This window comes from Lissotriton helveticus, chromosome 10 (genome assembly GCF_964261635.1).
Source record: "Lissotriton helveticus chromosome 10, aLisHel1.1, whole genome shotgun sequence".
Lineage (NCBI taxonomy): Eukaryota > Metazoa > Chordata > Amphibia > Caudata > Salamandridae > Lissotriton > Lissotriton helveticus.
In genome coordinates this window covers 67,807,296-67,879,384 of record NC_136071.1, presented here as the reverse complement: position 1 = coordinate 67,879,384, position 72,089 = coordinate 67,807,296, and the positions used below count along the sequence as shown (strand labels likewise).

Sequence of the window (72,089 nt, the reverse complement as noted above, 5' to 3'; positions counted from 1 at the left end):
TAAAGCCACAAGTTACATTTTCATGATTCCTGAAAATAGAAAAAATATATATGTATACATATGTCGTCCTTGTAAGATATGTTAGAAGAGAAAGTTAGTAAAAATAATGATAATGTTACTCCGCATCTGCAACCTTGGAGAACCAAGGGACCCAATGTGATGAAAAGAAAAAGACAGAGAACCACCAACTTAGAACTGCCTCTTCCTAAAGGTATAAAAAACCCTGAACATACCAACACATAAAAATAAATGAAAAACCTTAGGGTAAGATGTGCCCACATGGAGATGTCTGCACACATCCATGCCACAGACCGTGCCTTATATACCAGATCAACCTCTCAGCTGTAAAATACCCAAATTTTGCAGGCAGACTCCATAAGAGGATGAAGGGAAGTTTAATGAATGTGAAGGGGATGTGGAAATGCATCTGAAGCTCTATGTTGAGGATAATATCTGTAAAAATAAGTTTGAAACAAATAAGAGGCACAATTATTCAAAGCCTATATGATGCCAGCAAGTTTGGATAATAACAATTGACTCCTGGACCTTTCTCCCACCTCCACCAACTATGTAAATGGGGAACAATCTTCACCGGTGCTACCAAATGTAATAAACAACAGCTCAAAACAGGATTCTGTTCTAAGATTTGCTATTTGGAATATTGCATGAATTCAATCTATACTGTCAAATCCAGAATGGCTACAGTTAATTATCCAGTAGGACACAGCAATATTAAAGGCCACTTGGGCACTGGGGTTTTTTTTTTCCAGATCGGTATCAGTGTTTTTGAGTACCAGCCAAAGATGTTAGAGGGCAGAGAGCCCAAGGGGGACTAGCTACCGAGTGTCACATCTCAAAAATACTTAAAGATGCCACTGTCCCTGTGAGCCATCGGGGGATCCAGGTTCTGTGGGTTGTGGTATCTTGCAATTTTTGGTATTTTAAGTTATTTGTTTATGATTCTTTGTACAACAATGGCAGCCAAATTGAGTAACTGTCCAACTCAGTGATATCAGTATTAAAGGTTCTAAACTGAAATATTTTATCTTGGGGCCCAATTATGATGGTGGTCAGACGTGCGTTCGACCTCCATCACAGAGGGATTGGGACAGACCGACAAGCCTGTCGGAAAGGGGCATCGTAATCCCTATTGTAGGCAATGCCATCTGGGCAATGGGCAGACAGCCTACTTGAGCCTGTCTGTAGCGTCATTCCGGTCCCTCTGACTGATGCAGTCTGAACTACTGCATCATTATGTGGCGGTCAGACTGCCCTGCCGGATGTCGGTTGCACCACCACCAACAGCCTTTCGGTGGTGGTCCGACTGACATTTTAATGTAGCCTTGGTGTTAGGTGGGGATTTTATTGCCAAGATAGGTCAGCTACTTGATAATACTGATCCTTTTGGGAGAGATGATACTCCCTCTGTTTTCTTTAGACTGTTGAAAGGGATCAGAAATGTTTTAAATGTCAGAGGCAGACTGATATTCTAAATTTTGGGGTCCAAGGAGTTTCACCAAAAGCCATCTTTTGTGGGATGTGGAAAAGGGTCAGTAATTGACTATCTATTTATCTTGAGGCTCCTGGGGAAAGTAGTGTAAGCTAAGCTGGGGGAGTCTTGTATACCTCCTATAGTGATCATAAGACTATTTTGTTTGCTATGTTATTGCCCATTGGTGATTTGAACAAAAAGGAACCAGGCTTAACTGGGTTGAGCACCAAGGATAAAAGGCTCAGAAATAAATGGTGCAGTATCTCAATTCCAGCCCTGTTAAATTCCCTTATTGGGGCAAACCAGATTTTAAGGCATCTCACCTCATTGTAGATTCCTTCCAGCAGGGGTCTAGGAAGCATTTCACTCCTTGAATAATTCAGCTAAGCAGATTCTGCACCGTCTTTCTGGCATCAGAAAACCGGCCAAAATGTATTGGTTTGACGATAAGTGGAGAGCAGCTAACCAGGGATTAAGAGAGGCCCTTAACACCCGACCAAGGAATCAAAAGGAGATTTCCCTTGCTAGAACCCAATATAGGCTAGCCATTAAGGAGAGGAAACACACTCTGAAAAAAGAGGCATGGGACTGTCTGATGTACACCTATAAAACGGAAACACTAAAGTGTTCTGGGAGATAGTTAAGAGGAGACAATTGTCCCCAAGTACTCTTGAGGAATTAGGTACCCATATATTGCTAGGGGAGTAGATGACCCATTTAAGTAAAATCTATTCAACGGACTCTAGTAGGCCAACTGACAATCTTTAAGTAACACCTAAGTTCCCATTGGATATTAGATTAGAGCTGGAGGAGGTCAGCCCTGAGATCCGAGTCAACCCTTTCTACAAGACCTATATAAGTTAAACATTCCTTTTTGGGCTCGCTTATTAAGAATGTCTTTTATGTTAAAGCTGCAGAAGGAGTCCGCAAGGCTTGGAAAGTTGCAACAATCATACCTGTTTTAAAAAAAAACTAATTAGTTAGGATCCAAGCTGCTATCAGCCTATCTTTCTTCTAAAGTCAATTCTTAAAGTGGCAGGCAGAATTATTCTGAACCAAATAGATGAGTGAGCCAAGCTCAACAATATCCTTAGTCCTGTCCTCTATGGGTTTAGGGAAGGTAGGGGCACATTGGGGCAAAGTCTAAAGCTGAATCTCATGATAGGGAAATATGTTGTGGCTAAGCAAGGCACTGTCTATATAGCATTTATGGACTTAAGCAGTGCCTTCATCCAGGTTATCCGGTCAAAGTTGTGGATCCTATTGGCTGATTTAGGAATGTCTCAACCCCTGCTTGCTTTCTTTAAGAGCTCCACACATAGATATTGCTGTTGCCGTTAAGTACGGATAGGAGGGGGGATACACAGAATGCTTAAATATTCCCCCAGGGGTCAGGCAAGGGTAGGTTTTTATGCCTTTTATTTTTGTTATATATTAACTACTTGAATCATTTTCCATCCTATATGCCGATGATGTGGTTTTGCTATTTCATACCTCGAATGGTCTTAGGAGTTTATTAGACCTGTTTGTTGGATTTATGGACAAGATTGACTTAGACATTAATATTGCTAAACCAAATTAAATGGTTTGTGGGAGGTAGTCCTCTTAAATGAGGCCCCTTACTGTCAGAGGGAAGGTTATCTCAAAGTACAGTGCCTTTCCATAATTTAGGGTTACCTTCAACTAACATAATAATTGGTCTCCCTGTCTGGCTGTGAGGAGCCAGTGATTTATTCAAGTGTGTGTTGCCATTTTGAAGTATTCACTATTGTTGGAGAGGAAACCACATTTAAACTTTTAAAGACATGAGCAATCAATTATGACACTTCTGATAGAGAAATAATAAACGTGCACCAACTACACATTCAAGAAAACATGACAAGACAAGATCATTTTTAGTTACTGCTTCGTAAAAGCATGCAGAAAAATGTAGCATAGATGGTATTATTCGTGTAGATAATATAGACTGTGATTTATTAATTGAAAAAGTACTATTTTTCATAAACGCGTGCTAGAAATGTGTAAATGGTGAGTTCTCATGTTATGGAGTTTACCTCTAATCACTCTTTATTATCATTTAAATGTGTGCATAACTGATGAGAATTAATCAAATATTATGATTAAACCTGACTATGATGGCGATTTTTACTAAAATTTAAATTTTGTGTGAGCAGAGTGAGGAAAAGTAAAGTAGATGTTACAAATTACTAATTAGCGATGCATCCGTGGAACTTTCAGAGATTTCACATGAGTACCAATGTTATACACCTTAAACGATATTCTGAATATATGTTTTAAATATAGCTACATGTTGGTACATTTGAAAAGTAGTAGTGTACCATACTGACACATATTATTACTAGAATCATGAGTTCTTTATACACCCTATGAATGTATGTTTAATAATTATATATATTTTACATTATATGAGCTCAAATTAATGTGGACCTGACCGCAAACGGGAAGTTTCTTGACTTGCTGAATCCACTATTCATGAGAGAATCTATCAATATAACCAATAACGTGAAGCGATGTTTTCTTTCCTGATTTCTCATGTACTGTACAAGATATTTTGCTATATTTTCCATTGCAGTCCGGAACGTCGGCCTGGGAAATTGTCCTCATGAACTCGCTTATGTGCTCTTGCTAAAGGAGCATTGTTCTGACATTTCACATATTGGATTGCTAAAGGACTGCATAATTGTCCCACCTATTTCTCTATATTCCGTCTCTTCTTTGTGTTGCCTGACACTCATCCTATATAAACTGACCAATAAACTTTGTAGTCCGATCTGAATGAGGCAATTCAAGTAGGTGTCACCCGTGGAACTTTAAGAATATAATGTTGTCTGATCTAACTGACAGTTGCAGTGGATGGTGATGGATGGGATGTTTGTTGGCTATTTCCTTACTTTTGGAGTCTGCTGACACAAGCGAATCGTGCAGTGGAGACTTTGCAGAACTTTTTTTTGCAAAACTTTACTTGCTCGATGCAGACTCATCTGGCGTAAGCATGGGCGGATTTTGCGGATTCGCAATCCGCGAATTTGCGTATTTGCGTATTGCGAAAATCTGCAAAATCCGCGAATTCTCGCGGATTTGCGGATTTTTTTTGGGGGTGTGTGTTCGCACGGGTTTCTGCTAGTTCGCGAGGGTTTTGTACAATTTCGCAAATTGCAAACTTACTTGTCGGGTCGCCAGTTTTGCGAACTTGTTGTTTCTACGTGCCCAGCCTGTTTGCAAGGCTTTCTTCATCACTGCCACCCTCTGTCACCACAGGCACTCTCTTTGGTCACCCATGCCATCCTCTGGCTCACCCATGTCACCCTCTGTGTCATCACAGCACCCTCTGGTTCACCAGTGTACATTATTGGGGCAAAGCAAAGCACTGCCATCCTCTGTCAACACTGGCACTCTGGTTCACCCATGCCACCCTCTGGCTGGCACACCCATGCCACCCTCAGTGTCATCACAGCACCCTCTGATTGACCAGTGAGTGTACATTATTGTGGCAAAGCCAAGCACACCTGCTAAGTGCTTTAAGTTTTGCAAACAACAACACCTGCCCTGCCCCAACATTAATGAAGGCTGGCACCTGCTTGTCTGCTCCCTTTCCTTTTTGTTGCAATAACAGAATGCAATGGCATACTTGTAACTATTCTGTGACTGTCAGAGCAGGGTCACACAATAGTTGCAAGTAGGCAACCGGATTCTGGAGGGCCCCTTCAGGAAGCACTACAGGTAAATGGTTACAAATGATGAGCTCGAACTTTTGCACCTGCTCGTTGGTTTTGCTTTTGCAAAACTCGTTTTTCGGTAATTTCGCCCTATTCGCGAGGCGCGGCGTCGTGCGAAATCGACCGTGGAAGCCGCGAACTCGTGCGAGTTACCCCAAGGTTGAGTATGGGCGCCGCCATTTTGTTTGCGTGACGTATTTCCGTTTCCGCCCGCTATGTGTAATCTCGCGCAATGAGCGCTTTGCGAATGCAAGTTCGCACGAGTTCGCGAGAGAAATCGCGTGCAAACTTACTTACACGCACGTGTTCGGGCCGCCATCTTTTTTTTTCATTCATTCCTATGTGTCTGGGTATGGTGTTTCTATCCTCTGTATATCTCTGCCATCCTTTGCTTGTTTTGATATTTTTTTGATCTATTTAACTTTTTTTCTATCCCTCTATTTTCCTAGGTCTATATTTTTGTGTTTTAGGCTACTTTTGTTTACTTTTCAACTACTTTTTTAAACTTTTATTTCCTTCTTCCCTACTCTTATTCTTTTTCATTTTGTCTCCTTACTGCTAACACCTGCCCAGAACATGGTGAAGACAGCTGTCAAGCTGCCCAAGACGGGCACCGCAGCCCGTGCCCGGCTCCCGTGTGGCCGCTTGAGGGCAGAAATGGTGGTGCCCCGGGAGATCTTCAGCCCTGAGGAGGTGGGCTCACTCGTTTTTTATGTGCAGCGCCGTCTCCCCAGGACCATCGCGGCAGGCGGCAGGATCGCTGCTGGTTATACCAACAGCCAGGAGCGACAGAAGCGGTGGGGGCAGTTGTGCCGGGCCCTTTTTAACATCACGTGGGTCCAGCGCACCTACAATCAAGTGTACTTTGCATGGACACTAAAAAAGTTCCAAACTGGGGACTTGAAACCTCTGGTTTTGGCGCACGAGATGATACTGCCAATGCCAGATGAAGCAGTGGTGGATGAGCCTTGCAGACATCTACTGGGTTGTGCAATTATTTCAGCAACCCTACTTGAGGGAGTCGAGCTGGATGGAGTCCCCCTCTGGGGAGAAAATATGGGAGCTGTAGGTTTTGTTGAACTTGTTGTACTACTTGACTGCATTGGTGGTGCTACCAGTGGCACGTCGCCAGGGTCACGCTCAGCCTGACGTCGGGATAGGGTATAAATGTCTGTCTGCTGCATGGCCGGTGTGGCTGGACTGACGTGTGTGATGACTAGGTCATTGCTGTCATCCTGTTCAACAACATCACAATGCACCACTTCATCAAGTCCGACGTTCGGATCCATAAGTATGAGCTTTCCGGGGCCCTTCCTTTTAACATTTGATACCTTTCGCAGCTCATGGTGTGCCTCCCTCTCAGACGTCGGAGATGGTTGCCAATCTAGATCCAGATCATCATCTGATGGAGCGGGGCTTGAAGAGGAACTTCTACACACACTCCTTGATCTTTTCCTTGCTGGGGAGCTGGGAGAAAATGAATCATCAGGAGGAGTGCCTTCGTCTTCCTGACATGATACCCCGGCTCCAAAGTCAATTTCCTCCTGTGCCCCTACTTCTGGAAGAACAACCATTGTGGGCACTTGCACCGCTCCATGCGCCGCTACATGGGCCTCTTCACTGACCTCTACTTGCAACTCTCCATGGACCTCTCCTTCTCGGCCTTCTCCTTCTCGGCCTTCTCCTTCTCGGCCTTCTCCTTCTCGGCCTTCTCCTTCTCTGCCTTCTCCTTCTCGGCCAGCTCCTTCTCGGCCAGCTCCTTCTCGGACGGCTCCTTCTCGGACAGCTCCTTGCGCATGTACTTGTGCTTGTACTAGTAGCCCATGCAGTTGTTGTTGTTGCGGCTTTGGTTGTTGAATAGTACTTGTGAGATGAGTTACAATCTGTGTTGATGGTGTGCTGCTACTTTCTTGCGATGAACCAACATCACTGGTCGTTGGTGATTGAACAACTAAACAGGCTACCTGTGCAGCACTCATGGTGGGCCTTTGTTTTTCCCAAAAAAATTTAGTGGTGGTGCCACCAGTCTCCTTGGTAAGTGGTGCCACTTGCTTCTTCTTCTTCTCCTTAGTAGAGACATCTTTCTTTTAAGAGGACCTACGGGCACCTCTTTTTGGAGCCATCTTCTTCAGATGTCGGAACAACAGGCCGCAGCAGGACTTCTTCCTGGCACTGATGCTCAACGATGATGCGGAGTTATTGACTTAGTGCACCTAAAAGCAAACGAAGACAGAGGATCATTAGTAAATATATGTTGCATATGTAGCGCTTCAATAAATAGTTTGCAAGTAGGCATTTATGAATACACACGTGCACACCACACAATATGGAAATTTCAAAATTAGGATTTGCTAAATTTTTGGGAAACAGGAATTTAACATTGATCCAAGAGAGCACACACAGAGAGGGTTGTACTTTCATGTACCCCTGACTCCGCCTGGGCACAATGGGTGAAAGCAAGGCAAAAAGGGTGCAGGCCTATGTCTCAAAGCTCACTGCCTGCCTTCCAAATGGCCGCTTGACCCCCATCCACATGGCCAGGACCATGCCTCAAAATGGCCACCACCAACATAGCCAGCGCCCAACCCCTACTCCAAAAAGTCAAAAAACACAACACAAATCAAATCACCACAATCCAATGCCATCCATCAAGTTTCAGAAGGCTTATGCTGCCTGCTGGTGGTTTTCTGGTGCAAAATTGCAATTTTTACAATTTCGCGAGTGCGAGATTGTTGCTTCACGGCGCGAACGTGCCGAAAAACCAGCAAAATCCGCGAACAGACCGATTCTGGGCCCCCTGGCCATAATGGATGAAATCAGAGCACACTGGGTGCAGGCCTATGGCACAAAGCACACAAACTGGATTAAAAATGGCCCATAGACCCCACCCACACGGGACCAGGCAATAAAATGGCCCCCACCCACATAACAAGCCCCCAACACCACCCCAAAAAGTCGTAAAACACACAAAAATCACCACAATCCAATGCCATCCATGCCCTGGCCAGAATAATGTTAAAATTAAAGAAAACAGTTGTATCATGCATGCACCCATAACTAAGCCTGGTAGTTTTCAATTCATGTGCAGAATTGTAATTTTTACTATTTCGCGAGTGCGAGATTGTTGCTGCGCGGGACGCGAGCAGTGCGAACACAGGCAAAAAATGTTTTTTAAAAATCCGATTTTCGGGTAATCCGCGGGAGTTCTAGGCCCCCTGGGCATATGAAAGCAATCCGAGCAGACTGGGTGGCCCGATTGACCCCATCCACATGGCCAGGACCTGCAGGACCATGCCTCAAAATGGCCTCCCACCAACATAGCCAGCCCCCAAACCCACCCCAAAAAGTCGAAAAACATAAAACACACACAAAAATCACCACAAACAAACAACATCAACTTACCAACTTACTTGTGAAATCAAATGTCGAATCAAAAAGTAATCCAAAAGGCCTCAAAGCCAAATCTCCAGCAGCATCCACAAAAAGTAATCCTTCCCAGTCAAGATCGAATTCAAAGTGGCCAGGAAATGGAGTAAGCAATGGGAGGAGCTTGCTGGACAGGAACAGGAAATTGGAGACTGGGTCACTTCCTTCACCCCACCCCTATGGGAGGAGCTTGCTGGACAGGAACAGGAAGTTGGAGACTGGGCCACTTCCTTCACCCCTCCCCAATTGTAATTTTTGTACTTTCGCGAGTGCGAGATTGTTGCTGCCCGCGCCGCGGACCGCGAGCAGTGCGAACACAAGCAAAAATCCGCTTCGCGCGGATTTGCGTATTTTCACCACATCCGCGAGAGTTCGCGGATTGCGGATTTACAGAAAATCCGAAAAATCCGCGAGCGTAACGGATTTTCCGCTCATGCTTATTTCTGGCTTCCTTTCCAAACTGGTACATACACCTTCATCGGAGACTGCTTAAACTGACTTGATTTATGTCATTTCATGAATTCTTGAGCTATGGTATATTATTAGAATTTGACCAAATTGTCTTATAACTTGATGCAAATTTAACAATGCATTTGTCTTCCTTTAAATTTTCATAAACCAGGCTTAATTTACCATATCGATCTAGCTATCAAGATTTATTTCCTTCCAAATGTATGTGCATTCTTAATTTAAGGTTTACCATTGATCAGTAGAGATCATATTAGAGAGATATTGGAGCATCGAATACTAATGCTATTATTTTGATTTTCTTTAACTGAGCTCTTGGTGTGTATGATTTTGGCTCACCTATATTTCTTAAGAAGATTTAGGCTTGTAGTGATAATACTTTATCTTTAAAGCATTGCCCTGAAAGTAATTTAGATGAATCTAATTTTTAGTTTGTAGTCCAGTTATCCAATTTCTGGTCCTCATTAGATGATGTTTGAGCCCCTTTATCACAGACTCCTCTCAGCACAAAACAATATCCATCGGACAACCAAGAGAGTAAAAGAAAGGGGAAAAATGTGTGGGCCTTGTAATGTTACAATACAAACATAGCCTGAGTAAATATAAAGAAATGATTAGGATTGAAAAAACGATATGTTTTCTTAAAAAATGAGTAGCGTACAAAAAACTTTCAGAGGAACTATTTAGCACTGTGTTAAAGCTCACCTCGCCTCCCATTCCTGAAGTAGTGCAAACCCAGGACCTGTGCAATAAGATTGCTAAACACTTTGTTCACAAAGTGGAAAGCGTCTTTAACGCAAGTTGGTAGTTGTCTCACTAGAGTGAATCCCATTAGCCCGAATACGGAACCTGCAGCAAATTGTCTAGTGGGGGAATGCTATATCGGGAATTTTGGGGATCTTGAGAAGGAGCAAGTGATGGACCTCATTGATAACTCAAAATCAGGTTCACCGATTGATCCTTGTCCAAAGACAGTGGTAAAACTGGCACACGATATCGTAGCGGATAATTTAGTAAAAGTATTTAATGTAATCTTTAAGACAGGAGTCTTTCACAGCCAATGGGAGAAGGCATCAATTTTGCCTATCCTGAAAAAAGCTAATTTCGATGCAGCAGACTTTAACAACTATTGCCTGATATCACAACTGCCATTTCCAGCCAAACTTTTAGAGAATGCCATGAATAAGCAACTGATGAATCACAACATGGCTTTAGGACTGGGCAGAGTATGGAGTCTGCCCTGATTAAATCTGTAGAGGAAATCAGGAAGGCACTTGATAATGTAGGAAGGGCCACCCTTATCTTTTTAGATCTATCGGCGGCCTTTGATACTGTGCACCATTCAATCCTGATTGATAGGTTAGCAGGTATTGGAGTGCAGGGATCAGCACTTCACCTGTTGAAATCTTTCTTAGAAGTGAGATCGCAATTTGTGGCAATAGACGCTTTTAAATCAGACCATTTTCAGTTACCTTGTGAAGTGCCTCAGGGTTCTTCAATTAACCCTATTCTTTTCAACGTTTATATTGCAGCACTGACACCGATCATAAAATCTTTTGGCTTTGTCATTACCTCCTATGCCGGTCATAACGTTCATGAACTAACCATCCACCATTAGTAAATAGTTTAATGATTGTATGTTAGTGGTAAGCCGGTGGATGAGTTTGAATAGTTTGAAACTGAATTCCAACAAAACGTAGGTGGTTCTTTTAGGCAATGACCCGGTCTTCTGGTCTCTGGAATGGTGGCTAACAAACTTAGGTGATATACCTTGTTCAATGTCTATGTCTCCTCCCTGGCCCCAGTCATCCGCTCCCATGGGTTCGAACTTACATCCTACGCAGATGACACACAGATTGTGGTGTCACTGCTACCAGGGAGGGCCAGCAAGTTCCAGGAGTGCATGAAGGCTGTGAACAAATGGATGGCCGGAAACTGTTTAAAACTCAATTCGGCTAAAACCGAGGTGATACTGTTTGGCTCTACGATCAATTTTTGGGGTCCGAGCTGGTGGCCAGAAGAGATGGGGAGTCTTCCCGTTCCAGTCAATAGATGACAGACTTTCCTATGGACCCCAGGTGAATGCCTTGGCTTCATCCATCCATTGGACATTGAAAATCCTCTGGAAGGTTATTCCGTTCCTCCCGGGGGAATGCAAAAAAACAGTCGTGACAGCCTTGGTGCTCTCACGATTGGATTACTGCAACAGTTTGCTCCTAGAAGCCCAGCAGGGAATACTTGACAAATTACAGATACAGCAGAATGCAGCAGCGCGCCTACTTACAGGCCTGCCTAAGTTTGCATCCATCTCCCATGAACTGGTGAAACTACATTGGTTGCTAGTAAGGAAGCGGATCCTATTCAAAAGCATGTGTATTGTCTATAAGGCGACCCATGGTATAGGCCCAGCATTCCTGGGACAACATTTTCCCCTGTATAAACCAGGTAGACTATTGAGGTCAGCCAATTTGGGACTGATCAAGACCCCACGCATCAGGAAAGTTTGTTGGGGAGGCAGGAGTTTTAGCCGAGGGGCGGCGGTGGCCTAGAATGCTCTTCCTGTGGCACTCCGATTGTGCCCTGAGCTGATGACCTTTCGGAAAAAGCTAAAAACGTGGCTTTTTGTAAACTAGTTCCGGGGATATAGTTTAGGAGTTATCAGGATAGCGCCAGGACACTGTAAGGTAACAGTGCGCTCTACAAATGTCACAAATAAATAAATAAATAAATGCCCTTTCCTTGTCCACCTTCTTCATTTTAAGAAAAAATCAAAAAGATGCTGCCTTTTATTCCAGGAAATTATCAAACACTTGTTATATCAGCCCTGATATTGGCCAGACTTGACTATTGTGATGGCCGTTATCTTAATATGCAGGCCTAACATTTGAATAAACTACAGGTTTTGCAGAATACTGCGGCAAGAGTTCTTACTCGTACGCCACAAAAGGTCTCGGTCAGGAATACAATGAAACAGTTACACTGGTTACCAGTTAGGGAGAGGATTCAATTCAAAGCCTTATGCTTTGCTTATAAGGCTTTGCATAATATTGGACTGCGTGACCTTGGTCAGTACTTTGGATGGTGCTTGCCGGTAGGGCACTTAGATTCTCTAATTCTAGAACCTTAGTGGTACCTAGATTTAAAAAACTGAGTTGGGAGGGTAAAAGTTTCTACCTCGGTAGCCTCATCATTTAGAACAAACTCCTGATGTCTATCCGCTCAGCTTTGTCTCTTCTGGAATTCAGATGAGAGTTGAAAACGTGGTTCTTTAGCAGATCTGACTATTGGTAATGAATCCTGATTTTCTTCTGATCTGATTAATGGTTAGCGCCAGGACACCGGTTGGTAACAGTGCGCTCTAAAGATCCCCCTAACATTAACATTAAGAACACTATTGCTAGGAAGCAAACCAATACTCCCTTTGCTGCTCCAAATCTACAAAATGAAATGTTTGCCAGTTTTTACATCTGGTGCTGCTCTATAGGGCTATTTTAAAAACCTAAGATTACAACAGGAGGCAAATCAGTTCTGTAGGTAATTACTTGGTGTGAATACAGCTAGCCCAAGTTCTTTTCTCCATATTGAACTGGGTCTAGAGTATGTTGAAGATCATTTAAAATGAGCCCCAGTGCTTCTCTGGGCATCAGTATGGAGTGGGGACGTACCCCCAGATTCATCATGCTCATCTTTTGCGTGTCCTTAAAAGCGATTATTAAGGAATCGCTATTAAAGACTCGCAAAACGGGATGCATGTAGAAATCGCAATTAATTTTAAAGAATTTAAAGAATTTTGTTTATTGTACAGTTAATTAAAACTCACAATTGATACACAAATCGCAATTAATTTAGCGATTTCTACTGCTTCCTTATTTGCGATTAGCTAATTGCTAATCGCAAATAAGGAATGGCTTTCCCATTCATTCCTATGGGCCTCAAGGCCCATAGGAATGAATGGGGAGTCATTCCTTATTTGCGATTAGCAATTAGCGAATCGCAAATAAGGAAGCGATTTCAAGGGTGCCAGGGTGTCCAAAGGACACCCTGTAGCACCCCTGAAATGCAAATGTACACAGGTGTTGCGCACACACATGTCCAAAGGACATGTGTGTGTGTAACATACAACTTAGAAAAATGCACTAAAGTGCATTTTTCTAATTTTTCGCTATTTACCACGAAGTTACACTTCGCGGTAAATAGCGGCCCCTTATTGTGAATTTGCAATATTAAAAAGGTTCATGAATAGCATTTAAGGAATCTCTAATTGAGATTCCTGAAATGCGATTCTTCGCAATTTAGCGAGTTCTGTACTTGCGATTTTTGCATTTGGGATGATGAATCCCAAATGCAAAAATAGCGCTCGCAAAGGGCCAGATTCTCAGAATCTGGCCCTTTGCTAGCCGATTTCACTTTGATGAATCTGGCCGCATATAACTTTTAACAGGGAAGTGATTCAGGACTGTCTAAATTGTAACCATGGGCACAAAATCCTGTGGCTGTCTTACATTCAAATGTCAGCTACTATGTTGAGATGTCCAGAATTGTTTCACACCCCCCCCCAGACAATCACTAAAACTGATGGCAGGAAGATCAAAGGGCTGTTTTTAAAACAGGGCATTGAGAGCAGGGAATCAGCGCCTTTGGAACAGTTGACCATGAGAGTTTGTAAGACCATCAAAACTTGTGATGGACATGAGCTTACCTTTCTCTAGTCAGAAATCCTTGGGAGAGGTCACTACCCCGTAATTTCAACTGGGTGCAATACAACATATGTTATGTTTCCCACCTGGGCAATATGGCCCCAAGTCCATCTTATTCTACCCCTTTGGTAATCATTCATTGCAGACTTTGGTACATTTAATCTTATTTTGTAAAAGGTATGAATTCCCTAGAGGAAGATATCTGTTGTCAATTTTTACGTCAAGGTGTTTTTATCAATATAGGCCTGCCTTTCTCTGTCTTCAGCTGCTTGTCGATCCTTCCATTGTAACTGCTGTTGGGTCTTTTTCACAAAATGCAGTGTACCTGAACCTTGCACTGAACACATGATTATATACTTTGTCTTATCATGTAAATAACAGATGTATGAATTAGGCCTATACTGTGTCCTTTGACGTTTTAATTGGGTTTTAAACAGCTATAATTATCTTTATGAAATTTGAATTTTTATGTTTATTCTTTTAATTTTTAACTGTTCTTTTCTGATTTCTAACTGTTTAATTATCAAATAAAGACATTTAATTCTTTTCATCAACAGTGTTTATACCAATTGTATTAAAGTAAACAATAGCATGTTCAACAATATTTTCTTTAAAAACTATGAAATATACTTTTAAAAAATCATATTCTTAAATTCTATATTTTGTTCCTTGATATTTTTGGCTGGACATTTTTTATACGATATTTTGGCTAATTGAATATTTTTGAAACAATATTCTTATCTATCTATATATATCTATCTCTTGCTCTCTCTATCTCTCTCTATATAAAAAAAAATATAGGGGCATATTATCAAGGGGGTTTATCTCCGCTTTTTTGGCTTCAAAATGTTTTGTTAACTATTTGTTATTTTTAATGAAGAAAACCGATTTATATTTGTCATCATTTTGATTATTAGTGACTTTCTGAGGGAGATGCATGATATACTTCTCTTGAATGTAACTGGGACTACGTATGAATGGTGAACACACACTTATTAGGTTGTATGGTATAGATGATCAGTGAATGTGTAGGTTTGACTTGATCCAAAGCATATTTTCCCTTTTCTACTGTATAGTGCCCTAATCCTTTTGGTTTCAAGGGGCTTCTCTTTGTTTCTATTTGGTCTCACAGCAAAACATGTGATGGGCTGTCAGACCGCTACACTGATGGCAGTCGGACCACCAACGTGGGTATCATAATTAGCCCCTTAATGTTGCTATCACAGCTGATACATTCTGAAATAACAGTTTTGGATTTGATGAGGCGCAGTACATGTCACATCCTACACCAGGGCATTTGTAATCATGGTCATAGACAAGAAATACACAAAGATTAGGGCACCGTTATAGAAGATAGGCTGACCTAAATATTCTAAGGGCTCTGCAAATTGCACCTACCACAGTCATTGCTACAAGGTGGAAGTGGATCAAACTTTATAACTTTACTACATTCTGCAGAAAAATAGGGCATGTTCATGTAGTGAACATTTCCTCCCTACAAAATTAGTTTACAAATTATACAACAGCCTGTGGTGTCCTTTTCAAATCATCTAGGACAACGTAAAAACTTTTAATAAATGCAACACCCCAAGATCACCAAAAAATACACCAAATTATCTATACATAAGATAAGACATCTCCAACATAATGTCAACTCATCCATTGAATAGGGCAGACCATCCTATGGTAAATGTACAAAAACATAGTGCAAAATGTTCCACTTACTATGAAACACCTATATATATATATATATATATATATATATATATATATATATATATATATATATATATATATATATATATATATATATATATATATATATATGAATGAATGAATTCTTTATTTGTTTAGTTACTCAAAACCATTACATTAAAATCTGAATACGAAGTTATAAAATTACAAAGGTTAAAACCAAAAGAGTTTGAACTGCCCAGGGGCGGGCTTATGGAGGGTGAGGATTTTGTTGCGGCGCAGGCCAACAAAGGTTTCTATGAGCGGAAGCCCTCTGGGGCCATCAGTAGAGTTCGTGTCTGGTAAATGAACTTTCCGAAGGAGGCCATAAGCTTTACCGTTGTCAAGGTGTAGAGGCAGATGGTCGCCTCCTTTACAGTGCGGATACCTGATTATCTTAGAATTGGCCTGAGGTAAAGACTGCGGGCCGTGCGCAAGGCCGGGCAGCAGAATAGTATGTGGGCCAGTGACTCACGTTTGTACCTGCAGAGCCTGCATTCCCGAGTACCTGGGCCGGCCGTGCCAAAGGCATATAGTTCTTTGAGAGGCAGCGGGTGTAGTCTATACGCTAAGATCTTATGAAGGGCTGCGCGGCCCACGGCCTGCTTAAGATGAGATTTGTGATTATGCAGGATTTGTGGTAAGGACAAGGACTCGTGTAGGTCTTTTTTTACCAGTGACTCCAGATCCAGTTCTCTTGACCGTGCCCGCACTTGTTTTTTGATAGAATGTTTGATGGCGGTATAGCTAACATATTCTGGATTCCAGGACTCAATGGCGAGTTTGAGGTGGTCCTTCGCCGCCTTGAGGGTGGCCGACCAGGGATTCCCTGGTTCCCTGAAGATGTAATTCAGCGTTGCCTTAAGAGTGTTCTCCTTTGCCGTCGTTGTTAAGAAATAGTATTTGCTTAGGGCGGCCATCTCTTCCGGGTATTGCTGATTGAGTGAGAACTCCAGGCGAACAATAGTGTTTCTGGTACACCTTGGAAGATGAAATAATCTCTTGTAGGCTCTGCAATGGATTTGTTCTAGTTCTTTATGCAGTTTGTCAGGAAATGCTTGGAGAGAATAATTTAGGGCCGGCATTAATTTTGCTCTGAGTACTCGTTGGATGGCCAGTGTGGACGGGCTGTATAAGGAGGCGTGCAACTTGCAGATAGCGTAGGTTATAGTGATGCCTTTGCCTTGGATAGACTTTAGGTGCGCGCTTGAGAGCCCCGACTCCTGAAAGCAAATGCCCAAGTAAGTATACCGCTGAGTACTTTCCAGCAGAAGTTGGCCAAGCCTCCATTTTACTGTTTTTTTCTTTAGGTACTTTCCAAAAATGATAATTTTTTACTTGGATGGGTTAGCTACGAGCTTATTTTTATCGTTGTACGCGGCCAGTGCGGTCAGCGCCTTTTGTAGCCCAATTCTTGTATGGTCCAAGAGCACCAAGTCGTCGGCATATTGCATAAAGTGGATTTTTGTCCCGCCGATCTTTGGAATGAGCAGTGCCGCCCCAGACAAGGCCCTCTCCACGTCCGCAGTGTATAAATTAAATAGCATTGGAGCTAGCACGCACCCTTGTTTTAGGCCACGGTCCGTGTTGATCTTTGTGGATGCGTGATCCTTCGAGAGTTTGATTCTTACCCATGCTTTATGATACAGGGATTGGATCGCCCTCAACAAGGCTGGATTGATGTTCCATTGGACTAGCTTACTCCACAGGATCGCGCGATCTACCCCGTCAAACGCCGCCGAGTAGTCAATAAAGCAGGCGAATAAGGGGGGCTTTTGGATGCCCGAGCGTGGTGGACCAGATAAGAGAGTGCTGTGATGTTATTGACTGTGGAGGACCCTGGTCTGAATCCAGTTTGGCAGAATGGGAGGAGGCCTTCAGCGTTCGTCCAGTCTGTGAGGTCACTGGCGTAAGCTTTTCCCTCGATGTCCAGAAGGGCAATCAGGCGATATATATATATATATCTATATATGAACAATCGATCTCATATGAAGGCCCATTGATAGTCTGAAATAGAGGTAACAACAAAATTATCCTCGAGCACGTAGTTGTGGTTTTTACTTGACAACCATATGTATCCCTCTCTTCCTATTTTTTCGGCAAAGATATCTTGCTTGTAAAATTATTCTGTGGGGTATCATAAGATAACACTGCTTACTAATGTACTGCTCCCTTCACTGCACAGCTCCGCCTGTTAGCTGCTGCCCCTATTGCCGACCCTGTGGTCAAGAGTTCGAGGCCCTCCTCCACCCACACGCACCCACCTGCTCCTCATCCCTGGTGGTCTAGTGGTAGAGCATCACTGCTCTGCTGCTGATCTGCCCCTCTGTCTCTCTTTCTTCTGCTTTTCCTGCCCTTTTGCCTTACTTCTGCCTTTTTTCAACTTTTTTGCCTTTTTCTGTCCCACTTTGCACCTTTCCACTTGCTTTGCGGCCCTTGGTGCTGTGATCGCCTGTGGCCCCACCCCCCTGCAGTGACCCTTCCTGCTCCTCATGTCTCCCACTTCCCAGCTTTCCAACCCACCTGCACACTACTTCATGGCGCCTGCTGTGCAGTAAAGGTGAAGTCCACTGATCTTACTAGTGGACTGCTCCTTTCACTGCACAGATCTGCCTGGTAGCTGCTGCCACTGTTGCTGCTGTTGGCTCTCTTGCCAGGAGTTTTAGGTCCTCTTCCACCCACAGGCTCCTGCCTGTGCCTCAACCCTGGTGGTCTAGTGGTAGAACATCACTGCTCTGCTGCTGGACTGCCTTTCAGCTTTTTCTGCCTTTTTGGCTTTCATCTGCTTCTGCCTTTTTTCAGCTTTTTTCCTTTTTCCTGTCCCTCTTTGCACTTTTCCTCTTGCTTCACTGCCCTTGAGATCCCCTGAGGCCCTGGCCTGGCCCCTCCAGTGTTCCTTCCTGCTCCCCGCATCTCCCACTTCCCAGCTGTCCAACTCCCACACAAACTACTTAATGGTGGCCGAAGGCGTGCCAAAGGCAAGCCCGTCTGTTCCCGGCCATGTCTGGACTGCGCCCAGTGCCATGGACCCTGGTTCTTGGACCTCCCACTGATACTAAGCATGCATCCTACTCGCCCTCAACACAGGCTGCCATGCCACCTACCTCCTTGCATCACCAAAGGACTCTTAAGGACCCTTCTCTTGCTGAAACTGCTGCTACCCTTTCGCCCACCTCCACACAACAGATTCTCTTGACGCCTAGCCAGTCAACACCACACCTAACTGGCTCAGCTGCATCCTCCTCAACATGCACTCCCTTCACAAACCGGCCACAGATATCTAGGACCTCCTCGACGCTGCCTCCCCTGACATCGCCTTTCTCACGAAAACCTGGACTAACCCAAGCTCTGGCCTGTACATCGCCACCACCATCCCCGACAGCTACAAAATCACCCATAAGGACTGCGCCGAACAATGGGGAGGAGTCATTGCCATTGTCCACAAAAACACCCTCCACCTGACCACTCAATACGATGACCCAACAACAATCATGGAACATCTCTAATTCCATATCCAGAGCAACCCCAACACCACCCTCCATGGCACCCTTGTCTACCGGCCTCCTGGCCCCTGCTGATCCCTCTTCAACTCCATCATCAACCTCATTGCAGCCAAAGATTACATTCTACTCGGTCACCTCAGCTTTCACCTGGACAACCCCAGTGACCAGAACACTGCATCCCTTTTGGAAAACCTTGCCAACATCAGACTCAAGCAGCTAGTCACTCCTCCAGCCCACACAGTGGGAAAAATGCTCAACCCCATCTTCTCCACAAGCAGACACACCTCCTACAGCTATGCCAACGAACTCCTCTGGATCGGCCACCCCTGCGTGCATTTCGACTTCACCACATCCACCATACACCACCGCCCTCACTGGCTCCCATCGTAACTGGAACAAGGTCACCGAAGAACATCTGACCACTCTCCTCATTACTACCACACCGTTGACATCTGCAGATGCTAACAACTCAGCAGGCAACCTCCATCGATGGATCTCCAACACCACCGACTCTCTGGCACTCCCCAGGAAGGCCCCTAGCAAGCAACACTGCAAGAAAGCCAAGTGGTTCACTCCTGCCCTTAACAAGTCTAGATGCACCTGTAGATGACTTGAGAAAAGATGGAGGACAAAATCCTGGAAACCCAGGCAACCTTCAAAACCTCTGTCAACGCACACCACCTCCTCCTCAAAATCACAAGGGAAATTGGCCCCTAAGACAGAATTAACACCAATGCACACAACAGCATAGAACTTTTCACCATCGTCAAGGAGTTTGTCATGCCCAACATCAAGACCACCGATGTCTCCCCTCCCAAGACCACTGCAACAAACTCAGCACCTATTTCTACCACAAGATAAGGCAGATCTACAACAGCTTCAACACCTTAGACCCTCCCACCATGCCCAACGCCACTGCACACAACAAAACCGCACCACAACAGATCTAGCTCAGATGAACTCTGCTCACTACAGACGACACACTCAAGACCATGAAGAGCATCAACTCCAGAACCCTCTCAGACCGTTGCCCGAATCTTCCATAGAGCAGTCACCTCCATTACCCCGAGCTTTGCAGCACCATCAACTGCTCCATCGAGACCGCCACCTTCAACAATGACTGGAAACACTCTGAGAACAGCCCCCTGATGAAGAAGCCATCCAGCAACCCGACAGACCTCAAGAACTTCAGAGTCATCTCCCTGCTCCCCTTCCCAACCAAGCCATAAATGCCCAATCCTCAGAGTTCATTGAAGGGAACCACGTCCTGGACATCTCCAAACCCGGATTCCAAAGCAACCACAGCACCGAGACTGCACTTGTCGCCTCCACTGATGGTATCCGCTCCCTTTGTCAATCAAGGCAAAACCACTGCCCTCACCCTACTGGACCTCTCGGCTGCCTTCGATTATATCCCACACCGTACCCTAGTCATGGGACTACACGATGCCGTCGTCCACATTGAGACCCTGGACAGGATCCACTCCTTCCTTACCAGCCGAACACAGCGAGTAAGACTACTTCCGTACCTCTCAGAACCTACAGAGATCAGCTGCAGAGTGCCCCAGGGCTCGTCCCTGAGTCCCACCCCCTTTAAATCTACATAGCCCATCTCACTGCCATTATCAGGAACCATGGACTCAACATTGTCTCCTATGCTAACAACATCCAGCTGATCCTCTCCCTCAGCAGTGAACCCACAACCATCAGAATCAATTTCCACAGTGGGATGAAGGCCGTTGTTACCTGGATGAAAGATAGCTGCTTTAAGCTCAACTCAGAAGAGACAGAAGTACTCATCCTGGGACCGACGCACTCCGTCTGGGATGACTATTGGTGGCCAGCCACACTGGAAACCCCATCTACCCCCACAGACCACACACGTAACCTCTGCATCATACTGGACTTCTTGCTCGCAATGACCTGCCAGATCAACGCCGTAGCTTCATCTTGCTTCCACATGTCCCACCTGCTTTGAAAGACGTTCAGATGGATCCCCACAGAATCCAAAAAGACCGTCACTCAGGTACTCATCACCAGCAGACTCGACTATGGCAAAACACTCTATACCAGTGTCACCCAGAAACTCATCAGGCAACTACAGAACATTAAAAATGCTGCAGCCAGACTGGTCCTTAACATCCCCAGCTGCAACTACATCACCTAACATCTTTGAGAACTCCAATGCCCAGCAGTCAGCAAAATAAATCACCTTCAAGCTCCTCACACATGCCTGCAAAGCTCTCCATGACGCAGGACCTGTATATCTGAACCACTGCCTCTCATTGCACCTACCAGTCAGATACCTCTGCTCTGCCCAACTGGCCCTGGCCACCGTTCCACGCATCCACAAGACCAAAACTGGAGGAAGATCCTTCTCCCACCTAGCCACAAATACCTGAAACACCCTGCCTCCCCACCTCAGGCAATCCCTGCTGCCTACCCAATTCAGGAAAGATCTCAAGACCTGGCTCTTTGACTGAACCCCTGACGGATCCGCAGCCCCCCTCTATCACCATCAGTATTTTGCGACCCTCAGAGGTAACTGGCTGCACTATATAAACCCCTGGTTGATTGATTGATTGCTTGATTTAATACCCTCTGTTAACCGCGATTAGGAAGGGTATTTGGTTTGTAATACTCCAGTTGGTATGCATGTGAATGTGTTCTGTAGAGTTAGGTAACTCTGCTTTTGCTAGCCTGGCAGCAAATCACCCACTAAATTGAGACATCCAAGATGATCTTGGGGTGGATGCTTGTTAGTGAAAGTGCTCCTGTCATTTTAATGTGAGTGAAACCTTCACCAAAACTCTATTGCCAGCCATACACCATGCTAGGGCAAAACCTACATGTGCAGTGCTTCTTTATTGTGGGGTGCCACAAGTTCACAAGGATCTCCCTTTCCAGCAAGCTCATTCAATCTTCACTGACATTTCTTATAATGCATGCTCATATAGAGGTGTCTAGGAATATAATGCTAGAATATGCATGCTCCTTCTGCTTAAGAGGTGCCAAAGGTTGGATTAAGAGAGAATTGGATGGTGAGTATTCCTGGAGCCTGTCCCTGATTCCTTTCAGCAAAGGGTTGGCTAATAAGCTTAACCACACCTTGGAACCATTAAACTCACTCTGCCTTAATTAAGGGGCATCACACTGAGAAAGGTGACTCTAATAAAGACATTGCACAATGTATCCTTCTGTTCCTCTGGTGCAGTCACCCAAATATGACACAATGTTGAAATCAATGCTGCAGATCCCTCGAGGCAAGGTAGAATAAATTAAAATTGCACAATAATGTGACTGCCTCCCATTCCCTAATGAGGATATCGAACAAAGAAGAAGCTGGCCTGTAAATCCACTGGTATTAGCTGGGAAGGTGGATGTATGATGGAAAAACAAATGACTTTACCACTCAGGACATTACAGCTTGGTCTCAACCACGTGTTTCGCAGTACAACTCACGTCTTAACCAGGCATGTCACTGCCATGCATACACATAGGGATACTTTAAAAGAACCTGTTGTAATGCACCATTAAACTATATGTAGAAATGCACTTTTAAAATCAAAATATAATGACCTTTTTTTTTTAATTATAAAATAATCCAGAGCATAAATATTACTCAAAACACATTTTAGGTATAAACATTATTAATGGACCTGTCACAATGTAACTTAAATGAACACATTCCAATTATCCCATTTCTAATTTTGTCCTTCCTTTATTTAAACTTATGAGTGCAGCTAACTCACAAGTAAAAAAACTGTCGCTGTACATGAGGAAGTTTAATAAATGTTATTTTCAACCAAATGAAAAAAATACGCATTCTGTCAGAATCAAACCCACGATAAAATACACATTCCCCAAATTTGTTTTTGTTTGATTGATGGTTTACCAGTAAAAAACATATAAAATAAATAGTCCCCCATTTTGTGATGAGTGGTACACCAGGTCTCCTTCTGAACACATGCTACTGGGAGACTCTGAGAGGAACAACAGTTTGCTGTGGAGACACTGCCATCTATCAGTCGAAGTAAGTACCACATTAATACAAAACACATTTAAAATGAACCAGTTAAATTCGATAAACATATAATGTACGTTTTTCTAAATTCTCAGATTACTGATAGATTCACACATAACTTATTTACGGTGCACTAACTGGAAGTCTATTAATGTAAGGCATTATATGAAACTTTTTAACAGTATTTTAATTCTGAAATTTACCAGGATTTGGTTACCATTTTTTGTTTTTCAAAGAAGTACATGAAAATACATATGTTTTGAAATATACCTTTGTCTGAGAGCAGTTGCTGGACAGTGAAGGGGGGGGCGAAAACTATTCTAACTCCGCAAGGAGCATAACTCGGGGCAGGTGCGGGATAGTCACAGGGGGCAACATTACTATTTAAACTCCACAAGGGGCAAAATTACTAATCTAACTCCGCTGGGGCATCCCTCAGGGCAGTTGCTGTACAGTGACTAGGGACTGAATTACTATTCTAACTCCACCAGGGGCATAACTCAGGGCAGGTGCTAGTCAGTGACGGGGTCAACATTTCTATTCTAACTCCTCTATGGCTCTAGGGGCGTCCCTCGGGGCAGGTGCCAGACAGTGACAGGGGGCAAAATTACTACCTCAGGCCAGGTGATGGACAGTGACTGGGTGCAAAATTACTATTCTAATTTCACCAGGACTATACTTCAGGGCAGGTGCTGGACAGTGACCGGGGCACATTTGTATCCTAACTCCAGCAGGGGCAAACCACAGGGCACTTGCTGGGCAGTGACTGATCAAGGCAAATTACAATTCTAACTCCACTGAGGAGCACACCTCAGGGCAGGTGCTGGACAGTGACTGAGGTCTGATCTGCTATTCTAACTCCTCTGGAGGCATACAGAGGGCAGGTGCTGGAAAGTGACTGGGGGCTAAATTACTATTCTAACTCATCTGGGGCATACCCAGGGCATCTATGCTCACTGTGGAGACATGCCAAGTCTAAATTCTTGTATGTACCACTGTTAAATACTAGGCACCCTACCTTATGGGCTATAGGCCATACTTAGGGTTGACTTAGTATTTAAATGTAGAGTCCTTACCTCTCAAAAATGATTATTTTGACATGTTTGTTAGGAGGTTTAAAAGCTGCAAAATTCAGACTGCACAGGTATGCTGGGAGCTATGTTTTTGTTTAAGCGTAATGGTTGGCACAACTTACGCTGCAGTCCAAAGTGGCATTTCACTCTTCCATGCCATTGGTGTATTTTCCTACCATGAACCTTACTAGAAAGTTAGGAAGGCCAAAAAGGAGCTATCCAATTTTACCATGATAGGTTTAGTGGGAAGAATTTTGTCAGGGTGGTGGAGGTTATAACCTCTTCGATCCTATCCTGGTTGATTCCTACCGACCATATTTTGTCATCTCCACCAACCTGGCAGAGATCTCCATGTTTTCAGAGGAGACACCATCACGCCTGCTCCTCTGTAGGCACTATAAGTTTGTTGAGCAGCCAATATGTTTCATGCAGCCTCTCTACAAATATATTCGTTTTCCAAAAAAACTAAAGGCTCTGACACCCTGCGAGTTTACTCTAAGGTGTGGGGCTCAGTTTGCACTACTGAATAATGAACCCCAGACTATTGACCTACAAGAATATTATCAATAGCAAATTGAGAGACATAATTTTGAAAGGTAAGCACTTATATGGAAGTATAGGTTTACTATTCTTAACTTCAGATCTATGAATCTTGAAGATATATATATTTTCAAGTTAATTGTATGTGAAGTTAGGTCTAGAAACTCTATACGTACCTGATTATATTTCAGATTCAATACTATGCTCTCGATATTCTGTGCCATTGATATTCTGATTTAGATATTCAGAATGCACATCTGGGGGTCATTCTTATTTTCCTGTGTCTGGAACACCAGAATGTTCCTGGCGGCCCTGAAAAGGAAAAAAGCATTGTTGGAAGGTTGAATCTGAATACATGGTTGCCCCCACTTTTATCCTGGTGTTTTGATAGTTTTTGACTTAGTTTGGCTGGGATCCTGCTATTCAGGACCCCAGCCTATCTGCTTTCCTCTCTAAATTGATTTCAAGTACTTTAGGTACACTCCAATTTGTTTACTGGGGTACCCTTGTGAGTCCCTAGTATATGGTACACCAGGTACTCAGGGCAAAGGTACTCCGGAGGCCTACCAGGGGCTGCATCATGTATTATGCCACCCCTGGGAAGCCTTCTAAAATTACACCGCACAACTGCTACTGCAGCCTGGGCAAGGTGGTGCAGGCACCCCTTACTAAGATATAGGTTACCTACATCTACCCTAAATCACTGCACATAGAAACCTATCAGTCATCCCTATGGCAGGCCTTATCAATCCTGAAGGCAGGGTGCTCAGTTTTGTGTGTGATGAGGTGCCCATGCATGAGCAGGAAACCTCTGCAGCCTTCGGAATCTATTCTATGGGGCTGTTCAGTGATGCAGCCACACCATGTACTCTTAAGTGCATTATAACCTTGTGGTAAATGCTAAATTTGGAATGGCTAAATGGAAACATGTTGTGTTTGGTGTCAAACACTTTGGAATCCTACCCCCCTGCAAGTCCTGGTGGTGGGGGTAGAATTCCACCCTTCTAGAGGGAGAGACATGTACTAACTGGTCTAACCGGTAATAGTTTAAAAGAGCCATGGCATCACAAAATGGATGCTGCCCCGTCCTGCTGACCGAAACTCCGGCGGGGAGGCCGGGACAATAGATTTCCTGTCACAGGGAGGTGTAACCACCTCCCAGACAGGCTTTAGTGTATTTGGGCTGGGTGGGTGCACTCTGAGAGTGCTTTGAAGTCAGCACTGGGGGCACATTTGGTGTGCCTGTGCATGGTCCAGGTCAAACCGGTTGCAGGGGCTTCCAGCCCCTGCTCTGGAATTAAACTGGGCAAAGGAAATGGGTGTAGCCACCCCTCTTTCCAGACCCTCCATAGGTGGGTCTCCAGAGTATGTCCAACCCTTTCTTTAGTATAAGTAAGGAACCCCTGGAAACAGGACTTTAGATTACACCTGGACAAAACTCTGAAACTGAATCCTGGAACTTCGACTCTCTACTAAAAACTAGAGGACGGACGAATCTCCATTGGTGTGAAGGAGTGGCTACCCTGCTTGGCAGGCACCAACAAAGCATCTTGCCAGTCAGCATTTACGAAACTCCAGCCTGACTCTGAAGTATTTGCAACACAGGAAGAGGATTTCCAGACTTCGCAGAGGCCAACCCGAGTCCCCAGCAAAGCTGAGACCCGCAGCCCTTGTGAGTGACGTGGAACCCGAACTCCTGGAAACCATGCACATTTGCTAGTGCATTGACTTCTCGACATCTCCTGAAGTTGTGCTTTGGGCTACTTATAGCCCAAGCCCCGAGCACCATTTGCACTGAAGATTGTGGGCATACACACCAGGAGTGTTCTTTGAGCACGCTTCTTGCATTTCCACTCGAGGCTCCTTCGCGATCCCTGGTCCGTTGACTGGTGGGTCCTTGTGTAGGCAACTCTGATTTTCCTTGTGCTTCCCTGGTTGCTCCAGACGTGCTCTGACTCCCCACTGAGTGGTAAGTCCCTCAGACCTTGCTGGTCTGCCTCGAAGCATTTCTTTGATTCCTGTATGGGTTACTGTTGCCAAGGCTTGTTGGGTCCAATCCGGGCACCAACACCGCAGCACTCGACACCCTTTGTGGGACAGCTCGATTCCAGAACCTGGTTGTCATAGACGCCTCCTGGTCCTCGTGGCTGAAGAGTCAAGTTTCACCTTCTTCACCTGAAATCACCCAACATCGGTGGGCATTCGACTATTGTGCCCCTGGTCACTGGCTAGTTATCCAGACTCTGTCCCCTCTACTTTCAGGTTCTTCACATCTTCGCTCCAGGCTTGGATCACACCGGACACTTTCCACTTCTTCGGCAGTAGCACTTGCAGCAGATCGCCATTGGATACGACGACGATTTCCGACACCAAAAGGCACCTATGCATCCGGCTTCCCTGGGTGAGGTAACTCGAGTACTCCGGTGCTCCTGTGGGTTTTGGCCCTAGAATCCCTTAAGTCTAAAGGGGTTTGCTCAAAGTTCTCTCCTACGTGTCCTTTATCTTTAAATTTCCAACAGCGACTTTCCCCAAAGAAGTTAATGGTGATCGGCGGCTGTGTTTAGACTCTTCACGGGTCCCCTGTGGGTCCCCTGTTTCACTACCTTGGGTGGTTCCTTGTGGCCCCAGCACTTTTACAGGCTCTAGGCCGTGGGTCTAGTCAAGTTGTGGTTCTTATACCACTTTCTTAATATATGGTTTGGTACGCTCCTAGGGCTCAACGTATATTGTGCTAATTTGCTGTGTGTGCTGTTAAGTTTTCTGTATGTACTTTTGCCTCTAGCCTCATAAAGAGACTAGTGGGATGTGTTTAGAATAAATACATATATTTTATATATATACCTGGTATGGTTCTCCTTTCATTTGGTCATTCACAAGATTATAGACTGGTAAAACAAGCTGCTTTACATTCCTCCAAGACTTAGCCTGAAGGCTGCTCTCCGTAGCTACCACTAGGATAGCTTTCAATAAAGGTTGTCTTTAACCTACCATCAATAAGGTTCGTTTGGACTGGTACGAGGTGCCCACTAGAATAGTGGACAGCATATGCCAGACCAACTTCTCACAAGCATGTCAGAATTTCCACCCTAAACAGAGAAGATGGTCTGAGGTATTTACACCAATAGCCAAATGTCTGCCGGGCAGTCGGACTCAGATGTCTGCCGCAGAAACATGACAGCAGGTGGACTGTCGGTTTGGCAGACTCCACTACAAACATGGCGGTGCACATTGTCTGCTAATCTCCAAATAACCGCCCTGTCTTGGTGGGGACCAACCATGTGTTCCTCTGCACCTCTCTTTCTTTTCTTGGATGAGCTCTTCCTAGATGGTCTGGTCATTGGCAGGGAAGGTCCTGGCACCCTGACTCATACACCCCAGGGCTCACCTGCTCATCTGAGTAGAATGGTGTGAAACACTAAAGGATGCAGCTCTAGTCCTGGCCTCAAGCCCAGCTGATGCTATGATACCTTCTCAGTGTCAACACTGCTTTGCCAAGGAGGATGAAGCAAATCCCGCCAGAGGCTGTGGGCGTGCTGTTCCTCTCTTAGATGACACTTGCACTCAGAGAGACTAGCTAGAAAGGCACAACTGTCACAATACATCGCACTGTTCCTGTTGGGCAGTCGCGAAACAATGATACAGTGACACAATCAATGACGCTGTTCCCTCAGGGCAAGAAAGACCTATATACTTTGCAGTGTGCATCAGACTGCTGCCTCTGGACTCATTAAAATTGTGCAAACAAAGTTACCTAACTGAAGTAAATGGACGCTTTGTATCCAGTTAGGTTCTGTGGGAAAAAGCGACCTGATCGTACAAAAATTGCACAATAGTTTGAATGCCCCGCCCAGCAATGACCCAGAAAGAATTGCATAACACACCTCAAAGTCTGCACACCGTGTATTGAAAGAAATAACACTACTGCTTTTAAGATTGAAAACTCAAAGCAAGAAGGCAAAAAGATACAATTACACAAAACGAAAGCAATGAAACTTGAGAGGTACAGGCCTTACATCTGTCTGTACTCAGTGGTAAAACAGAAATAATACTAGCACAATTGTTTATAGGCTCGGCTGCGTCCCAACAATGGACCAGAGAGTAAAGTACATTGGCCAAAGATCAATTATGGCCCACTTAGTCCACCCCCTTTATACAGGGATGCTGGTAGAGCAGCTTGTATCTGAAAGAGCAGAGAGGTAGCTGCTGGGAAGGGAAGCAAGAAATAAGGGTCTCATTGAAAGTGGCATTGGGGTGACTGGATGAGACTGCAAGTGGAGGGGTCTGTGGAGGTGGGGACAGAAAAGTTGTAAGAGGGTGAGAGCCACAGGAGATGTGAGCGTGCAAAGGACAGCCTGTGAGCTACAGGGAACCACAGAGAGAGATCCAGAGGTGGACAAAGGAGCCCAGAAAGCTCCTGATTGGCCAGTTTGGCGCGAGGCTGAAGGTTGCAGTAGGAGGTATTTCTATCCTCAACTATTTGCATTTTGCATACCTCATTTTCTGATCTTTATAACTCCACCATGCTGATAATCGCACCAGCATGATGAGCGCTTGAAACAATGGAAGAACAATGCCCATGACGTTTCAAACTTATTATGTGTCCCAGTGGCATAGTAAGGGTGTCCTGGGCTCTAATAGGAGAAAGGACAAATTTGTACCGCTGCCCCTTATTTTATTTACACAGATACACACACACACACAGGAGTGGTGTGGCTCACTGGTTAGAGGCATCAGACCCGGAAGCAGAGGACGGTCTGAGACCAGGGTTCAATTCCTGACGCGGCAGGGTCGTGGACCAGGGTCAGTGGACTCGATAATTCTCGCTTCGGTGCTTACTCTAACCAGGGATCACACTCGGCAACTCTGGGCATTAGCTTGCCTCATCTCCACAATGGCCCCCCACATACACCGGGGATGCCTGGTTTCACCTTGGAGATACCCAGCAGGGATCATCCCACAGGGAAAGTCAGGACAGGTTCCCCAGTGGTCTACAGCGCTGGGACACCCCATTGCTGGGGTAGCCATACGCTTTACAAGACAACCTAACATAACATAACATAACACGCACATGTGCACACACACTCACATGTCACACGTGCGCACACATACCCTCCCTCTTCTCTCTCTCCTCTCCTCTCTCTCAAACTCCTCTGGAAGTAAATTGAGGCTGCCAAATGTGCACCCAAATCAAGGTTAAAAGAAGGTCATGCCACCAGGTTCATCACCACCTGGATTCGTTCCCTAAAGCTAAAATGGGGCAGAGTCGGTGAATAATCAGCCTGAGAAACAAAACTTTTCTGATGAGATGCCATGGGGATATGCTAATTCCATATTCCATATGCTAATTCCAATTAGCCCAGGAAGGCCCTTAGGTGTGTGCTGTTCGCAACAACAATCCTCCCTGTTCTCTTGTGGATGTTTCCCCATGTGCAACTTTCCGATGGCCCTTCCAAGCAGCCTCTCATCTTCAAACACGTAATGCCAAGTTATGTGTCAATCAATGCCTTGGTGCTATAAGTAGGGCACCGACTCAAATACATTCAATGGTGTGCCAGGACTGAGACTGGCATCAATTGCATGCAGCGCCGGGCAGGATTGAGGCATATCGTTTGAAGACTCAGAAGAGAGAGCTACCAGCAGTACAGGTTTGTAGAGGGTGAGCATTTTAAATGCCAAAAGGAAGTCTGTACTTTTAAAATTGGCTGCTATTTTTTTTGAGAAAAATGAGTTTTGCTACATATTTATTTCTCCATAGAATTACACCCGGGTGGTAGGAATTGTGGAGAGTTATTTCAAACTTGGAATATATATTTATATATATATATATATATATATTTGTTTCTTGAGTCTGGTATTGGCACCATCTCACGAAACCTGGATGGTGTTGTTGTCTGTTTAGATATTATTGGCAGGGGTGTCCAAGTTAGGTCTTGGAGATCACCTTCTGCTAAGTTTCCAAATACACACACACTATGGAACTCGGGGGCATATTACCAACAACTAGCGATAATTATCGCTATGTTGGTTTAGCAGCGATATTTTTATAGCCGAGCAGCGGCGATTTTTATCGCTTAGGAACCTTGCTATTATCAAGGTTTATCTCCTAAGCGATAAAAATCAGCCGAAATGCATGAATATCGCTGCAAAGTCAGCGATATTCATGCATTACCGAGCTAATGCTCTTAGCCATGTTATCCACCTACCATTGGATAACATGGCTGCTCAGGGGCAGGTGTTAGCTTTTGGAGATATTCGCGTTTAGCGCGAATATCTCCAAAAGTTGGTAATAGGAGATAGCAATGTTAGCGACTGTTTCCAGTCGCTAACATCTTGGCACGCCCACTTTGCATGTCATTAGTGATAAATATCACTGACATGCAAAGCGGGGCCCAAGATGGTCGCTATCTCCTACTAGCTGTCGCTAACTGGTGTTAGCGACAGCTAGGTAATAGGGAGATAATTTTATCTCCGCTTTCTTGGCTTTTAAAGCCAAATAAGCGGAGATAAACCCCCTTGATAATATGCCCCTCGATTCTCTGTATGTTCACTTTAGGCAAGATTAACGGATATAATGAAAAGCTGGCATATATATTTGTCCCTCTTAGACCTGTGCTGGACACTGCGGGGCCGATTCACAGAACTAACTTAAGACAAAATCCAAAACTTACTACTTTTGGTATTCACAGAAGTTAGGATTTTGTCTTAAATTTGTCTTAAGACAGACTTAAGACAAAATCCTAACTTAAGTCTGTCTTCAGTCTGTCTTAAGTTTGTCTTAAGACAAATTTAAGACTAAATCCTAACTTCTGTGAATACCAAAAGTAGTAAGTTTAGGATTTTGTCTTAATTTAGTTCTGTGAATCGGGCCCTGCCGGTTTAGGGACACTTTGGAGTGGAACTGACAGAAAGCCCGTCATTCTGACGTACGATGAGAATCTGGAATCGGCGCAACGTGTTTCAAATTAGGAGTTTGAAAGGAAAGTTCGTTAAACTTCTTTTTTACTATAAAAGCTCTTCCAAATTTTGCTTGAAGGAATTTTCAACCCGTAGAGGTACAGCTTCTTAGCTTTGCAGGTAATAGTTCAGTGCTAAATTTGTAAAAATAATAAGTGCCAGCGTCCTCTTCAGGATGCCACTGCAGCTTAGTCCATACGATGCCAATGAAAATTCAGACTATTCCAGGCCCCCAAATCTATAAGAATGACTTTGGGGCAGCTATTCGTCTTTTTAAATATATATATATATCACATAATAACCTGTTATTCTGCCCATTCCTAAATTAGACAGACAGCATCACCTTGTGGCAACTGTCATAAGTGCCGGTGGCAAGCACCAGAAATAAGCGTCTCAAATTAAGCACTGTCAGGGTGAGTAAATACATGGGGGCAGATTCACAATAACTTGCGCATCCCCAGGGATGCGCCAGTTATTGTGCGCCACAGCTCCGCCACCCATGGTGCACCGCATTTACAATGCGGCGCACCATGGGGCAAAAACGGCACAGATGCGTGACGCATCTGTGCCGTAAAGGCGGCGCATTGCTGGAGTTGCGTCACAAGCGCGACGCAGCTCCAGCAATGCTCTGGGGGGTCCTATCTGTACAATGCTGCATCAATCCTTACGCCTGCTTCAAGCAGGCGCAGGGTTTTGACGCAGCATAGGCCTATAAGTGCCTGCATGAAATCTTGTAGATTTCACGCAGGCACTTTTGTGAGGCGCACCTGGCCCGAAACGCCCACCCTGTGCCGGAACGCTCACATGTGGCGCAGGGCTTTACAACGTGACGCATCTGCCTAGATGCGTCACGTTGTAAATGGGTCGCATGGATGCGCCACGTTTACGCCGCTGTTGCATGACGCAACGGCGGCGTAAACGTGGCGCAAGTCCGACATAACTGAGCCATTCTGATGGTTTCGGTTGGAAAGGAATCTGACTTGGATTTCCGGATTGCGGACGACAGGGTCAGAGAGCCCGTCCGCCATCCGGAAACCCCTCAGTACTCCCCCGGCCAACTCTTTGCGACCAAGGGAGTACGATGGCAGTTTATCACTGCCTTTTCGTGACGGTTTTTCCAGCACAAAAAGGTAGTGGGAAACTGTCTTTGGGGGCCCGCAGTATGTCCCCCATGGGTGCGAGGCTGCCGAATGGCGGCCTGGGGGCATCTATGGTGCCCCTCTGTGGATCCCTGCACCCAATGGCAGGCACTTTGAGGTGCCAGCCACAGGGTGCAGGGATGAACCGCACCCCTGCTTTTCATAATGCAAGCATGCATTACGCTCGGAATGCATTCTTGCATTGTGAAGTATACGAGTGCGACCGAACCCTGTTCAGTCGCATCGTACTAGCAGCGCCTTAACCGACAGCAGCAGGTCGGTTGGTTAAGGTTCTTGACCGATGTCGGACGGACCTGAGTCCGTCCGGCATCGTAATTGGCCCCTAAATAGTAAACTTACATGTGTGATCTCCCTATAATAAAGATAGAAGAGGTGGAGATTTCCATCCAGAGGTTTGTGAATTGCACTTTTTAGTAATTGAGTAGGACTGCTGTTTTGCTACTTTATAAACTACAACATGCAGTTCCTGCTTTCCCTCCTAGTTTTTATGTCTAGGTTAGGACGAGGGCCAAAGCCTATTACAAAAGGGCTTTTTAATTTCTCAGAACTGTAAGTGTTGATTTGTTTTTCTATGGTTCATAGACATTCAAAGTTGATACATCGATCTACTGAAGATAAAAAAAGGCTTGTAAATGGTTTTTGGCTCCTGTAGATACCAAATAGATTTAGTCTCCTTTAACAATTATTGGATTTTGTTTATTTTATTTATTCAATTTTCTGACAAAAAGTCCTCCTTTGTGTGCAAATATTTTTCTATAAACTTATATGGGATATTGTGATACTTTGTCAGTGATCCTCATAAAAGGAAAAAATTCAGTCAAGTACTGAATCCGTGAGTACAAGGGTGCTCATATATACCAGGGCGAATGGTGCTCGTCTGTGACAAGTGATGCTGACAGTTACAACAAAATCAGAGTTTCCACATTATGGATAGTCCTAAACATACTGCAAACACAGTCCCACATTGACACATCCAAATATTTTCTCCTAAATGTGCTCTAAATCCCTATCCAGGGAGGGGATGAGGGAAGATCCAAAAATTGTGAGGGTGTAAAAGAAAAGTATATTATCAATCAATCAATCAATCATCGCATTTATATAGTGCACTATTCACCCAGAGGGTCTCAAGGCGCTGGGGGAGGGGGGTCCGCTACTGCTCGAACAGCCAGGTCTTGAGTTGCTTCCTGAAGGTGAGGTGGTCCTGGGTCAGGCGGAGGTGGGTGGGGAGGGAGTTCCATGTCTTGGCGGCGAGGTAGGAGAAGGACCGTCCTCCTGTGGTGGCTCTACGGATGCGGGGGACGGCGGCGAGGGCGTGGCTGGTTGATCGAAGCTGGCGCTTGGGAGCGTAGAAGTTGAGGCGGCTGTTGAGGTATCCTGGGCCTTGGTTGTGTAGGGCTTTGTGTGCGTGGGTGAAGAGACGTAAGGTGATTCTCTTGTTGACAGGGAGCCAGTGCAGGTCTCTCAGGTGACCGGAGATGTGGCTGCGACGGGGGATGTCCAGGATGAGTCGTGCTGAGTCGTTCTGGATCCGCTGGAGTCTCTTCTGTAGTTTGGCGGTGGTTCCGGCGTAGAGGGAGTTGCCGTAGTCCAGACGGCTGGTGACGAGGGCCTGGGTGACCGTCTTCCTGGTCTCGATGGGGATCCACCGGAAGATCTTACGTAGCATTCGCAGGATGTTGAAGCACGACGAGGAGACGGCGTTGACTTGTCTGGACATGGAGAGGGAGGAGTCCAGGATGAAGCTCAGGTTGCGTGCATGGTCTGTTGGTTTGGGTGCGCTTCCTAGGGCGGGGGGCCACCAGGAGTCGTCCCAAGTGGCGGGTGAGGATCCCAGGATGAGGACTTCCGTCTTGTCTGAGTTCAGTTTCAGGCGGCTGTTCTTCATCCATTCGGCAACCTCTTTCATCCCTTCGTGAAGGTTGGTTCTGGCGGTGGCGGGGTCGTTGGTGAGGGAGAGGATCAGCTGGGTGTCGTCGGCGTAGGAGATGATGTTGAGGGTGTGCTGGCGTGCGATGTCTGCGAGGGGGCTCATGTAGACGTTGAAGAGGGTTGGACTGAGCGAGGAGCCTTGAGGAACGCCGCAGATGACTTTGGTGGCTTTGGATCTGAACGGAGGGAGGCGGACTCTCTGTGTCCTTCCGGCGAGGAAGGAGATGATCCACTCCAGTGCCTTCTCCTGGACTCTGACGTTGCTGAGGTGTTGTACTAGGGTACGGTGGCAGACAGTGTCGAAGGCTGCGGAGAGGTCGAGGAGGATGAGGGCCGCTGTTTCTCCGTTGTCGAGCAGCGCTCGGATGTCATCGGTGGCTGCGATCAGAACGGTCTCGGTGCTGTGGTTGGCCCGGAAGCCAGACTGCGAGGGGTCGAGGGATCCGTTCGTCTCGAGGAAGGCGGCCAGCTGCATGTTGACGGTCTTCTCGATGACTTTTGCAGGAAACGGGAGGAGCGAGATGGGGCGGTAGTTCTTGAGGTCGGTGGGGTCGGCCGATGGCTTCTTGAGTAGGGCGCTGAGTTCGGCGTGCTTCCAGCTCTCCGGGAAGGTAGCGGTGTTGAAGGAGGTGTTGATGATGTCCCGCAGGTGGGGTGCGATGACAGCGTCGGCCTTGTTGAAGACGTGGTGAGGGCAGGGATCGGTCGGAGATCCGGAGTGGATGGAGTTCATCGTGAGGATGGTGTCTTCGGTGCTGATCGGAGTCCAGGCGTGGAGGGTGGTGGTGGGGGGCGGTGGTTCGGTCGTGGCGTTCGTCGGTTGAGTGCTGAAGCTGTTGTGTATGTCCGCGATCTTGTTGTGGAAGTAGGAGGCGAGGGAGTTGCAGAGGTCTTGCGAAGGGGTGATGTCGTTGTTTCCGGCTTTGGGGTTGGAGAGCTCTTTGACGATGTTGAAGAGTTCCTTGCTGTTGTGTGCGTTGTTGTCCAGTCGTTCCTTGAATGCAGTTTTCTTGGTGGCGTGGATGAGTTGGTGGTGTTTTCGGGTGGCGAGCTTGAGGGCAGTCATGTTGTCCGGTGTAGGGTCTTTGCGCCAGGTTCTCTCGAGGGCTCGGCAGTTCTTTTTGGAGCTGTGGAAGATGTTTCCCAGTGACCAAAATATGTTTAGAAGTAAAAATGCACTTTATGGTACATTTACCCATGTGTAAAAGTACACTTGTTACAATTTCACATGTGGCTTTATCTACACAAGGTGAGTCCTGAGTCACAGTTCATAACTGAAGTTTTAAAATGGGCAATGTCGGCCCTAGTTCACATCTCAGGCATATAAATAATAACACAGATGTACACCCTGTCTTTCATATGCTATTTTAATGCATCTGCATTGCTGTTTGTGTATCTATTCTTATTGGAATTGCCATGAATGTGTTAGATTTGACCTTAGCTACTAGCAATCAGGACATTGTTTGGCGACTTCCTGTTTGTAAAGGCAGGGCAAGGGAGTTAGTACGTGGCAATGCACAAGTCATTGACCCAAAGTATGTTTCTTTCTCCTTTTCAACCCCAACAATTAACCTTTTAGGGACTTGCCTGTAATGCACAGCAGCATGTATGGTGTTGCACTCATAGATACATCCCCATCACATGCTATCCCATGCTTGTCTTTTCTCCAGATGAATCCACTACCCTTTCCTTGCAGCACTGATGACTGACAAAGGGGTACTGCAACATACAATAACATGGCTGAAGGAATGTTTGATTTAATCTGAGCGAATAGTGATTGCTTGGGCTGCATTTCAGACCAAAGCCACTCCAGACAGAGAACTACCATATGCAAATCAGTCTTAGTCTTGCTCCAATAGGAATGGTCAAGCCAGAACTTCTAGTCCCGCTCACCTCCGGATGGGAACACAAGCAACCAGAGACCATAAGGATAGGAATTATCAGGGCTAGAGGGATGGAACACTTGGTGAGGCAGATTGGATGCTTCTCAGTGTTACATGTGCTTGACAATCTGTTGGAGAATTGCATTGCAAATGTGTGTTTTGATGCCTTTCTCCAAAGTTCCCATGAGGCACAGGGTCAGACTGATTTGCATATAGCCATGTCTGAACTGGGGTGGCAGAGTGGGCTAAAGAACGGTGATGGATTAAAGCCAGATCTTTTGACTGGGTGTGAGTGTTTGATTGGTTCAGATGCTCCGTCCATTACCACCCCCTTTTGTACTACTTTTGGCCGCCATAAGTGTGGCAGGGTATGCTCAGACGTGAGTCCCTTGCTCACTTTGCCACTGGATTCAAGCAAGCCGGGCTGAAGACGGCTGTAATGCCAGAAACCGGTCCTCTGAAGCTTGTTTCCGGAACAGGGAAAGCATGGCTTGGCAGTTCTGGCTGGACTGTTCCCATGAGGCACAGGGTCAGACTGATTTGCATATAGCCATGTCTGAACTGGGGTGGCAGAGTGGGCTAAAGAACGGTGATCGATTAAACCCAGATCTTTTGACTGGGTGTGAGTGTTTGATTGGTTCAGATGCTCCGTCCATCACCACCCCCTTTTGTACCGCTTTCTATAAAGTAAGTGCACATGGGTGCCTGCCAAGTTCATCACCTCTTTTCGATAGTGACATCTTGTGGTTGGTGTGGTATGCCTCTGTTGACATATAGTGCAGTAATTCTCTATCTGGGTCTCTGTTTCTGTGAAATCTGTAGTGCCCTAGATAAGTAGATGACCCAAACAAAATCACTTCAACAGTGAGAACTTAATTAATGTTTTTCTTCCACCCGGCAGGCTTGATACAGCAGACCCGATCAATTGGTAACCAACATGGAGAGTATGACGTGGAAGTTGTTTGCACCTATCATGCTCCTGCTTCTTGTGGCGTCTCCACCATCAAGAGCCTGTGATTGCGTGAATGCCCATCTTCAGTCACACTTTTGCAATTCAGACGTAGGTGAGTGCCTCATAAAGTTTTTCATAGCCACCAGTTGAAATACCAAAGAAAGGTCAGCTGCTGAATCGTAAGAGGGAATGTTTGACTCCCCAGTGTGATTTTTATTATCGTTTAGCTTTCCTCCAAACCTGCTCCCCTATAGGCCCATTATATCACTGATAAGATCAACCCATTGCTGCTGGAATATTTATCTTTATCCTTACCAATGTTTAGGGGTTGACTTGTTAGTAGTGAGCACATAATTCTGACTGAATTATTCAGAAGGTCAGCTTATTATGCTTTAGGCCACCATCTTAGCACTATGTATCAGCATCCCTTCATCAGCGCAAGTAGCAACAAGAGATATAGGTTTTCAGTGAAACTGCCTGCATGTTAGAGAAACCCTATTGGAATGAAGCCTTCAGCTTACTCATCATTCACATGTATATGAATCCTGCTAACACACAATCACACACACTGCAAACATCCGAACATAAGTCCATTTACAGCCTAGCATGAGCTAGAAAAATTAAATATGCTAATAAATTGGTCATGCTATTACTATTTAATAATATACCCCATAAAGGTTTAAATATAGATTGAATCACAGAAATTTCAGGTGGCATCGGTACACCAGAATTTCAAGATACAGGACAATTTGAAAGAACTAGAAGACATATGGATGCCTTACTAGGGCTTACATGATTACTCAAAATTCCATATATCCCGAAAGACTACTCAGTACTGTGTAATTGTCAAGTCAAGTCAAAGACTGCTTTATTTGATTTTGATTAAAAACCATAAAAGCACAGTAAAAACAGATTGCAATAAAAAAGTTTACCATAAAATTCCGTGAACATTACTATAAATCATTGTAATTCACTAGAAAAAGTAACTCATATTAAATACAGCAACATTTTGAACTGACTCAGACAGATAATTATAATTAATTCATGGTAATCCTATGTCTGATTACAGCTTTTAAAAAGGACGACATAAGCAAAATGATCAGTTCATCCTCCAGCATTTGAAGCCTCAAAAGTGCTGCTCTACATTGTCTAAATCCCCACTTTTTCAGAATAAATATCAAAAATCTTCTCATTGGCAAATCATAAAATTTACAGAAGAGTATGCAATGCAACATTGATTGAACAGAAGTATCGTCACATGGGCATAGTGACACATTTTTTAGACCAAGAGTTTGCCTCTGGGAATGTAACCAGTCTAAAAAAAGTCCCCCCTCGAAAACGTGTCAGTAAATTGCGTGAATAACAGCTTTGGATCTGTATTAGAATTCCCTGTCCTTGGAGCATCAGGTGGTTCTCCATGACTGAGATCTTTCATTTCTCTGTAAGCCAACGCTTATTTTCTAGGAAGTTTAAACAAGTTTCTTTCAAGCTCTTCCTTGATACGGTTTCTATACAATTTGGGGAATCAAAATATTCTGGACAATCAATGTCATAAAATGGTTTCTTTACAAACTTAATCCAGGAGATCCTGGTAACCCCCTCTAAATTGAGGCAATCCTTAATTATATCTCTGTTGAGGCCGGTCTCATCAGTGGGCCACACCTTATGCACCAGTACTGTGCAATTGATCTTTAAGCCTTTAGACAAATAAGGTCTATACCTTGGAGGATGGACTGACCACTCAGTGTGGCAACAAAATCCTACCTCTGCTAGCCCTGGGAGGAACCACCTACCACATTCAGAAGTCCATACCAGCTTGACGGGCATTCATTTGCTTAAAGTGGCCCTGTTGAAGGCAGCATAAATACGTTTGAGAACAATGAGTTGCCAGTTAGCTACTATTTCCTACATTTAGCTAGAAGTTTTCCCCCAAAGTGTGTGTGTTTCCTTGCAAAACAAACATTAATTCCTGTAGGTGGTGGTGATGATTTCTTTTACTTTTTATGGCTGTCATGTTTAGCATAGTGGTTGTGAACATGACAAAAGAGATTAATAATACTTTTGGAAGATGTGTTATTAGTAGGGGTATGTATGCACCAACCACTAACAATAAGGCCATCAACACACTATAAGGTCCAGTCAAGGTCTCAATACATTATCCCCTGGCTCAACCCTTGGTACCGGGCTGCGAGCGGACAGGCTTAACCTAGGAAACAGGTATGTAAAGCATATAAAAACACCTATACATTTAAAAGGAAGATACAACACACAATAAAAATCCAATACAAATGTATAAATTTAGGAAATATTTTTATCTTTAAAATGTCAGCAAAACAACAAAAATCCAATGTAGGGAACCGGAGATATGAATTTTATAAGAAGTCACACTTTCTAGTGCTTAAAACATTTAGCATGAACTTGGGACATCTGGTAGAGCTTGACCGTGCCAAAGTCAAAGTTTGAGGCGGACTGCGATGAATTCTTGGTCATATTCACTATGCAATGTTATCTTGGCTCTTGGAAACATTTTTGGAGGCTTTTCTCTTGTCATCAAGCGAGGCTCCTCTTCAGGCCTGGTTTCAAGTTGACAATGGCTTGGCTCAGCATGAGGCCTTAGAGAAATCCTGGACGTCTTTCATCAATATCGACCTGAAATCCAGGCCGAGTCACGGTTTGACATCAGCAGCCTGATTCTCGTCGGTGAGTCACCTTAGGGAGCTTTTTCCAAAAGTTCTTCCAAACTTCTGGAACTTCTTCCTGACGTTCCTCTTGAGGGTTTGAAGTCTCCAAAACACAGATCCAAAGGTCTAGAAGCTCTGAGATGGTCCTTTGGAGTTTGGGGCTAGAAATATCACAATGCCCCTCGCCAAATCCGTAAAAGTCTTCTGGATGCACTACAGGCTGGGGAAGTCTTGGAGGAAATGGTGCAGGGAAGCTCTGTTAAACTGTTGCCTTCAGAGAGTCAACTCCATAATAATTTACTAAGCAAGGCAAAGTCCTCAGGGCTGCAATTCCCAGCGTGCACCAGGAGCAGTGCTTCAGAGTGCAATCCTGTGGGGTGCAGACTAGGCTTCCAGCAGGGCATTCCTTCTTCTCATTGTAGTTTTAAGCAGCATATCTGAGTTGCTATGCAGCTCTCTCATATTTATTCAATGATCTGGGATGAGAAGCAGGGGGCATCCCTGTCCAGTGAGGTGCAGGTGGCACTCAAAAGCATGACAGCTTCCTCCAAATTGTGGCATTTCTTTTCCCACAAAGCAATGCACTTTAAAATTCAAGATGGAGAATTTCTCTTCTTTGGAGTAAGACCTGGCTAAACCAACTTACTGATATTGCTCATTTCCATTAACACTCCCCCTCCAGACCTCATACAAATACCATTCCTCGGGCTGCCATCTAGCTGGGGAACAGGAAGGGAGGGTAGGCCTAGCTGGCATTCCGTACTGTCCTGCTCGCTTTGAGGCTCAGTTTTATTCCCCCAGCCCCTTTCCTGGCCTGTTCACCGCAGTTGCAGAGCTTCCCCCATCAGATAGCCGCTGTCTCTATGCAGGCCACTTATCACCTCATCAAAGCAGTTTGGCTAAGCCTGTTTAGGGTTGGCCAATCAGGAGAGAGTGCTAGGAGGCTGAATTTTGGCTCACGGAAGAGAAAGTTATATAACTTCTTTTATGCATAGGTTATGATAAATTAAACAGTGGCAAGCTGTTGGCTTTATCATTACCAATCATTTGAGTCTTTCAAATCATATTTCAGCTCTCTTGTATCAATAGTGACACTGAACCACTGTATTCCCATGTTAGCCTATGGAGCTAAACTGCCACAAATGGGGAAAACCGAAATGTGTGTTTTTTCCCTCACAAGGGCATATAAAACATATTTTATAATGTCCCTGCTTATAAGTACATGGCCCCCGATCCCAAGAGCGCCTAGGGGAGACCTTGAGGGTGACTTATATGTAAAAATAAGGTCAATTACCACTTTGGAAAAACCTTTAATTCCAAAGTCAAATTTGCATATCATTTACTTTTAAAGACAACCTGCAAAGCAGAACCGCCTTTAAAAATGACAGCCATCAACACAGCAGCGCACACTCCAGTGCAGGAAATCTACTGTACCTCACTGCCCTATTATATACTATGGACTACTAAGTAGTTTGAATCCCCTTTGCCTTATTATATACTAGGGACTTACAAGGGTCTGTCACGGCAATTGTAATTATATCTAAGCACCATATACCTTTTTGATCGTGGCACTTGACCTGGGCCTTGTAAGCAGAGCCCAGGCACAGTCAGAGTCAGTTACCATCAGTATCAGTCGAACAAAATGGGGGTGAACAGGGCAAAAAGTATAAGTTTCTCACAAATACCCATTCTGAATTGGGTAGGCTGCTGGCTCTCTAAAACTAGTGTCACTGTGGTGGCTACCTGCTAAATGTTTTCGGAAAGGCATACCAGCAATAGAATTCACCAACAGAAGCCAAGAAGCCAAGTGGTTCCCCAGGCATTAAATAATGTGGTGGAAAAACAGTATTAGCAGATTAGATAGCTACTAATTTTGCAGATGTCTCACATTCGCCTCATCAGCCAATCCATAAATGAGGCCCAAACTAGGTCCTTTCCGTGAAGAAGAAGGTGTCCAAAAGAAACCGCAGTAGCTTTAACTTGACCTTCATACCATTTAGCAATTTACATTCAAAGATGTCATTCGTAAGAGACAATGACACAGATCTAAGAGTGCTTTTAACCAGTGCAAATACATTATACCAATAATGAACATGTAGTGTCCTATTTATTAGGATCTTGCATTTAATCTGAATAATTCAAGAACAGAATAAACATCATGTAGCTTGAAACTCCTTTGGCACTCACCTTATTTTGAATTGAATACAAATGACACTATTCGCATTCTTCAGAAAACGACCAAAATATGATACCTTCATGCATAATTTGAATGAGAAATATAAGGACTTTCTTCATTCCCAAAACACCCAACAGGTATAATTGATTACTCTTTCTACTGACTCAAATGTATAATTCTCAATCACAGATATCAGTAATATGCCGTGATCACTTTTTGAGAACCCTACCTGAAACCCAACCTATTTACCAGGAATAATTGCTGTTGAAGTACATTAGCCGGTATGTGAAGCAATGTCATTATTATGCAGCTCTAGTCATTTCAATTGTTACCTTCTTTAAAAAATAGAAGCTATGAATTTATTATCAAACCAGTGACCTTAAACTCTGTATCTCCTAAAACAATATTAGGAGTTGGCAGTCTGGCCCTGCCATGTTAATTTCTTTTCATTACTGTGTTGGTAATTTTATTTCCAAATCCAAAAATTCTTTATTTCGGCCATATAGACCATAAAAGATGCAGTGCAAGACGTTACATACATTAAAATACATTTTAAATACATTGTACATTGTATAAAATTCTCTCTCATCCAGCGAGGAAGAAATTATAATGACATTAAAAAAGGTTCAGGGGGCTTTTTTCTTTCTAATCAGCCATATTGCCATTAAAAATTTGGATACAGCGAACACAATGTGGCACAAGGTACTGGTTTTGTAATTTTATTTAAATGGGGGAAGGAATTGAGCACTTGCCTTGTAGTATGGACTCAATCTTAGCGAATCGTGGTCAAAATATTTAGAAACATTTTGTGGACTAAATTGCAATCACCAAATCCTAAAGACATGACAGCATCATTAACCTTATGTTCTCGAGATGCATGAATATCATTTTCCTGTATGAGATTTTATGTTTATTCTGAATTTGCTAGATATCTATATTGATTATTAAAATCCAATGCAGCGGGTGTTATGTTTACTGTGGTAATTCAGTTGGATCTTAGTTGCCTTTAGAATCAATATAAAGATCATTTGTACTCATCTTCTCCTACTCCACAAATTTCCACTGAGAACCACTTACACATTACATCCATAAGTATCATGACTACACCAAGAGTCTAACATAAGCCATTTGTGGTGAAACCAGGTTGTAATTATAAAACTCTTAGCTAACAATAACTACAAATTTGTACAACAAATTATGAATGCATTCCGGTGGTGGTCTTTTCTAAAGTCCACTTCATGTAATATCAAATATAGTAATTGATTCACTGTCTCATCATTGATAATTAATCCCAGTAAAGGAAAGAATATAGATGTAACGTGAATTAACAATGGCGGCTTTAGAAAGGAAGCCATATAGGTGTGACATAGATACATCACTGACAAGGTCATCTTGTGTGTAGGTTGGACAGATAAAACCTCTTCCAATAAAAGAATGATTGAAAGGTTCTATTATGGGTAAAGATATGCTCTGGAGAAGAAGATTTTGCTGCTGACTTAATTTTCTTTTTATACCCACAGTAACAAAAGCTGTTTTTCTAAGAGAAGCTGAAAGAAATAACTCTGTTAAGGGGTACGAAGTTAAGATAAAGGAGGTAAATATGTCGTCTGGAGTTTTTATGTTCCAAGTAAAGTGAATCTGATGAGTTTGTTGGCAGTATCCCCTTAGCGGAGGAGCGTCGCTTTACTACTTTTCAGCAGTGTATTAAAAATAAAATGATATTAACTCAATGTTCTTATCATTTTATTTTTTCTTGTTGCGGTTGCGGCAGCTTTGAGAGGCGGGGTGGGGCAGGGCTGCTGAAAGAACAGAGGAGGGGAGGAATGGTTTTCACTCCCTATGTACACATGAACGTTTGCCGGTCTCGGGCCGGCCAAACATTCATGCGCACATAGCATGTTCTCCACCCAGGCTGCATTACAGCCTGGGTGGAGAACATGTCCTTGCCCCGCAGTCCCCGTCTGACCGCCGAACCACGGTGCTCAGACCAATTGCAACCCTGCATCGCAATGTTATGATAGGCTCAGGGGAGCCTGGGAACTTCCTAGGTCTGTCCTGCTCTTCCTGGAGGAAGGAATGGAGAGACACGATGAGGAGGACAGGAGGTAAGTTTTATTTAATGTTTTTACCCCCGATCAGTGCCGGCCGCCACTGCTTGTTGGTAGGGTTCGACTTGAAAGTTACAGAATGTGAGAATTAAGGTTGCATCTCAGACCATGCCTCTATTATTCATGGGTCAAGAAGCCAGTGTAAAGACCCCCCCATAGAATGCATATCACATGACACAGTACTGTGACCAGAAAGGGATGTAGTGGGTGCAGAATGTGACATGTCAGAAGTAGATAGGAAATGGCAGTGCCTTGAAAGCCCTAAGTAAATAGCTAATTGCATATGCCTTCATTAAATAAGCAACTGACTGTTGTCCTATTGGAGGTTGAAGCCACAATCCCAGAGAACAGCAAATGGTTGTCAAATGACTAATGGCCAACTTGTGGTCCATGGTCTTTGCCCCTGGATCTACAACTAAGTCTTTCCTATAATGCCATTCTTAGGCCATGGGAGTCCCTATAAATACTTCCTGAATAAAACTGAGTGGGCAAAAACTCATCTCTCAGCAAAATCTGCTGTGTTTTAAAATAAGGTTGATGACAAAGCTTCTGTTCTGCTGAGTGAAGCCATAAGTGTAGAAACATTTACAAGCCCAAAGTACAACTGGGTCAAGGCTTCATGGGGCGGATTTATCAAAATGTCGTACAATGCAGCAACACAACTGAGTGTGCTGCATGACTTTTGTATCGCTTTGTTCGCCCTAAGTGTGGCAGGTGTATACTCAGACGTGAGTCCCTTGTTCACTTGGCCACTGGATTCAAGATAGCCTGGCTGATGAGGATTATGAATCCGAAACCGGTCCCAGGATGCTTGTTTCCGGTCCAGGGAAGACATGGCTTGGCAGTTCAGGCTGGACTGTTCCCATAAGGCACAGGGTCAGACTGATTTGCACATAGCCATGTCTGAACTGGGGTGGCTGAGTGAACTAAAGAATGGTGATGGATTAAACCCAGATCAGTTGACTGGGGGTGAGTGTTTGATTTGTTCAAACGCTCCGTCCATCATCCCCTTTTGTATCGCTTTGTTCGCCCTAAGTGTGGCAGGGTATACTCAGACGTGAGTCTCTTGTTCACTTGGCCACTGGATTCAAGATAGCCTGGCTGATGAGGATTATGAATCCGAAACCGGTCCCAGGATGCTTGTTTCCAGTCCAGGGAAGACATGGCTTGGCAGTTCGGGCTGGACTGTTCCCATAAGGCACAGGGTCAGACTGATTTGCATATAGCCATGTCTGAACTGGGGTGGCTGAGTGAACTAAAGAATGGTGATGGATTAAACCCAGATCAGTTGACTGGGGGTGAGTGTTTGATTTGTTCAAACGCTCCGTCCATCATCCCCTTTTGTATCGCTTTGTTCGCCCTAAGTGTGGCAGGGTATACTCAGACGTGAGTCCCTTGTTCACTTGGCCACTGGATTCAAGATAGCCTGGCTGATGAGGATTATGAATCCAAAACCGGTCCCAGGATGCTTGTTTCCGGTCCAGGGAAGACATGGCTTGGCAGTTCGGGCTGGACTGTTCCCATAAGGCACAGGGTCAGACTGATTTGCATATAGCCATGTCTGAACTGGGGTGGCTGAGTGAACTAAAGAATGGTGATGGATTAAACCCAGATCAGTTGACTGGGGGTGAGTGTTTGATTTGTTCAAACGCTCCGTCCATCATCCCCTTTTGTATCGCATGACAGGGAGAGAGCAGGATTTCACCATATGTGCAAAGATATCACACATTACTGCCCTCACCTTGCACTGGTGCACTGACTGTTGCCTAGCACCAACACAGGCACCCTTTTGCCATGGTGCAAGGTTCCTGCATTACAGGTAGGATTGTTTTTGGGCAGCAAATGACCAAAACAATCCTTAGCAGTGTGTTCCTCTCTCTATGTGTGCTGCAGTATGCAGCACATGTAGAAAGAGGAAATAAAAAGGAGAAATGGAGATATTTCTCATCATTATGCCTCTTTTGGGAAGGAGTACCATTTTGAGGCAATCGCAGGTTTGTATCAAAATCCATGGGTGGATGCATGGGAACACCCGTGCTCCAGCTATGGAAGACCTTCCCAACGCAGAGTAATGCAAGGCAGTGAATTGTATTACTATGTGTCACTCTCGATTAACGAAGCCACGCAGAGCCACTCAAGATTGCTTTGCAAGGCTTAGTGAATATCACTTAAGCCATTGTGTTGCCCGAAGTCGCCTTCCATGATACAAGGGCAATGCAAGGGCTTGGTAACTCTGGTCCCCAGTTTCTTCGTAGGAGAAATGGGCAGTGCTGCAAATGACATGCAACGGTAGGACAGTCAAAAGCACAAACTGGCAGCGGACTACTGACAAGATGCGTGCAAAATGTTATTGTGTGAATCCTGATGAGATTCATGTGCAATGGGGAGTCAAAGGTGAAAGAGTGAATTCAGTAAAGCGGGGAAGCATACCGTCTTCTTATCAGGTTTGAAATTGCATTCAGACTGCAGCTAGGCTCCTTATAGTAAATAGTGTTGGGGGTTCTTGAGCAGTCGTAGTAATGAACGTCAGCTATTGTAGATCCTTGTATTGTAGTGGTTAGAGAAATGAGATTGAACGTTTTAGGACAGTTGGTGATGAGGTCCATGAACTAATAATCTCTGTGTAATTAACCACCCAAAATATACTGGCTTCTGGTTTATAAGTGCAGTGGACTTATTTTGCTTTAAATTGCCTCAACATTCCTAGCATTACACTAAAATGAATTCCTGGTGTCTCACTCCTATTAGGACTATTTTCTTTCATAGATTTTTTCTATGATTTGTCTAATTTGCCACCTAAAAATGTAACAGTTGGTTGATCAAATACCTGAAAGCATGTTGGGCTAAACATAGATTTAAAACCAAATTTACCTTTTGTATGCCGATTGTAAAAATAGGATTGTTGATTGACTTGGGTGTGAGCCCTGGTGAAGCAGCAACCACAATTCTTGTCAGGGTGAAGCACAAGCAAACCCTAAATTAATCTGTGCTCACCCCTCGCATGGCTTGCCACAGAGCAGTCAGGCTTTTCTCAGAGGCAGTGTGCATTGTATTTTTGAAACACTTCAAACAGTAATAAAATGAAAACACACCACAAAAGAAATCCCACACCAGATAAGAAAAACTGAGTAATTGTTAATAAGTAATACAAGACCTAGATGACAAAAATCTAGTTAGTAAAGCCAGAGATTTTCAATTTTAAAGATTTTAGTGAAAATGGTGCCAAAAAGCAAAAAGCGCCAAATGTGGATTATCTAGTGGAGCAAGACCAGGACAAACCCCAATTTCAGTTTAACCACAATGGAGATCTGGCTGGCTACAAGGACCCAGTTAGCCCTGCTGAACAGAGTGCCTCAAATTACAGAGCATTGTGAGGATTTACTTCGAACAAGGTTTCCCCTTGAAGTTCCCAGGCATCCTGCCTTCCCTGTCCTGGCTAATTGCAGAGTGTATGCAGCCTTTGAGTGGAGGTAGAGCACAGTCTATTAATGTGTAAGTGTGGCTGGCCCAGCTCCTCCCACCCAGCCTGCCAGTGATGGCCCATCCAAGCACACCTAAGCGCCCTATTGTGTGTGGCTAAGTCTGGCAAAACTTTACAGAAAAACTATTGGAAGTAATGGGGCATATCCAAAAGTAGAAAATCTGCCCTCGCACGAGTTGTAAATCTACCGGTGCCTATTTAACACTTTTTGTGAATTGGGCACATGCTGTTGTTGAAGCCAACCACTTATGTGACTCTTTTTGTTTTTTTAAACATGCTTACAGGAAAACACTATAAAATAGTTAAAACTGAGTTGAAAAATATATGTATATTGCTAATTTTTTTAGGTGAATTATCCATCCCACTGAACATGGGGATCCAAAATGTCCTGCCCAAAGTAAATACATTCACAGTAACATGCCAACACTTTAGCTGAATTATCTTTGATGTGTTTGACCTCTACATGTGCTACTTTGTTAAGGTCTTCGTCAGATCTTCAATCTACTCATCACAGTCTGTTTCATAGATCCTTGTTTCCAAAGATATGAGTGTTACATCCTGATCATATTATTCCCTGCTGCTCAGCCTGAGTATGTATGATGTCATTGGAATGTTACTGTGTGCATGATTTGAATGTGCCATCAGTTTGATTGAGTGGGCTGAGCAGCTGGATGCTGCTCCCGGTGGGGCCTGATTCATTACTCCTATTTCTTCCTTTTACCTAATTATAACTAATAAATACCATCTTAAGGATACCTATGTCTACAGGATTTATTCTTTATAAATTACATCATCAACATGCAATAATGGCGACGATGAAGAAAGAACTACGCGTAAAGGAACAAAATTTACAATTTACAACTACAAGAAATGAAAAAGACTATTTAAATAAAGACAAGCAACGCTTTTTGATGCCCCACCGGTGTCATGTCACATCTGACAGCCTACAAGAAACATCTAAAAAGGTATGTTTCAAGCGTTGTACTTTGAAGAACTTATTGAATTTTATAATGGCAGATTTATTTACAAGAACGTCAAGATGTTCAAAGCCCAATTTAAAAATAACTATATATATTTCAAGGGCAAAGATGTGAACATTTCAGCAATTTAAAATGACTATTTATATTTCAAGGGCAAATGTGTCAACCTTTCAGCAAAAATATCTGAAGCGACTGTTTTGTTTATGGACCTCTGAGGTTAAGTGTGAATTATAGCTGTCAAGCGGATGAACGGCATTTTTGAAGAAGGGAACTTTACTCATTTAATTCATCTCATGCAAATATGAAAACGGGCTGCGACCTTTTTCCACTCAGAGGCTTCCGTTTTCATCAAAGCGGGAGGTTAATTGGAGCAGTGCTTAGGTGATGAATGATGCCAGCGCGCTTAAACAAACGGAGCTGCGACTTTCATTGAAAATTACTTAACTTTTCATTTTAGTCTCTGACACTCACCGTCCGGTTTGGAGATGACGGTTAAACTGTCATTTATCAGCAACGATCCTTGCCTTTCCCTGTTTCAGCCTTTGTGATGACGTCTTCTTAGTGTCCCGAGGAGTTGGCGAAGTGAAGCTCTCCTCGCGCTCTGCTACTGACGTCAGCCAATGAGTCACCGCAAATGAGTCACTGCCTCTGTTGAAGAGCATTTTCGTGACTGACAGCGAGATGTTTGCTGCGTGCTGTCGTCGTTAATCAACACTTCCCGATGTGAAGGACACAGATAAGTTCTTAATGCGCTGAAGTGATCGAGGATAAAACGATTTCATTTCTACAGCATTTCTGTCCTAATACTTTGCATTTGAGGTTATCTGCCATCGTTTTTTCATCTACAGCATTTCTGTCCTAATACTTTGCATTTGAGGTTATCTGCCATCGTTTTTTCATCGTGTCACAGCGACTGGCACGCTATGTTGTTTTTAAGTTTGTAAACCCTGCAAGTCCCTGAGATGTTTTCATATATATTTCAAGAGACAAGGTACTGTTTTAATATTCAAGCCTCGCAATTCACAACATTTGATATGACAACGGTGACTACTTTTATTATTTTAAATTCTTATTTTCCATCAGTCACTTTTATATATACATTAATGTACATGTTGTGTTCTAGTGGTTTATAGAACAGTTATGTACTGCAATTGAGAAATTGGTTTATTGGTTTATTTGAATTCTGAATGATTAATTAATTTTATACTGCTTGAATTGTTGAATGCTGAAATTGAGGAATTAATTTATTTATATTATTTTCATCAATGCTTGAATTTAAGGGTCAGATTTACTATGCTGAGTTCTGACAAAGTTTGAATTTATTGATGTTAATGAACCACGTTTGTGCTCAATTAATTTGAGGTGTTCATTAAGTTGTTAAAATCTATTGATGAACCACTTATTTAATAGTGCTCTATTATAAATAGAGGAGTTCATACTTTACTGCGATTAGTCGTGCAGAGTTTACATTTATTGATTGAACTTTGAGAAGTTCAATACTAGAGTATATTTTGATATACTTTGAAGATTTCAATACTAGTGTGTATTTAAATTTATTGCGGAGCCACATAAGTGCTCATAGTTTGAGGCGCTCCTATATTTTCTGAAGTTTAGTTCTCCAGTTGGAATTTTATGATGCATATGTTGAGGAGCCACATACGTGCTCATAGATTGAGGTGCTCCTATATTTACAGAAGTTTAGTTCTCCAGTTGGAATTTTAAGATGCATATGTTGCGGAGCCACATACGTGCTCATAATTTGAGGTGCTCCATTTCATAATGATCGAATTATATGAGGCTACAGAGTCCTCAGTTATGTTTATTATATGAGGCTACTGAGTCCTCAGTTAAATTTATTCTCGTTTTTTATTATTGAACCACGCAAGTGCTCTTTTCAATAAGAGGTGTTCAATTACAGAGAGTTGTAAGGAAACCATATACCCATGCATTAGGTGTTATGCGTAATTTTCATTATACTTTATATAAAAGTGTTTGAATAGCGTGATAACTCCTACGTCCTAAAAATGTTATTCTATAGGGACGTCACCTTGTTTAGTTTATTTCCCTTTTGTTGCTGTTCATGACAGTCTGGCCAACTGCCGTGATTAGTGATAAATTGGGTTTTTATTTGTAATGAGGAATGGTTGTATATAATTACTCTCTGGTTTTATACGAAAAGATATCATTCCTGTATTCATCTTTCATGATGATATAATATTAATTCATGATATTACTTATAATTAGTCAATTTCAATGTTGATTACTCAATTCAATTCATGAAATAATTTCACAGTTATTCATTTATATGTACTGCTAATTAGTAATCCTGATATGATATAATTTCACAGTTATTCATTTTCTATGTATTGCTAATTAGTAATCCTGATTTTACCACCATCAGGACATATTGTAATTAATTTCACTTTCTCTCTTTTATTCTCATTGTTATAAAAGAGGGAGATGTGTTACATCCTGATCATATTATTCCCTGCTGCTCAGCCTGAGTATGTATGATGTCATTGGAATGTTACTGTGTGCATGATTTGAATGTGCCATCAGTTTGATTGAGTGGGCTGAGCAGCTGGATGCTGCTCCCGGTGGGGCCTGATTCATTACTCCTATTTCTTCCTTTTACCTAATTATAACTAATAAATACCATCTTAAGGATACCTATGTCTACAGGATTTATTCTTTATAAATTACATCATCTACATGCAATAATGAGGTTCCTCGGTTGCTGTTACCAGGTTTCACTTTATAAATCCCTGGGAGTTGTACTATATTTTCTTGTTCCTGTGCATTTTCCGTTTAATCCTTTCCACCTGAACCCTTGTCGGTCCCAGTGCTTGTGATTTCTAAATTCTCACATATGGCATTTTCTCTTCCTTCTTCTTCATTATAGGGATTATTTCTTTCTTTCATGAAATACATACTACTGATGATAAAGGCATATTCTGTTGTTGTGTGGTTGTGCGCCATTGAATGTCAGAAGCTAAACACATAAAAGAACTTGCTTTTTTTAATTCATGTTGTCTTCCAGGTTTTTAAAGGTGGTGCATGGCTTTCGGGGATTATCTTCATTGACAATTTAGATGGAACATCCTGTGAAGTAAAGATTGACCCTACCAATTTCAACAAGGATTACTTGATAACAGGTTGGCCCTTAATTGATATATTTCAGTCATATATTGAAATGTTTCTGTTGTGAATGAACTACCATTCAATATTTTCAGCAATTATTTCACCAAAAGAATTTGGTAAATGTAAAATTAATTGCACATCTATACTCCTAAAATTAAGTATAAAACTCCAAGAGAAACTGAAATTATATATATATTGCCTAAAAACGTAGTCATCCAGAGCAAATTTTTCTTTCTCTTGATCATGGCCAACCAAGGTCAAAAAACGTTCAAATTTAGCACCTGTATTTTAAGGATAGGTCCAATTGGCAGCACACAACACAAATATCGCCTTATGTCGAACACAATGTACCTTTTTAATACAATCAAGAATTTCGTTTACCCACCATCTGCAGTATAAGTTTCCCCAGATTCCCCAGTAACTGCCCCAAGATTGGTTATTTTATTTGTTGCCTGATTCATGTGACAAAAACAGTCCAGTGCATCTTTGAAAAGAAGGGCAGAAAAATGGTGCCTGTCTGAATAATCTGGGTTCTTCAATATTACAACTATTTCAGAAGCATACGGTGTTTGTCCTATGCAATGAAGAGTCTTTTGAAAGGGGCTTACATTTCTCTCAGATTTCTTTTTTTAAACCTGTCTTTATTGGCATTTACAGAGATGACCATGGGCATGCGTATGCAAGCAATAGGCCATACAACACTCATCAATTATGCCATAACAAGTTACAACATTGATACTTTCACAGTTCAAAAATTGGTATAAGAAAAGCAGCTGGACACCATGCAAAGCTATGTAATCATGTAAGAAGAATAAGTCCCAACAGAAGTAAATGTGTATCTTAAAACGATTCCTGGGAGAGTGTGAATGACATGCATTAAAATGTTCCAACAGTATCTAATACATTACCTTGCTTAATCATATGTGTCTGAATTTCAAAGCAATTTGTTGGGATCTACTCCAGCGGGAGCAGTACTGTGACTCTCAATTATATGCCCTTTAGTGAGCTGGAGGGGAATAACTTATTTAATAAGTCTCTCTTTCAAATAGCTTTTATAGTGTAAGTGAAGAACCTCAGAGGGATCTCCAGTTTGTTCAATGTGCTGCATCCAATTTGTGGTGGCTCTAGTAACATCATACACTCTGCCATGCCAGGTTCTCAACACCTCTGCCCAGAGATCAGCCCACGGGTGACGGCGTACACCACGGGAATCGTCCTTGATCAGAACACTCTCTTCAGCTCTAGCCCATGTTTCAACATCTTGTACCCAGGCTGCTACAGTGGGACCTGTCTCAGCTATCCTTTTTATTGCTACTTATAGCTGTGCTAGGACCAATGCAAGGTCCACAAACCTGGTACCAATTTTTCCAGCTTTGGATCTAAGGAATAAACCCAAAAGGCAATCATCCGCTGTACAGGTGAGCAAACTACCTAGTGCTCCATTGATTATGTTCACTAATGTAGTCCAAAAGCCCTACAACCTTGCGCATCCCCATGACATATGTACAAACCCCTTGTGAAGCTCCCCTCACCTAGGAAAAGGCCATTCAATGCCTCCATACATAGGTTGCAGTATGTACGAAGTCAGATAGGTTATATGCAAATAATTGAATTCGATGAGTTTAAATTTAGTATTTCGAGAAACACGCCTTGGGCTCTTCATGAGGTTACCACATCTGTCAGTTCTTTGCCTAATAAGGTTCCCCACCACTCTCAAGTTCAGACTGATAGCTTTGTAACCATCACCAACTGCGCTCTGTGGAGCCATTCCACTAGATGGCGTGCCGCACCCAGGGTCACCAATGCCTGGAGAACGCTGTGGGTCTCAGGTTCTTGTCTGTCCCCAGGCCATGATTCCCCAAATGTGCTCACCAGGCATGGTAGCTCATATTGGGACAGGAAAACATCCAGTGTAATAAGTTCTCCCTGTTGAAAGCAATCACTCATTGTGCTAATACCAGTCATCCTCCAGTCTGAGAAGTGACATCTCATAAATGGGAAGAAAGCATCTCAATGTGGCAGCCATATTAAAGGTAGACCCAGAGCATAGAGAGGGGCCCTAGACGTGCGCCCCAAGCACCTCCACCACCACTTCAGCACCACTTGCAACAGGACTCCTGGTACCGGTATGACCACTTTTGAACTAAGGAGCTTCACTAGTTATAGTCCCTGGTTGTCAACCATGCCAATTGGAATGGGTATCCCAAGCTCACTATCATCATGCCAACCATTAAAGCTGTGCGGGTAAGTAATATAACTCCAAATTAGCGGTATCCATCCCACCGTCCTTGGGACCTCTCTTAAGTACCTCAAAGGAAACCCTATTACATCCTCCATCCTAGTTGAGTTCTCGGAGTGGGGTGCCTAAACCCCTAAACCAAGTATGGGGTATCAAGAAAGGAAGATTCTAAAAGAAATATAAAAGTCTGGGTAGCATAATCATCTTGGATAAGGCGATACAAGCCATCACTGGCAATCGTAGTGGACACCAGAATTGTACATAGGCCTTCAGTGATCTTGTCATTGGCCCTAATTTGCCTTCCTGAGGTGCTCTAAAGTATGATATGCCTGTACACCCAGATATCTAAAGGACAGGGGAGATCAAGCAAGTTCTATTGGTAGTGCAGCTGGTTTTTGCCACCCTGGTATCACAGGGAAGAGGTGAGCCTTAACTTTGTTTATTTGGAGACCCACCATTATTGAAAACTCCTCCAATAACGCTGGTGTATGTGTTCTCCCAGGTGGCCAACATTGAGGTATAATAATAGGTCATCTGTATATAAGGATATGATATGCTCCTTGCCCTCCAAAAACAATCCATAACCTTCAACCTTCCACCAAAAGAGTGCCTCTAGTGGCTCAATGGCCAAAGCAAATAAAAGGGGGTTAGTGGGCATCCCTTTCTAGTACCACGGTGGATGTCATATGAGGCAGAAATGACACCATCTGTCAGGACACTCGATGTGGGGTGAGTGTATAAAAGATGCACCCAACAAAGTCACCCCTCTCCTAGTCTCATCCATTTCATAACTGTATACAAGAAATCCCATCTTACTGAGTTGAAGGCCTTCTCTAGGTCAATTGACATTACCAACGCATCTGGATGTCACTATGGTGAATGATAAGATAGAGTCGGTGAAGGTTTTTGGCGGTGGACCTAATCGGTATACCTCCATTCTGGTCATCATGGATTAGTCTGGGCATCAGTGGGAGCAATCTCGTAGCTAGTACGTTACTGAGAATCTTAAAATCTGGATTCAGCATAGACAGAAGACAAACCTCAGTTGGGCGTGCGGCCGAGGATTTTGACTTTGGGTAGAGGACCACCAGTGCATCCCTGGATGAGGCTGGCAGTGACCCTACTCACAGTGGGTCCACATACAGCCTCCATCCTATGGGGCAGGACAGGGGCAAATGTAGCATAAAATTCTGCCGGCAACTCATCTGGGTCAGGAGTTTTCCCAGCTGCCATCCCTTTGATTGCAAGTCAGATTTCCTGTATCATCACCGGCCCCCCAATTCCATGGTTGGGTCTAGTATTCGCCATGGTAGGGGCACCAGGAACACCTTCATGTTCTCCTATAGAACTGCATCAGAGTGCTTGTAGAGAGTTTCGTAATAGGTCCAGAATGCTGTATTATTCCCTAGCCCAAGACACAAGATAAAGATATGGAGGTCATCCGCTGAAAGAGATAAGCAACTGGGAAACATTTTTGCAGTCACAAATGGGCGATTCACAAGAATTGGCCTGTTTGATTGGCCCACAAAAAGGCATTTTGATATTTATCATATCCAAACTGCAATTCGGTATCTTTTTACTGAATCACACCATATCAGTATTTGGAACAGGTGCATTAATGTTTTATGACTGAATTTCGGTCGCAAAACATAAACATTTAGGGCCACATGTACAAATTTGCGGTCAAATAAGAGCTGATTCGCAAAATCGGCCTGTTGTTCAACACAAAACTGCATTTTGTATGTGTGAATCAGTAAAACATTACCGAATCGCAATTTAGAATTGTGAATACACACCAATTTGGTATTTGGAAGTAGCGTGTTTAGGGTGTCTCTTCTAACTAACAAATCGTGGTGGTATGTATTAATGTTTTGTGACCAAATCACGGTCACAAAACATACATTTTTTACTGACCACAAAAAGGTAGTGGTAGCAATTCACAAAGATTGCTTTATTAAACAGCAATCACAAACTTGGTGGTCTGCTGACCCCATCAGGCCACCATCCCTGTGATGGCTGTGATTCCTAATGGGTCGCAAACTGCAACCTAACTCATTCAAATCAATGGAGGGGTTGATTTGCGTTCCACTAGGAATAGCTAAATTAAAATTAAAAGTTACATACAGTAGAATTAACAATTTCTTAATTACCGTTCATAGAGAAACGCAATTAGGAAATCGCTGTTCTTAATGTACGTTGATGTGCTTGCTTTTTAGTAAAGCAAACTGTATTTTAAAAATGCAGCCTGCTTTCCTTGAAGGAAAACAGGATGTGTCAAAAAATAAAACTGAAACTTTGAAGTCCGTGGAGCCACTGCCAGCTCTTGAAAAATATATATATTTTTTATTTGTGAATGGTTAGCACTACTTTTTAGTAGTCAGTAAAAAATTAATTTTTTGCAACAGTAATGAAAATTGTTCCTAAGTTTCGAATAGGAAGGTTTAAATTCTATTAAGGACGCAGAGGCAAGGATTATGCTTAAACTCTCTTTACTTTATTAAATAGCTGCATTTTAAATAAACATTTCTTTAAGCTTCAACATAAAGCGAAGAAAAAATTCACAGTCCCAGTAGTCTTCTGGAATGACATCACAACGTAACTAATGAAAGTCTAACAGTAGTTTCCATTTGTGACCAAGCAGGTTCCACATGTGGGTGTAATAATCCTCTCTCCGTTCTGATCGCCCTCTTTTTTCGCACAAGTCACGCCATAGTGATTTTCTTAATGGTCCAACTTGGAACCATCCGAACCTAAGAATAAAAGAGACGGACCAGGGATACTCTGTGTACGGGGCATGTCACACAGACAATAAGGTACAGAATACCATTAATGTGACTTGTCCGTTTAGGCCCATAAATTCCATTCTAAATGCTTTATTTACGTCTTAGGGCGGGTCTTCATTGGAGAAGAATGACTTCTCGCCGGGTGGGATAATCCTTGCCTGCTCGTCCTTAATAGAATTGAAACTTGAAGTGAGGATTATGCTGATTCAAAGCTTACTCACTACCAAATGAGCCATATCCAGCACCGGCTTGAAGTAGAACCTCTTGAAAGTGGAGTCTGCCGACCAATCCGCAGCAGTCATAATGTCTTCTAACCTTGCCCCCAAGGAGAAGGCTTTAGATGCCATTGCTCCCCTGGTTGAATGGGCTCCAAACCTGGTGAAGTCGATGCCTGCCTCCTGCCTGACCCACCTAAACCATTCTTGCAATTGTGGGTGAGGAGACTGCCAAATGTAGTTTCTTTAGTACAGTTAGAAGTTGTCTCTCGCCCAGAAGGCGGTATTCTTCCGACATTAGTTAATAGTCCTCGAGACACTGGACTACACAGAGTTTTGTGGAGTCAGGGAAGGCTGGGTATTCTATAACCCTCTAGGGGCAGAATCTTCTAATAGCCTTAGAACGTTCCGTAGGGGGCTCTACCTGCCATTAATGGCCCACTCACTTGTTAAAGGCTCTTTCTTGGCTGGGCCTTTAGCTCTGGAGTGGGCCTTTAATGGCTGGTAGAGCCTGATACATGGGGGCCTAAGGCTGTAGAAGAAAACATTTTACCTGTTGGAAACTGAAGAGTTAGTTATTTTTGTTGGAGTCTAAATGGATACATTTACTGTCGATTTGGAGAGAAAATCTTTAGCGATAAAGAATCTGATAACAGTTTTGTAATCACTGGTGCCATTATTTTTGGGCCGTATAAACATTTCTGGTGCTTCATTTAAGCCTGTTCAGCCTTTCAAAATAATAATAATAATCTCATTGAATTACTCTTTAGAAATCTGGATACCATAATTTATTCATAGAAATAAATAAGCATTTTGTAAAACCCGCTTTTTCTCGGCCCCTGCTTGATGGATCACCCCGATATTTCCTGGACAGCAGCTAAAGAGATTGCCACAATAGTTTTTAAAATGTTGCGAAGATTTGTCAAATGACGCCAAAGTTATTGTCAAAATAAAAAACACTCTTCCTATGGAAACTAGGTCCTAACTATAACCACCTCCTGGCGACTGCCAGTAGGTAACATACTATGAAAAAGTTTTCCGGATGTGTTAGGTCTAATATTTAACATCCAGGTGTACATTCGCTAAGGTGTTCTCTAAGGTGTTCTAAAGTTCAGATAATGAAGTCTGTTTGGTGCATTTAGATCTACTAATAATGCAGAGAAAGGAAAACGTTAAACTCCAGAGGTTGTGCTGGTGTGCAATGTACAAGCAAATGGAAGTATAATTAATCACGTCGTAAGCATTGGCAAGATTTAACCTACAAAGAAATCTCACTAATTAATAAAAATTTGAATTGTTTATGCTATGCATTTCACACCAAATACTGACATGTTTGAGTAATCAGCAGGGAGAGGGTTAGGGCACACCAACTGGTCAGGGTTACTAGGGCCTGTGTCTCTGCCACATAGGGCGTCCATCCTTTTAAAATAAAAAAAAGGATAATACAGTAGTGGGTAAACAACGTTTACCACACATTTTTTACTACGCGGTACCTTTACCGCGCGGCCGTTACAACGCAAGTCGTTACCACGACTTGCGCTGGAGGGCGCTGTGGGATAAGGAATTTTATAAATTTATATTCCAACACCTTCCCTAGTATCCACGGGGACTGGTGTTGGAATATAAAATTATAAAAATCCTAAATCCGCGCCCTCCAACGCAAGTCGTGGTAACGACTTGCGTTGTAGCGGCCGTGTGGTAAAGGTATGCGTTGTTACAACCTGCGTTGTAACAACGTACATCCACAGTAGTGAGTCTGATGTACCAATGACACGCACCCTGCTATCTGCAGTCTCGGTTTCATTAGTGTGAGGGCTGTGAGACGTCATCCCAGAAGCTGATGGAGCACCCCTGTCACTCGGGTAAACTGCAGTCTCACTCTTTCTTCCTCTGTTTCTCAGTGACTCTCTCTCTGCTCATCCATGGATCAGTCCCTCTTTTCTGTCTTCCTTTCTAGTCTGCCCGCCTTTTCTACCACTTGCGCTGGGTCTTCTCTTTCTCTCCCTCTTTAGTACTCTCCCCCCCCTCTTTTTCTCGGCGTTTCTATTACATTCCCTTTTCTCCGTATTACTCCCTACTTGTTTTTATTCACATTTTCACTTCCTGTGTCTTCTTTTGCACGGCAAGGCTATCACTAGGCTTTAGACGTTCTTTGTCCCTAATCTACCAACCAGAGCAGCGAAATGATCCTTGACTGCAGTTTCTGACATTCAGAATGTCGTCCCAGATTGTTTTGCTCATAAAGACAACGGGTCAATAATTCAACCAAAAGCAGGGTTGATGTCTCTTTCTAATGAAGTGGGCATCTCCGGGTGTTGACTTGTTCTTTTGGTTGGGGAAAATCCTTTCCAAGCAACCATTACATTGCACTACACTTACAACGCAGTCATTACATTGCAACATACTTTACAACGCCTGCCACTACAACGCAGGCATCACAACTCATGACACTACACCACATGACACTACATCGCATGTCACTACAACGCAGGCATTACAACGCATACCATTACAACGCATACCATTACAACGCATAGTACCCCTACACTATCCAAAACTTACCCTGCTGTTGGACCCCCTGGAGTTAGAATAGTAATTTTTACCCCTACACTATCCAACACTTACCCTACTGTTGCACCCTCTGGAGTTAGAATAGTAATTTTTACCCTATACTATGCAATATTTACCTTAAATGCAATGTAATGGTATGCGTTGTAATGGTATGGGTTGTAAAGGTATAATGCGATGTAATGGAATGCGTTGAAAAGGTAGTTTCTAAAAATGCGATGTAGTGTCATGCGCTGTAATGGAGGGCATTGTAAAGGATGTTGTGATGTAAAAACTGTGTTGTAAAGTCATGCGTTGTAAATGTATGCATTGTAACATCATACATTCCTTTGGTTGCCCAGGCACTGAGGATATTTCCATAATAAGTGTTGATCAGAAGACCAGTCTTCAAAAATATAGGTAAACTGCAACTGTAAAGCGCAAAGGTCAAGTTATCCACTTGTATGTCAGAACTCCATTATTCCCAAAGGGCTTGTAGGAGTCCAGGACTAACAAATGAAAAAGAGCCTACTGGAAACACAGGAGTGTGTTCAGATTACTCTAATCACACATTGAAGAAAGAACTCATTTCATGACACATGGTAACAATAGCTTTTTCTTCTTTTCATTCATTTCCAGCATCAGGTTCCAGTGCCACAGGCTACCTGGAAGCGTCTGGATGCGGCGTGATCAGGCTCTGGACTGAGTTGACTTCCAGGCAGGCCCTGGGCATCCAGAAGGCCTACAAAGATGGATGCAGCTGTGAAGTGAGTGTTCAGGATCTATTGGTCCCATCAAGTCTAACGTCCTAAATCAGAGCAAAAAGTGACCCAGTTTAAAAGGGAGCTGGATACATAGACTGTCATAGAGTTTCCTTCCTCTGTCACTTCTTTTTTTTTTTCTTTCAAAATACTTTTATTGAATTTTACTGAAGAGCAACATAAATAGACAATACAGAAAAAATTATGCAAAAGCGAAAATACCTACACAATATAAGAAGTAATATACCGGTAACAATGAAATGTAATAGGAATCAAAATTTCAATACTCAATAAAGGAGAAGGAGAAGAACCAAAAAGGAAGGGGGAGGGGAAACATGAGTACATACTATATCATCTTAAGAAAAAAACAGAGTTACTGTTAACATATAAATAATGTAATAGAAAAATATCAGACTATATAACAGGTGCAAAAATACGTTCAGGATGACAAATAAGTGTCTACAGGTAACCAAAAGGTTTGGTAAAAATGACCACATTGTTGTTTGATGTTTAGGTCTCTTCTCTTTTTCGCTCACCTGTAAACCGTTCTGATACCCTCATGGGTCTTGTTCGGGCTATATACAAGTTTTAAAATAAATAAACAGACAGACAGATAGATGACGGACAGACAGACAGATTGATGACGGACAGACAGACAGATAATGTAATCCTTCTACTCGCTTTTCTATGTGGATATGTGCTGGTACACAAGGGCTTATGTGCCTTCAAGGCAGTCATTTCACTATATGTATGTGCAGTGGCATTGAGTACATCCTATTTCTATTCCTCTTTAGTAGCAGATTGTGGCCAAGTTGTGAGTGGCTACATTTCTGTATGTGATGAAGAGTTACTGCCATTCCATATAAGTTTATCAAGCCTTTGGGTGGGAAAAATATGAATGGGAGTTAGTGAAAGTAATTAAGTTAATTAATTAGAACACAAACGTGTAGTTAAATTGTTAGAAGCAGGGGTGTAGAACCATCATCAAAAAATTAAGATGTACCGCAAACACCTCTATGATTCTTCTTAAAAAATAGATAATTGATTTGTAAATATTCATTACACCAAATTGCATATATCAATCAGGACCATTGTTGATGTTTATTTGAAGCAACTCATTAAACATCTCCTATTTATTCCTTATCCTGTATCAGATCATCTCCAGCTTTCAAAAGCCCTGTGACTCCAAGTGCCAGCAGTGCAAGCTTGATGGGCATGAAGAAGGCGGCAGCCAGAACCAGGCGGAGAACCAGGCCTGCATCCCGAAGGGTGGCACCTGCAGCTGGCAGACAATTCAATAGTGGCAGGTTTTCAAATGAGGATGTCACTTGTGAGGAGCCCAAAGAGGAAAAGAAGACCTTCAAGTGTTAGTAGAAACCCTCCCTGAAACAGATGTACATTGCAGGAGGAGGAACACTTATAGGAACTAAGGCATATGGTCAGGTATGAGTTGGCAAATACTGACAAATATTGCATTTTTACTAATGAGGTGGCATATTTCATCAGCACTGGAAGTCATGAATGTATTAGTTTAACTTTATTTTGCATGATTAAATAAAATCTTTGCAATTTTGTTTACATTATAAGTATTGGCAAAGGGAGTAAAAAGAGAAAAAAAACGTGAACTTTATATACTATTCCCCACTATGCAAATGTTAAAAAATTGCTACATTTGTATAATAAAATCAATAAACAAGAACGCGTTTGTTTTTTCTGCTTATGATGTAAGAGGGTGTTTCTCTTTCCCCCTGTGTGCCCATATGGAGCACGAATGTCTTCTTGCTAACCCCCAGTAAATGAATGCTGGTGCAACTTTAAAAACAATAAAAAACATTGAAAAGAGCTATTCGAAGTTCCTCGTGTGTGGATTTTTTAAATGTTTTTGTTTATCTTTTAAAATCTTTGTTGATTTTCCCAGGGTGTTTGAATGATAGTTTGGAGTGTGTTTATCTAAAAGTGGTAACGTGTTCATCCACTATGTATTATTGTAGTGTGCTTGATTTATCTATTTATTAATCAGTAACCTGCCTGCAAGTCCTAATACTGCTCTGTTTCAAAGTTGGACAAAGTAGAGTGCGACTAATGTCCAGTAGGCTTGGGCAAATGCAGATAACGTGCACAAGGTCCTCACTTCCTGTTCCACAGAGGCGACAGGTATGCTCTCCTAATTTCCTTTTCCAGGAGGGTGATTGCAGGAGGAAAGGTAGGATGCCAAGGCGTAGTCTTAATTTTTTTTCTTTTATCTTCATTTTAAAGACTGCACTTAAATAAATTTGTGGTCTAAGACCATAATAATCATTGATCACAGACCAGCCAGGTGCCCTTTTGCCGGGGTTTCTTTGTCTTCAATTATGGATATAGTTTTTGTTACCTTTGTTACTTTCTTGAAGCTCTGATGGGTTGTGGAGGTGGCCCACAGGCTAGTTAGATCTAGTTTTGATATAGAGTCAAGGTGGTACTCTCTTGCGATAAAGATTCCACAGAATCTCAATTCGGGCCAGCTGTGTGAATTCTATTGATCCAGACTCGACTCCTTTAATCTTATGCCACCTTTTTATGTATGGCCCCCTCCTTTCCACTGTCTGCTTCTGTAGACCAAATTCTAAGCAAATTTGGGCATGAGACATGTAGGTCAGGAGATGGAGGATCGCTCTATAAGCGCTGGAGATAATTTTGTCCAAGGCGATAGCATCTCTCCCTCACATTGGTTTGCTTCCATATGTTAACATTGGTTGTAGCTTCACCTGGATGACTTGTCGTAGAGAGTCTAGGGTTAAATCTGGACAGTTTTTCTTTAGAGGCCTCATTGCTAGTGAGGTTTTAGTACCTCTGCTGCCCAGTAAGACTCCTAGATATTTATATTCAGTGGCCGGTTACAGGTGATGCCCATCCAGATACCGATTCAACTTTATCTTCCTAGAATAATTTACTGTCATAGTTTTTGTTTTGCTTAGATTAATGCATAATGCGTTGACTTGTGAAAATGTGTTAGTGGTGTCCAGGAGGTGCTGCAAACCAATTGGCATTCCCGCTTATTGCGACCAGGTCCTCTGTGTACAGATGATTGGAAAGGGCATCTAGTTTCTGGGCATGTGATATACTTTTGTCCAACTCTCCGGGGAGGTCTACCATGAAGAGGTGTTAATTTGGTAAGAGAGGTGTGACTCAGCTCGCAGTTTGATTTTAACCCAGGTGTCTGTATGTAGTAAAATCAGCTGGTTTAGGAGGGCTGTTGGTATCCCCCATTTTTCCAGTTTCTGCCATAATCTAGCCTGGTCCACATGATCGAGTGCTGCGCTATAATCTATAACACATAGGAATAGCGGTTGCTTTGCCTCTTTGGCTGTGTCAATCAGCAGGGCCTGAGCCACCATGGTAATGGTGGTTCCCATTTGTCTGCAGAAACCAGTCTGGTTTATGGGGAGGATGAATTTAGACGAGGCCAACGTTATAAGTTCTTCCAGGATCACTCCCACATAGTACTTAGCTTCAATGTCGATTAAGCCGTCAAGTGGTGGCAAATGTATCCCTTAGGGCCTTTGAGGTGTTCTCCCATGCAGTTAGGGAATCATTTGTCATATTATTTTCTTGGCAAAGGAGAGTCTTTGCAGATTTGGATAGCTTTTCAACTGAAGCGGGGCTGCACTTTATCCATTTGAAATCAGTGGTGTATTCGGAGCCATTACTTTTGCTCACCTCCATTAAGTATTTGCGTTTGCTTTTAGTGTCACCTCTATGCGGTAATTGATCGATTTGCTTGTTATCTCCTAGTTGGTAGGAAAGAATGTTATGAAACAAGGGGAGTGTGATGAAGGTGGAGTCAAGATGTGAGGTGGTGGTTGTTGAATAAAAGGTTGGGGCCGGTGAATAATTGATATTGATATTGATATTGAAATGTATTTGTAGAGCGCTCGTTCGCCCGGGGGCTTCATGGCGCTATAGACAGGAACACATTGCAACAGCCAGAGGACGCATGGAGGAGCTTTTCAGAACGCCTGAGAGAAGAGCCATGTTTTAAGGGAACGTCTGAAACTAAGAATATTGTCACACATTTTTAGGTGCAGGGGAAGAGAGTTCCAGAAGGTCGCTGCAAGGTGGTCAAAGCAGCAGCCTCCAAGACGTTTCCTTTTATAAGAAGGGACAATCAGAAGGTATTTGTGCATGGAACGGAGATTCCGGGAGGGATTGTATTTTTTGAACAGGTCTCTAATGAATAGGGGGCCAGTCTGATGTAAGGACTTAAATAAAGTGCACCCGGTCTTAAAAGCCACCCGTTGCTCAACAGGCAGCCAGTGTAGTTGTTTTAGGCCTAATCTAACAGACTGCCTCTTAGTTAGGTTAAGAATTAGTCTGGCTGCCTGATTCTGAATCAGCTGGAGGCGTTTCAACTCACCAACCTGGAGCCCAAGGTACAGGCTGTTGGAAAAGTCCAATCTGGACAGAACCAGGGAGATGACAATCTGTGTGAGCGCCTCCAGAGAAAAATAACGAGCAATTTTCTTGATTTTCTTCAGCTGGAATAGGCTGGAGGACACCACTGCCCCGACCTGTCTTTTCAGAGAAAGATCTTCACTAAGATGAATTCCTAGACTCTTGACCGAGAGCGACTTGGATGGTGGAGCTCCCATGCTGACTGGCCAGAAACCAGGGTTCCAGCTCAATGCGCTCCGCCCAGGCAAGACCAACTCAGTCTTGCCTGGGTTGAGTTTCAGGTGACTGCAGCTCATCCAACTCAGGATGTGAGACATGGTGTTTTGAAACACTGCCACTGAGTCTTCGGTGTTTAAGGGGAAGATGAGCTGCAGATCATCCGCATAATTGAGTATGGTTACTCCCGTGTTCCTGAGAGAGTACAGCAGGGGGCATAAATATAAATTAAAAAGCAGCGGTGACAGGGAGGAGCCCTGAGGGACTCCGCATGTTGTGGGGATGGTGGGAGCAATAAAGGAGCCCAGCCTCACCGATTGTGTGCGGCCAGTAATAAATGAGCGGATCCAACTCAAGGCCGAGCCCCTGAGACCAGCCTGTTCGACACGGTTGACCAAGATGGTATAGTCAACCGTGTCGAATGCCGCTGATAAGTCTAGTAGCACCAAAGCCTGATGGATCCCCTCATCGGCATTCCGCCTCAGAGTGTTCTGGACTGAGACGATGACTGCTTCAGTTGAGTGAAGGGGGCGGAAGCCAGCCTGATTAGGCGCAAGATACTGTGAGTCTTCCAAAAATTTGGAGATACTATCGCAGACATGAGCCTCCAAAAGTTTGGCGCAGTACGGCAGCAGAGAAATGGGCCTATAGTTAAGGGGGTCCGATGGATTAGCCCCAGCTTTTTTCAGCAAAGGGATGAGGAGGGCTTTTTTAAAACTGGCGGGGACTAAACCCTGAGAGAGGGATCCGTTCAGCATAGAGAGAATACTCTCCGGGATGGCAGTTCCCACCTCGCCCAGAATATATGGGGGGCAGATGTCCTCAGGGGAGCCCGACTTAACTTTAGAAAGGAGTTTAGATAGGCAGGCAGCATCAATGGGGGGGAAAGATTCCAAAGTGGATGGGTTATAGTAAAGATCAGTCGGAGGGGGGGATGAGATGATGGGAATGCTTTGCTTTATGGCACAGATTTTATTAAAAAAGAAAGCGTTTAGTGTATTGCAGAGGTCCTGGGTTGGAGCCACAGCTAAGGAGGTTCTGTCGCTACCACTGAGGCTCTCCACAATTTTAAACAGTTCTCTGGATTTGTTGCGAGATAGAAGGATTTTTTCAGAGAAGTAATCGGTTTTGTGTTTGTGGATGAGTTTTTGATACTCCTTTCGCGCCCTGCAGTAGTCGGCCTTGTCGAGATCTAAATACGCTGTTCGCCACTTTCGCTCCTTTTGACGGACTTGCAGTTTCAAGGTTTTAAGGTGCGGTGTAAACCACCTATGAGCATCTTGGGTGCGGGAGCGAGGGAAGTTGGAACAAGGGGCATGAACATTAGCTGCCTGAAGTAGCCAGCTAGAAAAAGTTTTTTCCATCCCTTCAATGTCCTGGTCTAACAGGGGGAGGGATAATGTTAAAGTGTCAATAAAGGCAGGGAGGTCAGCGTGCTTCCAGAGTCTAACTTTCCCTCCTTGCTGAAACAGCTGTTTCCTGCTTTCAGTGATAGTGATGGAAAAGTTGATCAAAAAATGGTCCGACCAGATACATGGGGTAATGGAATTGATGGTGAGAGGGATATTCTGTGACCAGATCTGGTCAAGGCTATGTCCTTTGACGTGAGTAGGGAGATGTATCTGCTGGGTAAGATTCAGATCTGAGAGAGTTTCTTTCAGTGCAGCTGCCTGCCCAACCAACTCAGTAGAGTCCATCCAGAGGTTAAAATCACCCAGCAGCACAATTTTCTGGTGACTGATTATCAAGGGGGCCAGATGTTCTGCCAGGGATGCAGCAAATGTGGGCATGCTTTGGGGTGGACGATAGATGAGGACCATCAGTAAAGCTCCACTGTTAGTGTCCATCCTAAAAATCATGCTATCCGATCCCGGCAGGTCAAAGGATGGAAGGAGAGAAAAGATGTGATTTTTAAGAATAATCGCAGCAACTCCTCCACCCCTTTTATTGGCAGATCTGTCCTCGTGCAGGATGTAATAGTTTGAGGGGACTGCAGCCAAGATGTCAGGTAGGGAGTCGGCGTTCAACCATGTCTCCGTAAGGAGTAAAATATCCGGTTGCTCTGCCTGAAGTAAAAGAAATATGTCGATTTGGTGTTTCACCATGGACCTAGTATTTAAGTAGTGACATTTAAAAATTGACTCAGCCCCCAACAGGGAGGTGGAGGCAGTGGAAGGGTTAGGACGCGTGGAGATATCGCCCATGAACTTAGGAAGTAGAATGCCGTGAGTGGCAGCACGCTTTAAAACATGCGCGGGTAGGGGGGGGCCATCGTTATCTAGGGAGCGCAGACCTAGCAGGTCAGAGGAGGTATAAGTAAATATTTGGCCAGGGGAACTGGCCCCAGGCCCCGGTCTGCCGCGGACGGGCGCAGACGGGCTTGACTTGAGCACGACTTCGGCGCGCATTCGTCGCGCCCGCTGCGCTCGTCCGCTGCGCTCCGATAGACACATTGGTTATGTAGCCTCTGTCTCGGGGTGACTAGACCGCTAACTCCGGTCCAGCCCTGCCCAAGATGGCGGCTCGCCTCACCCTCCACGCAAACGGCACCAGCCGCGATGGAACGGGGCGGGCAGCAGTAAGTAGATCAATGCGTTTGAATAGTAGGTAATTTTAGCAGTGAGTAGCACAATAAAATTTCAGTTTTTAAAATTTTTACAAATTTTTACATTTGTCAAAGCGCTGGCGCCGCAAATGTCCTCAGTAAACCAGCCATTTCAAGCCCTCAGATTTAGATGTTCAAGCTCTTGGAGTAAATACGTTTATGTTCTCATTTGCTTTGCTTTTTTGGATGTGCTACCCCCTGATTCAGTTTTTGCACTCTCTGGATATTTCCCGTGGTACCTCATCTTCACTCGCAGTGCTAAAAAGGTGGATATAAAGTTGCATGCTAGCATGATGTTCTCTATGTTGCCCTCTTCTGAGATTTTTGACAATTCTTTGATTAGTTCGTTACCAGCTGTGATCTGTGCTCAGTTGTAAGTATGTATTGATTATTGTGATTGTCCATTCTACTTTCTTATAGTTGATTGTTGTTGTTACAGCCTGTACAGCACCTGGGGCTGCTATGAGCAGATTTGCTGGATGGATAGTTCCTATTGTGCATATTGAGGCATATATTAATGCCCCCTGACCGGTGACCATATTTGGACCCCTTGTTGCAGTAACCAGTTGTGACGTAAACCCTTGAAATTCTATCGCTTGGTCCTCCCAGGTTTCTTGTAGTAGTATAAGGTTGAATGTTTTCAAATAATTTAATACCTAGTGGTCCATTGTCTTGCTGGCCAGGCAATTGATGTACATGTGATTCTTCATGTCCCCCTTTAGAGATGGTGTAGAGCGGGGGATTCCCTGTCATTGGGTATGGTCAACCTTGATTATTCACCATAGGTGGACCCAGTGGGAGTCCACTGTGAGTGGTATTGGATCCTTTGGCTCAAGTCACTGGAGAGCTGCAGTGAGCTCCTTTTAACAGAGATTTAGTCGGGTGAGGCAATTCATTTATGATTGCAATTAGCAGGGGAGTTCCATGGGAGTTGGGTGGCCTGGCTTTTTTGTAGATGTAGCCTTATCCCCCCACTGTAAAAATGTATCTGCTTAATTTATGATCATATTGACAATCTCGTTTGTTTTCCATATAGTTTTGGTTGCTTCTGGGCCCTGCCGATTATCGATTTGTAAAAATTCAATTGAGAGTAAATTTGCTGAGCTTGTTATCCAGATTTTTAGGTGATCGCAGGAGTCGCAATATGTGCCCCCTGTTTAAGGTGTCCACTCTTCCCCTTGACTTGTAGTCTGGTAAAAATATGATGGTATCTGTTGCTTTCATATTTTTATTTGGATCACCATATTTTTGGATTGCTTAAAGTTGTAAGGGCTGTTAGGGGGTGTGGTTGGCTTTGCTTTTTCCTTGAGGCTCGATAGGTGTCTGTCCTTCAGTCTGTATAATTCTACATTGGGTACACTCTGATGGATGCCTTTGTGCAGAGACTCTAGTACTGTAACTGGCTCTCCACTTGTTTGAGCTGATGCTGTTTGTGTTTACCTTTATGGCATGTGAGTCGCTGTGCTGGGTTCTTGTGAGTTAATGGCTGTCTGTTTCCTGGTCTGATTTTTCCCCCAGTAATGGGCCTCTTTTAGACTCTATGGGCCTTGCCACTGGGAGCATCCAATGTGATGGTTTCCAGGGTAGCATTTGGTCTTGTGATCATGTGGTCTTTCCTTTAATCCGGCAACTAGGCTTTCATGCCTTAGTTTATTCGTAATGGGACCGAGAGCTGTATAATGTCCATGGGTGCAGGAGATTCCTTGAGGGAGATCTTTCCCTAAAGTAGCCCAGGGGCTCTAGCTTCCTGTTCCTGCATTTTCTTCTTTGTTTGCGGTGAGCTAGTGCACCTTTAGGATTTATATAACCAGCTCCCTCTTCGTTTGAAGTGCATGCAATAGGAACCTCTGTTATTTGGTTTGGGGTCGAGAGTAGGTATCTTCCATTTTGGGTCCTGCCTACCCTTGTGTCCTGAGCTATGGTGCTTTCTTTTGGGTCCTTGCATGCCTTGCTCATTTCGGTGGTGCTGGTAGATATAATGTTTGTTTTTAAGTCTGTTAAAAGGTTTTCTAGCATAGTTGGCAACATGGCTAGTTTGTCACGGATTGGTGCACATATGCAGTTGGGATGTACAATTTGGGTGGCTTGGGCAGCTTCTTGTCCCTGCTTGACGAGCCCATTAAGATCAGCAAGCTTCTTGTCTATCCCTGAGGTGAAGTCTGCTAAAGTATGGAGAACTGTAAGCTACATATCCAGCTTCTCATAATGATATTGGTGGGTGGTTGCTGAAAGCTGCATGGCGTTTAATAAAGTTACCCAGATTGTTTTATGTGGGGTAGGTCCTCTCGGAGCTGCTTCCACTGGTTGATGATACTTTAGGTAGGCCTGTAGTAGGCTTTAAAGTGTATAAAGCAACACGATCCTCAAATTTCTGGGATTCAAGAAAGGTCCTATCACAGTCTGCTTCTTGTGAGTCTTTGTTTAGTAGGTAAGCAGAGTGGATAGCTGGGGAATTATTCAATAGTGGATTGGAGGCAGTCAAGGTGAAGGTCTGTCTGGTCATAGATTTTGATCGAGAGCTACATTTTGGTTGTGGTGTATGCAAGCCATTATGCCCAGTCCTTGAGACTAAAGTAGGGGAGAGTGTTGGTGATCTACTAGGTTCCTTATTTTTTCCTATGTTTGGGCTAGCTAAAAGTTCTGGTGCCAATTGGATGTTGCTTCGATGGGAGGAATCCTTATTTGCAGGAATGCCTCTGAATGGGGCTTCTGCCTCTCCCAACGAGGGAGTCACCTTGGGACCTGTTTCCATTAGGGCTATTACTCCTGTTTGACAATGTCGTACTTTTATCCTTTGAGCCACCCATGATTTGAGGGGTCCTTGCAGATGTTAGAATTAAGTAATGATCAACGACCCGTGGCTGTAATGCGGACTGGAGACCCTTGATCCCCTCGCTCTTTGAGTAGATTGCTTTGCTGGGGTCTTTCAAAAATGTAAATTTGGTGTAAATTTGCGGTTGATATTGGCATACTCTTTTCCTGAGTTGGCCCCTCTATAGTGATGAGTTCTTCTAGTTTGCTGTTGTTTGAGTCCATCGCATTTGAATTGTTTTTTAGGCTTTTTTATTACTACTTGGCTACAATCATTCGTAGTGTATTTACTGATGCCACTGAATAAGTGGTGCTATCTTTGCTGTCTTTGTTAGTGGCTTTGGTTCTTGAGCAGCATTTGGGGCTAACTGTCTTTTTCATTTTCTTAGGCTTTGGATGGACCCTCTCACTCTTCCCGACCTTATGCAGGTACTATCTTATTTGCTTGTTTGCTAGAGTAGCTGTAAGAAGAGGGAAGCGAAGCCATGGATTTAGATACATTTTCTTTGTAGTTGTGATTGTAGTTTGATTCTGATCCTCCCCTAGGAAGCCAGCTTCTCCCTCTACCAAGCCCTCCTATCTTGTTATTTGTTGGAAGGAAGCATGATGAGAGCTTAGGGAATCCTTTCCCTACCTCTTGCATTTTCTTGATGTTGGCCCGTGCTTTGCTGTTTTAGAGGGTTAAGCACTTGAGACTTAAGGCTGTGTTTTGTTCCCACTAGGTGAAGGAAAGCAACTGCAGGCTGTCTGCATCCCCCTTGAACCTGTTGATGTTTTTTGTAGGTGCTTGATTGCTTGATTGACTGCATGATACATGAAGCCTTGACAATTGCCCCCAGTGGGCTGCTCCTTTTTTCCACTCCAGCCTTTTGCCTCCTTCTTTTCTTCCTCTTCCACTTATTTGGGATTTGCTTTTGCATTTCCTTTGTTTTTTTCTAAAAGTAACTTGAGTACTGTACTTCATCCGAGATATGCATTGTAATCTAGGTGCCTTCATTGGTCTCTCTAAGCATGAGCAACCACAAGTTGGGATAAGTACTGTATTTCATCCGAGATTTGCACTTTTACCCACGACCATCTACGCATGAGCAATAGCCAGCTGGCATCAGTACTGCACTTCATCCAAGATATTCACTATTATCCAGTTACCTCCATTTGACCCTCTATGCATGAGCAACAACCAGCTGGCATCCATAATGTACTTCATTTGAGATAAGTACTAATTTCCAGTTTCCTTTGTTGGGTCCTCTACGTAGGAGCAACCACCAGGTAGCACCAATGATGTACTTCATCCACAAATCACACTATTATCCAATTTACTTAATTGAACTCCACTCATTGG

General features: G+C 43.6%; 1 protein-coding gene across 1 annotated transcript; it reads left to right on the top strand.

The window, feature by feature from the left end:
• Window positions 1–30,246: 30,246 nt before the first annotated feature.
• LOC144783939 (metalloproteinase inhibitor 1-like) lies at window positions 30,247–62,024 on the top strand. Its single transcript, XM_078662671.1, has 6 exons — window positions 30,247–30,339; window positions 37,522–37,684; window positions 43,950–44,023; window positions 52,039–52,153; window positions 60,563–60,690; window positions 61,839–62,024. The coding sequence occupies exons 2-6, from the start codon at window positions 37,558–37,560 to the stop codon at window positions 61,983–61,985; spliced, it is 591 nt and encodes a 196-aa protein (XP_078518797.1). The 5' UTR covers window positions 30,247–30,339; window positions 37,522–37,557; the 3' UTR covers window positions 61,986–62,024.
• The last annotated feature ends 10,065 nt before the right edge of the window (window positions 62,025–72,089 follow it).

Bases quoted from the DNA above. Each gene is read 5' to 3' on its own strand.
- LOC144783939 (XM_078662671.1), top strand. From the start codon at position 37,558: ATGGAGAGTATGACGTGGAAGTTGTTTGCACCTATCATGCTCCTGCTT. The intron at 44,024-52,038 runs GTAAATATGTCG...GTTGTCTTCCAG, and splicing joins ACGAAGTTAAGATAAAGGAG to GTTTTTAAAGGTGGTGCATG. The intron at 60,691-61,838 runs GTGAGTGTTCAG...ATCCTGTATCAG, and splicing joins AAGATGGATGCAGCTGTGAA to ATCATCTCCAGCTTTCAAAA.